General features: G+C 36.8%; 1 pseudogene; it reads right to left on the bottom strand.

Moving 5' to 3' along the window:
- Positions 1-8,708: 8,708 nt before the first annotated feature.
- LOC133062924 (elongation factor 1-alpha 1-like) lies at positions 8,709-21,895 on the bottom strand (annotated as a pseudogene).
- Positions 21,896-60,948: the final 39,053 nt, after the last annotated feature.

Raw genomic sequence — 60,948 nt, 5'->3', positions numbered from 1 at the left:
AACAACAATATTTAAGGAGGCAAAATCAGTTTAAACTGGCCAGGACTTTTTCATGCTGTTTCACGCTACTCAGTTGAATGTCAGAAAGGAAAGAACTGAGCTTTTCTGAAGGTAAGGAAGTATAAAGAGAAAAGCAATAACAACAACAACACAGTATAGCCCTGGCTTTTCATATATATCTTACTTCCTGTGTGTGTTTGAGGAAATAATGATGCATGGAAGGAGATGGCAATCTAGAGAAACAAAAAAGGCATTGAGCACTGGGGGTAAAGAGTCTGGCATCCATATTATCTTCTAAAATTATTTTAGAGATAGTCAATAGTAGCAGTGAGAAATTAAAATGTATTTAATCATATAGAACACTTTGCTATAAATATATATTTTTGTTTTAATAAAATTATTTCTATGAGGAATTTTATTTTCTATTTTTATCTTATTTTTTTTGCCATTTTTTATCACAGAGATTTTTAGATCTCATGGAGTAATAAATTTGAGGAAGAATTTTGAATGCAGATAGGACTTGCCTGGTGGCTCAGACGGTAAAGCATCTGCCTACAGTGTGGGAAACCCTGGTTCGATCCCTGGGTCGGGAAGAACCTCTGGAGAAGGAAATGGCAACCCACTCCAGTATTCTTGCCTGGAGAATCTCATGGACGGAGGAGCCTGACAGACTACTGTCCATGGGGTTGCCAAGAGTCAGACATGACAGAGGGACTTCACTATCACCACTTCTGAATGCATAAATGTGAAATCACTTGAGTAGTAAACACATGGGCATGCTAAAAAAAGAAATTAAATGATAAAAATGATGTATAATAAGTACTAATAGGAAGAGATTTTGCACCCTTGAGATTTCTAATTGAATATGTATTCAGAGTTTTGCATCTTTAAATACCAACGAGCCTATCCATTGTGGTGGACTGTTTTTCATGCTTGTGGAAGGTGGGCTAAATAGCTTCTCCAAAACAGCATCAAAACAGACAAAAGACAAGCAGTAACAGGAGGGAGGATTGTGGCAAAGGCCCTATGGATACCAGTGGGCAAGGGCAGAGTTCACCGTTTAATTCACAGAGGCTTTCTCTTGGCAAGGCTGCCAGGATCCCACGCAGTTCTGCTTATTTACTTCTTGGCTAGTGTCCAGTTTGTTGAATTGGGAACCAACAAAATTTGAAGGCCAGGAGAACCTACACCAATGAGGACTATCCTGCTTGATACAGCACAGTATTATCCATGCATCTATTGTTAGTAACTTGGAAAATGCTTCATACATCCATTGCTGATAATCAGTACCAATGCTGCCCTCTAACAAAAGATATCTTGTCCAATAGAATATGACTGGATAGAGTAAGCAGTAGGCAATTCTAAAGACAGCAAGAGTCTTCATACTCAGCAGATAATATATTTCACCATCACTTATAGCCCTAGGCAATTTTTTTTTTTTTTCAGCTGAACAACTTTTCTGGGATAACCATTGCCATAAGATCTAGAATCTTTCTAACTCTTAATTCTCTGACTTTAGAATAAAAATTAATTGATAAATAGCTGCAGTGATAAATTTTTGAGTCGACTTCTATATACATAGTGTTGCCATCCTGAATAGATTAACTGAAGTATATTTCTGCCTCCCTGTATTTTGGTATGCCTGAGTCAAGGAAGAGAAACTTTAAGGCTTAGAAATGAATTTATCACATAGCTTTGTTTGTATTCTACTGTAATGGGGTATTAGCTCCTAGATTGCTGTTTTCCTGATGTTTCAGGAGCTGGGACTGTAGATGTTTATATTGAAGAAATCCCTAGAGCCATATGTATTCTTGTATTATGATAATGTTACCATTAGTCTTGATTGCTTTTGACAATAGTTACAGAATTGCCCCAAGCAAGAAGTTTAGTTTTGTTCACATTTTCCCCCCTTAATTTGGAAGAGTGTTTTTATTTCACTTTTATTTGAAATGAGTTCCTGTGCTGTTATTATGGCATTTTATGTGGCTTGTCATTGTAGTAATCAATTTTATATTTTCTTCACGCCAGTTCAACATTCTGCTTTTGACGAGCACTTTGTCATATTTACTAGGGTTCTTGTCATACATAGGAAAACGCTTCCTCTATTTGTCTCCTAAATTTTCTTTTTCCCTTGTTAGTAATTTTGCTATCTCTATATCAATGTTCTGGCTGGTTGCAATTACAAGTTTTCCCAGCTGGGAGCTTGTAGCATTTTCTCAGTCTCTGCAACATGCTGATCTATTCTGATATGAGTTTCAATTGTTTTACCTCCGTGTTCTGCATTTTTACCATGCTTTGTTGAAAAGGAACTGTCGAAACTTGAAGGGGTAGACGTTTAAGGATTTTTTTTTTTTTTATTGTTGTTTGGTTGACTATATTTTTGCAGATTTCAAATGAGACAAACATTGTGTTGCTTAGATATCTTCCCACTGAGATGAATTCTTTTAGTCTGAGGTCTTGGAATTGTTGTTGCCTAGAGATTCGCATTCAAATTTAATCTGTAAAGATGTCAAATTCAAAACATGATTATGTTCAAACTTTGAACGAGAAGCTGATTGACTCTGGCCATGGTGGCGCTAGTGGTAAAGAACCCACCTGCCAATTCAGGAGGCGCTGGACACATAGTCCTATCCCTGGGTTGGAAGATCCCCTGGAGGAGGAAACGGCAGCCCACTCCAGGATTCTTGCCTGGAGAATCCCATGCACAGAGGAGACTGGTGGGCTACAGTCCATAGGGTTGCAAAGAGTCAGAAACAACTGAAGCGACTTAGCCCGCACACAGATCCAGTCATGGTGAAGATCTGTGTGTGTTTTAAAATGCATTCTGATGTAATAGGTTGAGATAAAGGAGGATTTATCTACAATGTTCCAAAACCTTACTTCAAAAACCATATATAAGAAAGCAAACATACAACAGTGGAGGGGAACTTTAAATAAAAGCCCAATTTAAAATAACAGGGGCTTCCTGGGGGTCCAGTGGTTAAGAATCTGCCTGCCAATACAGCAGACCTCGGATTGATCCCTGGGTTGGCAAGATCCCCTGGAGAAAGAAGTGGCAACCCACTCCTGTATTCTTGCCTGGGAAATCCCACTGAAGAAGGTTGGATTTTCTAGTCAAAATCAGTTTTATTTTTCAAGTTACTTGCTAAAAATTGATAATCCACTTATAGTTTCAGATATGATTAGGAAATGTCAAACAGAAAAAAATTTAAGCTAAAACAATACAACTTTGTTCTATATAAGTATATTTTGCAGGCTAAAGAGTTAAAGAACTAAACAAAAAATCTTAGATTAAAAGGGGTCCACAATTAATCATTTCATCTAAGAAATGTAAACCTGCTTCATTGTACTATTAGAATGTTAACATGAAATATAGAAACTGGGAAAGCAGTTATAAAATTGTATTCATAACATTAAGTATTTGGCTTCAAGTGACCTGTATTTTGATGATAATAGGAGAAGCAAAAGGTTGGAAGTACTGTGAAAATGGCAAAAGTCTGAAAACAATATTTGTCTAATAGAACATCAATTTTGTTTGGGTTCTTTCGTACATCTCAAAAGTAGGCATGCAAAGTTTTTGTTATATTTGTTCCTAGTATCATTTGAATTATTTTCAATTCTTTATTATATCTATTATTTTAATATAACAGTTTACCAGATAAAACTGGCATACAATAAACAAACATTTAAAGTGTACAATTTGATTAGTTTTGATACATATATATGTCCGCAAAATTGACAAAATAATCACTGTAATTAACATAGTCATCATCACCCAAAGTTTATTGTGCCCCCTTGAAATCCTTCCCTCTCCTCTTCCCTAATAATCTTTTCTGTCTCAGAAAACCACAGATCTGCTTTCTGACACTATGTATTAGATGACATTTCCTGAAATTTTAAATTAGTGATATACTATAGCATGTACACTTCTGGAATTTTTTATTCAATTATTTGGCACTTCATCTGTATTGTAACATTTATTCAGAAGCTCATCTAGTACACCTTCCAATTCTTACATATTCCCCACCATAGAGCACAGAGGTGGGAAAAGAAAGAAGCATTTGTCTCCTATACAAACTGATTTTTCCAGAGTATCTACAAAAGTAATATAACAGAAGATGATTTAAAACATTTTCTCTCACCTCACATCCTTTCCAGGAAGAAAGGACAAAAAAAAATATTCCCCAACTTTCACTTCTCAACTCTACCCCACCTAGAAACCCAGCTTCCTGGTAGGACTTGGAGGATGGAATAGAGTGAGAGGGATTTCCCTAAATACTTTCCTTAAAATAAGCTGTATCTGAAAGTAAAACATTCAGATAATTGTGTCGAAAACAAGACAAATTTACCCACAATACAATATACTTAGAAGAAAATTATTCAAAACATACAAAAACCCCTCAACCATCCCAGCCTCCCCTGACTATCTTTGTCTCCCCCAACCCCCCTTTTATTTAGTGTCCTACCTGAGTCTGGCCTCCAGACTCTGAAACTTAACTCCCCTCTCCCCGATTTCTCAGGCCTTTGATAAGAAAGAACTCTGACAAAAGAGTTTTAAAACCACGGCAGAGTTAGAAGGGAATACCAGAAAATTTCTGGATGAATTTCAGAGGCAAAATAGAAACCCCCTGGGTGGCTCTACCTATACTCCTGAATCAACCTTGCATTCAGTGGCCCAAGTTATTTTCTTAATGTAAGATAAATCCATTTAATATCTGAGTCAATATTTAGCTAAAGAATCCTGCCTATTGTAAATTAAACCCAATATCCCTATTTATAAATTAAAGTTTATTTTCCAAATAAGTCAAGTATGTTTTCATAGAATTTTGCTCTTGTATGTTTGTATTATTTTATGAACATAGTTTTGTTTTTAGAAAACCGTTGCATATGTATCACTGGCTAGTCCTTGTGAGAAAACAGTCAACTTTGCAGGTTGAGTGCTTTGTGGAGGAGGAAAGAAGAACAGGGAGAAGGAGGAGAAAAGAACATAGACAGTTATGATTCTGTGATTTCATGTTTAGCTCATTGAGCTATGCATTTTTTTCAAAGCACTTCCTTTTATTTAGCAGTCATATTAAAATGAAAAGAAATCATATCATGTGAAAAAAGACATTGATTCATTTTTCTGGATCTGGATCTGCCAGGTACCATCATTAATATCTGGAAAATATAACCTAAATTGATAACCCTCTTTCCATCTAGGATCAATTGAAACCTTAGGACAACTTCAACTTCCTGGTGACAAATTCTTCCCATCCTAAAAGAATGACCTTCTTAACCTCTGAATCTTAAAGATGAGTCTTCCCCATAAGATTGTGAATTGCACTGTTATTCTGGAAATAGCCCAGATCTTCCCAAGTTTTTCCACTTTTTGGTATGGTAATTCATTAGAGCTATGCATTTTTAATACTACATATCTAGTGTGCACTTATGGTAAGCACTGAGAACCAACATTCTTTGGGTCTGTCCCTCTCTATCAATCAATTAATTTACCTATTGACTACCTACCATTTTATCTATCTTCTATCATTTCTATCAGTTGTTTTTTTTTTTTTTTCCTAAAATGATAGGTTGCTCATTCATTCCAGTTTTAAAGCTTTTTATGTTTTGCCATCAATTCCCTCTTTAGCCCCCAGATATAGCAATTGTATTCCTGAAAGTCTCTAGGACAAACTTAAATCAAGTAAGTAAATTTTTAAAAAGGCTAGATTTTTTTTTCCAGATTTCATATTGAAACAATCTGTTAAATCCTGGGTATAAAAACAGCAGAATCACACATACCTCTGGAGGGAGGAGGAAAGCATCACATTATAATTTAAGTGAGTTATGTGTCTAATTATGTCCAAGAGCTTGACAGTGTACTACATGTGTGGACATCTGTAACAACATTGCCTGAAATTTCATTCAGAGCCACAATGTCAGGTTTTACTTGTATTATTATCAGCAGTCATTATATACTCTGACATGTTTAATCCAAATGACTCACTACTTCTCACAATCGAAGAGTAACAGAACAATATGAAACATCATAAAACATAACATCATCTCTTCCTATTTCATTACACATTCTCCTCGTAACAAGTTGGCCAAAACATCCCTTCAATATGATTAGATAAGTGAAGAAATTATATTAGATTCAGTTCCCTGAAAGACCATCTACAGTAAATACAGCTGTGGATTTCAATTTAAATTAAAATTGATCGTATGCTTATTGGTTCTTCTAAGCTTTGGAACTGGAAAATTAAAACTTTACACATAGCAATTTTGATTTGTTTCTGAGAGAAAGTTCTTGATTTAGACACTCAACAGGATGCCAATAGGTAAATATAATGGTGGGGGAAGTATACAAATATTTATTTGGGAGGTTGTAATAGTTTTATGCATAAAACTAAAGGAGAAAACTTTTAGAATAATTACATCATAAACTACTAGTTGTTGCTAGTGTTCAATGCACAATAGAAGACTTAACATACCTCCCACTTTCCTCCAGATCACCCCAGTTTATTTTCATTATCTCAGTTTAATTTCTCCAGTCTCCAAGTTATCCAAGTTGGATGATAAGTTACATCTTTATTTTACATCTTAGAAATTATCCTTGGGAGCAACCCAGTAACAGCCTCAGCAAGCTGAAGCTGGGATATAGCCCTTTTCTTCAAAGGTAAGTTTTTCCAATGATATGCTAGGATAAAACTCTGTAAAATTTAAATCATATAGAATTGTATCTGGAATTCATTAATACAGATTTCCAAGTAGTATTTAAGACCCTGTAATTCTGTGATTCTACAATAATTGCAGTTCTGATCTAATTATACAGTTATGTGGCTAATGAATGAGATGAAATGTCTTCAAATGCAAATGTGTTGAATTATTTTTTTTCCTGACCACCTGATCAACTCTGTTTAAAACTAGGCTTTTGAAATCTGTTCAAAAAATACATACTAAAAAAATAAATACACATGCACATGCGCATGCACACACATACACACATGTACATATTTAAGGGTTTCCTTGGTGGCTCAGTGGTAGAGAATCCATCTGCCAGTGCAGGAGAAGAGGATTTGATCCATCCCTGGGTCAGGAAGATTCCCTGGAGAGGGGATGGCTACTCACTTCTCTATTCTTGCCTGGAGAATCCCATGGACAGAGGAATCTGGTGGGCTACCGTCCACATCCATTGGGTTGCAAAGAGTTGGACACTAACACAGACAATAATATATATTAAAATATGTATATATTTATATTTTAAAAGGTCTAAAAATGCACAGGAAAAAAGTGAGCAGGAAAATAAGAGCTCTATCTCAGAGTGGTGGTGGTGGTGGTCGTCACTCAGTCGTGTCCAACTCTTTGTGACCCCATAGACTGCAGAACATCAGGCTTCTCTCTGCCTAGTCATTCAGTCGTGTCCAACTCTTTGTGACCCCAAGGACTGTAGCCCACCAGGCTATTCTGTTCATGGGGAGTCTTCAGGCAAGAATAATGGAGTGGGTTGCCATGCCCTCCTCCAGGGATCTTCCCAACTCAGGCTTTGCTGTCCTTCACTCTCTCTTGGAGTTTGCTCAAACTCATGTCCATCGAGTTAGTGATGCCATCCAACCAACTCATCCTCTGTCATTCCCTTCTCCTCCCACCTTCAATCTTTCTCAGAATCAGGTTCTTTTCCCGTGAGTAGGTCTTCACATCAGGTGGCCAAAGTATTGGAACTTTAGCTTCAGTATCAGTCCTTCCAATGAATATTCAGGATTGATTCCCTTTATGATTGACTGGTTGGATCTCCTTGCAGTCCAAGGGACTCTCAAGAGTCTTCTCCAACACCACAGTTCAATAAGTGCTCAGTCTTCTTTATGGTCCAACTCTCACATCCATACATAACTACTCAAAAAATCATAACTTTGATGATATGGACCTTTGTTAGCAAAGTAATGGAGAAGGCAATGGAAACCCACTCCAGTAATTTTGCCTGGAATATCCCATGGATGGAGGAGCCTGGTAGGCTGCAGTCCATGGGGTTGTGAAGAGCTGGACATGACTGAGCAACTTCCCTTTCACTTTTCACTTTCATGCATTGGAGAAGGAAATGGCAACCCACTCCAGTGTTCTTGCCTCAGAGTCCCAGGGATGGGGAGCCTGGTGGGCTGCCGTTTATGAGCTCTCACAGAGTCAACACAACTGAAGCGACTTAGCAACAACAGCAAAGTAATAATGTCTCTGCTTTTTAACATGTGGTCTAAGTTTGTCATAGATCTTCTTCCAAGGAGTAAACATCTTTTAATTTCATGGCTGCAGTCACCATCTGCAGTGATTTTGGAGCCCCCCAAAATAAAAGTCTGTCACTGTTTCCACTGTTTCCCCGTCTATTTGCCATGAAGTGATTGGACCAGATGCCATGATCTTCGTTTTCTGAAGGTTGAGTTGTTGTTGTTGTTTTCTCATTAAACTGTTTTTAATGGGTCTCAAATTCTGTGACAGATTTTTGGTCAAGTTGTTTTCATTAAAAAGTACTGATTTTAAAAAATAATAACTTAAACTGCCACAAAAAACATATGGTCCACAAAAACATTCTCCTTTCCTTCTGAAGGTTTTACGATGCATTGTTATTAACCAGTCTTTTGCTATTAAACTTAAATGGCCCATTGAGACAAACAGTTCTGAGGCCGTTCTTCCACCACTGATTAAGGCTTGGGGTGGCAGGTATTGGGGATAATATTCATTCAGCCTTCCTTCTGAGCTTTCTGGGCAGACTTGGTGACCCAGCTGCCTTCTTGCCCACAGTTTTGATGACACCCACAGCGACCGTCCATCTCATGTCACGCACTGCAAAACGGCCCAAGGGAGGACAGTCAGAGACACTCTCGACACACGTAGGCTCACCAGGAGCCATGTCAACAATGGCAGCATCGCCAGATTTCAAGGATGTAGGGCCATCTTCCAGCTTTTCCCCAGAATGACGATCAATCTTCTCCTTCAGCTCAGCAAACTTGCAAGCAATGTGAGCTGTGTGACAATCCAGCACAGGTGCATATCCAGCGCTGATCTGGCCTGGATGGTTCAAAACAATCAGCTGAGCCATGAAGCCAGCACCTTCCATTGGTGAGTCGTTTTTGCTGTCACCTGCCATGTTGCCATGACGAACATCTTTGACAGACGTTCTTGCCATGGAAGCCCGCGTTGTCCCCAGGAAGGGCTTCACTCAGGGCCTCACGGTGCATTTCTGCAGACTTCACTCCAGTTGTTACATTGACTGGAGCGAAGGTGACCACCATGCCAGGTTTGAGAGCACCAGTCTCCACGCGACCCACAGGGACAGTACCGATACCACCAACTTTATAGACATCCTGGAGGGGCAAGCACAAGTGTCTGTCTGTTGGGCGAGTTGGTGGCAGGATGTAACCCGGAGCTTCAGGTAGGGTGGTTCCATGGGTATTGCCATCCTTACGGGGGACTTTCCACCCCTTGAACCATGATGGCCTGTTAGCACTTGGCTCCAGGATGTTGTCACTGTTCCAGCCAGAAATTGGTGCAAATGCTACCATGTCGGGGTTGTAGCCAATTTCCTCAATGTGGGCGCTGACTTCCTTAACAGTTTCCTCGTATCTCTTCTGGCTGTAGGGTGACTGCGTGGAATCCACTTTAACTCCAGCAATGAGTTGTTTCACACCCAGAGTGCAAGCCAGAAGGACACGCTCACGGGTCTGCCCGCTCTCGGGGATGCCAGCTTCAAATTCCCCGGCACCAGCAGCGACAGTCAGGACAGCACAGTCAGCCTGGGAGGCGCCTGGAATCACGTGTTTGATGAAGTCTCTGTCCGGGGGCATCAACGATGGTAACACAGCGCTTGCTGGCCTCAGATTTCCGCAGGGAGATAGCGAGGGTGATACCACGCTCACGAGCAGCTTTCAGTTTGTGCAAGACCCAGGCATACCTGGGAGCCCTTCCCTCTCGGCAGCCTCCTTCTCCAACTTTTCCATTGTTCTCTTGTCGGTCCCGCCGCACTTGTAGACCAGATGGCCAGTCGTGGTAGACCTCCCTGAACCTATGTGCCTGATGACGACAATGCTGACGCGGGTCTTTTTCTTTCCCGTTTTTGCTTAGGTTTAGCGGTGGTTTTCACGACACCTGTGTCCTGGCAACAAACCCGTTTCGAAAATGCAAAGGTTGAGTTTTAAGTCAGCTTTTTCACTCTCCTCTTTCACTTTCATCAAGAGGCTCTTTATTTCCTCTTCACTTTCTGCCCTAAGGGTGATGTCATCTGCATATCTCTGAGTAATGTACAATTAATTAAAAGCCAAAGGCTGGGATTATGAATTTATGAATTATGAATTACTAAAATTTAAAAAATGTCACTTCTAGTCCCATCTACAAAAACCTAGAGGAACTTTATCAAAATATTTCATAAGAGTTCTGAAAAGTAACAAAAAAGCTTACATTTACTGGGTACTTCTATGCCAGGCACTGTTTTAAATCTCACTGGATAATTTGGTAGGTACCTGCATTTCTTTCATATCATAGACAATGATACTGAGGGACCAATAGATTTATTGTTTACTAGAGGTAACGCTTTTAGATATCAGTGGAGAGGTTGCATTTGCATAGTCTGACTTCGGAGGCTTCATTTGCACCACTACTCTATACTCAAAATGACAACTGTGTCATGCCTTTTATAGGCTAATTAAAACCTAAAGATGTCCAAATTTGTAGTTATATAACTTGTATAGTATAGATTAGATTCTATAAACATGTCTATTACTTTTCGTGGATATCAGCATCAGATTCATTGGTGTATATTTAACAAATTTATATTTTTCTCTTAGAAGTTGTCACATTAGGTTGATACAGAGGCCCTGTTTGAGTTTCCTGTGCCATACAGCAAATGGATGAATGGATAAAGAAATAGTAGTACATATACACAATGGAATATTACTCATCCTAAAAATGAAGGAATTTGAGTAAGTTCTAATGAGGCGGACAAAGCTAGAGCCTGTTATACAGGATGAAGTAAGTCAAAAAGAGAAAGAGAAATGTTGTATGTTAATGTATATATATATGGAATCTAGAAAGATGGTATTGATGAATTTATTTGCAAGGCAGCAATGGAGAAATAGGCATAGAGAGCAGACTTATGGACTTTGGGGAGAGGGGAGAAGAGGGTGAGATGTATGGAGAGAGTAACATGGAAACTTCCATCACCATATCTAAAATAGACAGCAACGGAAATTTGCTATATGACTCAGAGAACTCACAAAGGGACTCGGTATTAACCTAGGGGTGCAGTGGGGAGGGAGATGGGAGGGAGTTTCAAAAGTGAGGGGATATATGTTTACCTATGGTTGATTCATGTTGAGGTTTGACAGAAAACAACAAAATTTTGTAAAGCAATTATCCTTCAATAAAAAAATAAATTTAAAAAATTGTCATGTTAACTCACATTCTGACATGAAATACCTCACTTACTATTCATGACTTCTCAGAAATTATAGATAAGGATTTATAAGTCATATTAAGAATATCAATAAATAACACCAAGTAAGTTCTTACTGTGTCAGTGTTATTACCAATACTTGACATGTAATATAACCAGAATCTCATGAAGTAGATACTATAGTTATCCTAATATTCAGCGATAAATCACTTGTGGTTTCTGGGATTCTTGGGAACTTTAGACTCTCTTTCATTTTGTTATTGACATGACTATTACAACTTTATTCCATTTAAATTCCAAAAGAAACCCATGAATTAAATAGTTATATTATGATGTTTTACACAGCATATATAAAACATGGACACATGGAGAAGTGCAGTATCCTCTCTTAAAATTTCAACTACCTTAAATGTCAATCCTCTCTTTCTAATATTAATTATATATCTTAAAATATAACTATAACCATTCTTATAAATAATTAGCACAATGTGAATTGAATTGCATTATTCCAATTCATATCATTTAATAGCATTATAATATACTTAAGCAACAGCCATGTCTTTCCTGTTACCCTCTTAATTTTAATAAAATTTAAAAGTTAATTTTCTTTCAACATTTATTTCATCACACAGAAATCACCATAGTCTAGGCTTTATTTTTTTATCAGTGTTAATAGTTGACATCACCTCAATATATCTATTATTAAATATATTAATATTAGTAAGAGAAATGTCTTCTTTAATACCCACTCTAAGTCTGATACTCTCAAGAGGTGAGGTGGGATAACCAAGTTACTGAGGCTGACAGGATGAACAGGGTCAACGTTCCTTATTTCAGGCATTCAAATGTATATGCCCCCTACGGGAATCAGACATGCCTTCTTCAACCTAGTTACACTGTGACCCATTTAATTTTACAGCAATCTGGTATACTAAGGATTAGCCTCTCAACAGATTGAATGAGAAAACAGATGTCTTGAAAACTAAGTGTCTTGCATAAGCCCATGTAAATGTGTGTATAGAAACCCAGGATTCAAACCCACCTTTGCTGATTCTAGAACCTGTGCTTTGCTGATATCTCTGTTTTGCTCATCCCTGCCCTGCTGAGCTGCTGTTTGTTGCTGACTTCTGCCTGTCTCTCTTAAGACCTCCCTTTGTCTCTCTCTCTCTCCTATTCTAGACAAGAGAAGCGACGTAAGCTACACAAGAAGAAACAAAGTCTTTTCTGAAAGGGAAATTTCTGAAGGCTAAATGTGACTTACATTCAACAGCAGGAAGTTTCATTATTGTCAAGTATGAAGGGCCTATAAGAGTCCATTTTATAAATGGGAAAATGAGACAAAACGGAGGAAGATTTTGCCTCAAAGTCACACACCTAGTAAACGATAGAATTGAGCAGAGGACCTAGGTCTTCTGAGTCATGTATTGACACTGTTGTTTCCCAAATTATGGGGATATAGGATGAGGCAGTTCTTAAGATGATTTTAGCTGTTACATGGCAACAGCGCATAGTGAGAAAGTTACTCCCATTTCAATTCTTTACAATCTTTCTATGAAAAATTTTCAGTTTAATGCTAGTGTGTCTTTTAACCCCCACTTAAACATGCCTTAACCCTTGCTTTCTGGTGTTAAAGAACATACAATAATCCTTATCCCTTGAAAGCTGCTACAACTCTTTATTAGAGGACTTGCCACATGAATGGAAATTGGTCTTGGCCCTCAGATACTGGTAGGACGTAAAAAGGTTGTTCAGAGTGTCTAAGATTGCATACCCAGTGCCATCAGCCTGGGCAGTTATAATCACAATTTCTGGAATAGTTGGTTCTGTGAGCGAAACAACTAAATTCAGTTGACAGTAACCTATTTTAAGTCTTCAGATCCCATGAGCCTTTTTCACTGGCATCATGGCAATTGTGTTGAAATATTTCATCTCTGATTATTCTTGCTGATATTAAGTACTAATCAAGGCTGTGTTTTCCCTTTCTCTCCCTGGCATTCCATATTACTTTTGTTGAGCCATGAGAGAAGGGTCAGGAGGTGGTTTGAAAGTGACTTACATATCCCACTAACTTCCTCACATTCAGTTATTTCCAATCAGGGGATCCCCTCTGATCCTTTATGAACATTCTTATTACAAGCATGTAAAACATTGATCACAATTAAAAATTCAGCAGAAGTCACAATAGTGCATGAATCATTTTAAAGGTCCCCATGCAGAAGATGGGCTTCCTGGATAGCTCAGCTGGTAAAGAATCTTCCTGCAATGCAGGAAACCTGGGTTCAATCCATGAGTTGGGAAGATTCCTTGAAGAAGGGACAGACTACCCATTCCATGGGTAGTCTCCAGTATTCTGGCCTGGAGAATTCCATGGACTGTATAGTCCATGGGGTTGCAAGGAGTTGGACACGACTGAGAAACTTTCACTTTCACCCACAAGATACCTTCAATTTCCCTTCTTTGCTGTGACTCTTATACCAAATCCACCAGTTAAATTTGAGTTCTTCCCTAGGTGGCTCAGTGGTTAAAAAAAAAAAAAAAAAAAAAAGCCCACCTGCCCATGCAGGAGATGGAGAAGACACCGGCTTGATCCCTGTGTCAGGAAAGTTCCCTGGAGGAGGAAATGACAACCCACCCCAGTATTCTTACCTGGGAAATCCCATGGGCAAAGGGGCATCTGTGCTACAGTCCTGGGAATCACAAAGAGTCAGACACAACTGAGCACACACGCCCAACAGGAGCAGGTGCTATGGTGACTTGGCGTCTGTAATCAATAGAACCACACGGTTTGAGTCCCTCCCTTTCCCAGAATTCCTCACGGTACTCACAATAAGGTGATTATGGCCTTTGACTCCCCCTGTGAGACAAGGAACTCTAGCTGCATCACTCATCATTACTCTCCATAGACTATCTGAGGCCAAGGTGGACTGGAAAGGAGGAGTCAAGGGGTTTGAAAGGAGAGTGTCTCAGCACCAGTAAGTATGGTTTTGCATTTACTTTTGATTTGGGCCATCATGGCAGTGTCTTGTGGCTCAATCAGGAATATCTCTGATGCTTTTTGAGTTTACTCTATGCTGTATTGAATGGTGAGATCCTAGTGGCTTATACTAGCTATTCCAGACATAAAGACTTCCAGATTTATCCATATTATTTTTTCTGAATGGGGCCATGGGGTTTGCTCCTCTTGACTGACTTTGGCTTGTCTAGAGCATTCAGGCTTTAAAACAATGTCTGTAGTCTTTCAGATCATTTTTTATTTCATTGACACAAATAATACTTCTTAAGTTTTCACCTAGCTTCGCTGTAGAACTGTGAGAATTTTCAAGGTTGATGGTGATGACTGAAGAATTTGGGGGACAGTTCCTGTATATCTTTGGGACAGTTTCTCATTCTCCAGTTAATTACATTAATCAGTATTATAAACCCAATCTGCTTTGAAGACTATATCAGTTTAATGTATAATATTTATTTCCAAAACTTTAACGTTTCCACCTGGAAGTCAGGAAAGACTAGAAAATCACACAATAAAATGTATTTTCTTTGGGATTTTAAGAATCTTAGAGCCATATTTTGAGCTTATGAATAGGGACTCTGAAGTATTTACCATCTATGTACCTATGTGTTGACATTTCAGTCTTATAAGTATGTCCTATATTTGCATTGTCCTTGATTCTAATGCTCTAATTCAAAAATTACAATTCTAAGAGTAACTCTTGTTAAGCACCAAATTCTTTAATCAGTTGTAATTTATGAGTAATATACAGAGAAATAGATAGTTCCTCACTGATTCTCAAATACATTTTAGAATTTTCTACCCTACTGAAACATGGTTGGATGACATCACCAACTCGATGGACATGAGTTTGAGCAAGCTCCGGGAGTTGGTGATGGACAGGGAAGCCGGGTCTGCTGCAGTCCATGGGGTCACAAAGATCAGACACGACTGAGCGACTCAACTGAGCTGACTGAAAACTTCAGTAATGATAGACCCTGGTTCTTTTCTTTGTTCACAAACATCTGCACATGTGGGACGACACACATTCACCCTAAAGCTTCAAGCTTCACATTCAGGCGGGGGTATTTATGGAACTCAGCTAAACCCTCTTGCCACTTTTGGACAGATAATATTTTCCTCTGCAAAAGGATGAATTGAGTTGTTTTTGCTTTTGTGAACAGCGACATACTGTTACAAAATTTTCCCAATCCAATTGCACCAAAAATAATGCAGATTTATCTCCATAATGAGGTTCATTTTGTCTCCAATTACCAGATGAATTTGTTTATTATAGACATCATCAAAGTTACTTTGTTGAAAATCTATCAGTGTCAAAATCTTTCCTAAGTATCTTTGGATTGGTGTAGATAACCTTAGAGTGATGTTCATTTCCTCTTGTCCATTCCAAAGTTATTTCAGGTCTTGATCGCTATTTCTGTGGATTTTCAAACAGATTTTCTGGTCTTCCTATTTCCAAGTGGAAATGTTAAAGTTTTTAACACAAATGTTATACTTTAAACTGATATAGTCTTCAAAGCAGTATCTGGTAAACAGTTTAATTAGTAAGACCCTGAAAAACAGTGAACACAAAACCTGCCTCAAAACTGAGGCCGTTTGAATTACAAATTGGTTGGGGAGCTGACTGTAAAAGGTAAAACTTTATTTTTTCTCCTATTTGATAGATTCATGAAAGAAAATTGCTTGTGCTAAGACGAAAGGAGATAAATTCTGCATGACCTCCAAAGTCCTGTTCTCTAAAATTTCTAGAACTCATACGGCTTATCTAAACCTTTCTCTTTATGTCAGAGTGCATGATTATGTGCTTATTAACTTTATCCCATACTCTCAAAGGAAAATAAAGAAAAAATAAATAAGGCTTAATGTCTATTTGATGTTTTTATTGATTTATAGTTGACTGCAATATTGTGCTTCAGGTATAGAGCAAAGTGATTCATTTATCTAGATATATATTCAGTCACTATGGAAAACAGTATGCAGGTCACTTAAAAATCTAAAAATACAGTTACCATACAATCCAGCATTCCCACTCCTAACTATCCATCTAGAAAAACAAAGACCCTAATTCTAAAAGATACATGCACCCCAACTTTCATAGCAGCATTATTTACGATAGATAAGACAAGGAAAAAACTCAAATGCCAACTAGCAGATTATGTATGTCCCGTTTTATTAAGCCAATCATCCACTAATGGACATTTGAGTTGTTTCCATATCTAGGCTATTGTATATAGTGCTGCTGTGAATGTTGGGGGTGCAAGTATATTTCCAAATTAGGGTCTTCATTTTTCCAAGTAAATAATCAGGCATGGAAATGATGTTGAATCATATGGTAACTCTATTTTTAGGTTTTTAAGGGACTTCCACAATATTTTCCATAGTGGCTGCAGCAATTTCCATTTCCACTAACAGTGTACGAGAGTTCCCTTTACTCCACTCCCTCTGAGCATTTATTATTTCTAGACTTGTCATTATAGCCATTCTGACCCATGTGAAGTGATACCTTATTGTGGTTTTGATTTGCATTTCTCTATTAACTAGTGATGTCAAGCACGTCTTCATTTGCCTGTTGACCATCTACATCTTCTTTGGAAAAATATCTGTTTGGGTCTTCTGCCATTTTTTGACTGGATTGTTTATTTGATATTGAGTTGCATGAGCTGTTTGTAAATAGGGTGTTAACTCCTGTGGGTCACATCATTTGCAAATATTTTCTCCCATTCCATCGGTTGTCTTTCTGTCTGGTTAATGTTTCCTTTGCTGTGCAAAAACATAAATTTGATTTGATGCCATTTGCTTGTTTTTGCTTTTATTTCTTTTGCCTGGGGAGGCTAATCTAAGAAAGTATTGCCTGGATCTATGTCCAAGATATCTTGCCTGTGTAGTCTGCTAGAATTTTCATTGTGTTATCTCTTAAGTTTGCCATTCCCTTCTCCAGTGGACCACATTCTGTCAGACCTCTCCACCATGACCCGTCCGTCTTAGCTGGCCCCACACGGCATGGCTTAGTTTCATTGAGTTGGACAAGGCTGTGGTCCTGTGATCAGATTGGCTAGTTTTCTGTGATTATGGTTTTAGTGTGTTTGCCTTCTGATGCCCTCTCGCAAGACCGACCATCTTACTTAGGTTTCTCTTAACTTGGACGTGAGGTATCTCTTCACAGCTGCTCCAGCAAAGCACAGAATGTGGTCCACTGGAGAAGGTAATGGCAAACCAGTTCAGTATTCTTGCCTTGAGAACCCCATGAGCAGTATGAAAAGGCAAAATGATAGGATACTGAAAGAGGAACCCCCCAGGTCAGTAGGTGCCCAATATGCTACTGGAGATCAGTGGAGAAATAACTCCAGAAAGAATGAAGGGATGGAGCCAAAGCAAAAACAATACCCCGTTGTGGATGGGACTGGTGATAGAAGCAAGGCCCGATGCTGTAAAGAACAATGTTGCATAGGAACTTAGAATGTTAGGTCCATGAATCAAGGCAAATTAGAAGTGGTCAAACAGGAGATGACAAGAGTGAACATCGACATCCTGGGAATCAGCAAAGTAAAATGGACTGGAATGGGTGATAACCATTATATCTACTACTGTGGGCAGGAATCCCTTAGAAGAAATGGAGTAGCCATCATGGTCAACAAAAGAGTCTGAAATGCAGTACTTGGACGCAATCTCAAAAACAACAGAATGATCTCTGTTCATTTCCAAGGCAAACCATTCAATGTCACAGTAATCCAAGCCTATGCCCCAAGGCAGTAATGCTGGAGAAGCTGAAGTTGAACGGTCTACAAAGATCTACAAGACCTGTTAGAACTAACACCAAAAAAGATGTCCTTTTCATTATAGGGGACTGGAATGCAAAAGTAGGAAGTCAAGAAAAACCTGGCAAATTAACAGGCAAATTTGGCCTTGGAGTACAGAATGAAGCAGGGCAAAGATTAACAGAGTTTTGTCAAGAGAATGCACTGGTCATAGCAAACACCTTCTTCCAACAACACAAGAGAAGTCTCTACACATGGACATCACCAGATGATCAACACCAAAATCAGATTGATTATATTCTTTGCAGCCAAAGATGGACAAGCTCTATACAGTCAGCAGAAACAAGACTGGGAGCTGACTGTGGCTCAGATCATGAACTCCTTATTGCTCAATGCAGACTTAAAGTGAAGAAAGTAGGGAATACCACTAGACCATTCAGGTATGACCTAAATCAAATGCCTTATGATTATACAGTAGAAGTGAGAAATAGATTTAAGGGACTAGATCTGATAAACAGAGTGCCTGATGAACTATGGATGGAGGTTCATGACATTGTACAGGAGACAAGGATCAAGACCATCCCCATGGAAAAGAAATGCAAAAAAGCAAAATGGCTGTCTGAGGAGGCCTTACAAATAGCTGTGAAAACAATAGAAGTGAAAAGCAAAGGAGAAAAGGAAAGATATTCCCATTTGAATGCAGAGTCCCAAAGAATAGCAAGGAGAGATAAGAAAGCTTTCATCAACCACCAGTGCAAAGAAATAGAGGAAAAAAAAAACAGAATGGGAAAGATTAGAAATCTCTTCAAGAAAGCTAGAGATACCAAGGGAACATTTCATGCAAAGATGGGCTCAATAAAGGATAAAAATGGTATGGACCCAACAGAAGCAGAAGATATTAAGAAGAGGTGGCAAGAATACACAGAAGAACTGTATAAAAAGGATCTTCATGACACAGATAATCACGATGGTGTGATCACTCACCTAGAACCAGATATCCTCGAATGTGAAGTCAAGTGGGCCTTAGAAAGCATCACTACCAACAAAGCTAGTGGAGGTGATGAAATTCCAGTTGAACTATTTCAAATCCTGAAAGATGATGTTGTGAAAGTGCTGCACTCAATATGCCAGCAAATTTGGAAAACTCAGCAGTGGCCACAGGACTGGAAAAGGTCAGTTTTCATTCTAATCCCAAAGAAAGGCAATGCCAAAGAATGCTCAAACTACCGCACAATTACACTCATTCACACACTAGTAAAGGAATGCTCAAAATTCTCCAAGCCAGGCTTCAGCAATACGTGAACCGTGAACTTCCAGATGTTCAAGCTCATTTTAGAAAAGGCAGAGGAACCAGAGATCAAATTGCCAACATCCGATGGATCATCGAAAAAGCAAGAGAGTTCCAGAAAAACATCTATTTCTGCTTTATTGACTATGCCAAGGCCTTCGACTGTGTGGATCACAATAACCTGTGGAAAATTCTGAAAGAGATGGGCATACCAGACCACCTGACATGCCTCTTGAGAAACCTGTATGCAGGTCAGGAAGCAACAGTTAGAACTGGACATGGAACAACAGACTGGTTCCAAATAGGAAAAGGAGTACATCAAGGCTGTATTTTGTTACCCTGCTTATTTAACTTATATGCAGAGTACATCATGAGAAACCCTGGGCTGGAAGAAGCACAAGCTGGAATTAAGATTGCCAGGAGAAATATCAATAACCTCAGATATGCAGATGACACCACCCTTATGGCAGAGAGTGAAGAGGAACTAAAAAGCCTCTTGATGAAAGTGAAGAGGAGAGTGAAAAAGTTGGCTTAAAGCTCAACATTCAGAAAACTAAGATCGTGGCATCTGGTCCCATCACTTCATGGGATATAGATGGGGAAACAGTGGAAACAGTGTCTGACTTTATTTTTTTGGGCTCTTAAATCACTGTTGATGGTGATTGCAGCCATGAAATTAAAAGACGCTTACTCCTTGGAAGGAAAGATATGACCAACCTAGACAGCGTATTAAAAAGCAGAGACATTACTTTGCCAACAAAGGTCCATCTAGTCAAGGCTATGGTTTTTCCAGTGGTCATGTATGGATGTGAGAGTTTGACTGTGAAGAAAGCTGAGTGCCGAAGAGGTGATGCTTTTGAAGTGTGGTGTTGGAGAAGACTCTCGAAAGTCCCTTGGACTGCAAGGAGATCCAACCAGTCCATCCTAAAGGAGATCAGTCCTGGGTGTTCATTGGAAGGACTGAAGCTGAAGCTGAAGCTCTACTTTGACTACCTCATTCGAAGAGTTGACTCATTGGAAAAGACCTTGATGCTGGGTGGGATTGGGGGCAGGAGGAGAAGGGGACGACAGAGGATGAGATGGCTGGATGGCATCACCGACTCGATGGACATGAGTTTGAGTAAACTCCAGAAGATAGTGATGGACAGGGAGGCCTGGCGTGCTGCAGCCCATGGGGTCACAGAGAATCGACATGACTGAGCAACTGAACTGAACTGAACTGAACTGACTGATGTCTTAAGTTTTGTCTTTAAACCATTTGAGTTTACTTTTATATCTGGAAGTACAAAGGAAGTTAGGAAGTGTTCTAACTTCTTTAATTTACATGCAGCTGTCCAGCTTTCCTAACATCACTTTTTGAAGTGACTGTCTTTTCTCCATTGCCTTATCTTGCTAGGTAGAGTATCCTAGGTTGCAAATTTTTCCCTTTCAAGACCTTGAATATATCACGATACTCCCTTCTGGCCTGCAGCTTCTGTCATCACCTGATAGCCTTATGGGGGTTCACCTACAATTGATTTTGTTTTTTTTCTTACTGTCTTTAGAATCTTCTTTTTAACTTTTGCCATTTAATTATGATTTGTCTTGGTATGAGTCTGTTTGGATTCAACTTGTTTGGTATCCTCTGTGCTTCTGGTACTTGGATATCTGTTTTCTTATTTATGTTTGGGATGTTTTCAGCATGATTTTTTCAAATACATTTTTGAACACTTTTTTTCTCTCCTTCCCCTATCATGTGTAGTTTTCAGATTTTATTTTATCTGTTAGATCCCCAAATTGCTATTTAAAAAAAAAAAAAAATTGTCTCTCTGCTTGCTGTCTTGATTCAGTGATTTCCATTATTCTATCTTCCAGATCACCTGTTCATTCTTCTCTGTCTTTTGGTCCTCTAGTCATTGCTTCTAGATTGCTTTTTATCTCGGAAATTGAACTAATTTTGATTGGTACATCTTTATACTTTCTTGTTCCTTGATTTCTCTTGATAATCTTTCTTAATTGAGTTACCATTTTTACTACCTTGAACCCTGGGTTGGGAAGATCCCCTGGAGAAGGAAATGGCATCCCACTCCAGTATCCTTGCCTGGAAAATCTCATGGACAGAGGAGCCTGGTGGGCTGCAGTCCATGTGGTCGCAAAGAGTTTGGCACAACTGAGTGACTAACACTTACTTACTTACTTGAACTCAGGGTCTAGTAAATTAGTGAGCTCTTTTTCATGATTTGCTCTTTCAGGGGATTTGTCTGGTTCTTTGAATTGGGAGTATTTCTCTGTGTTGTCATTTCCTTAACTCTCTATGTTGCTATAAATTTAGGAGAAACAGTTACCAACTTTGGTCTGGAAGGGGTGTTGTTTTGTGGGAGTATCCCTGGGTAGACCGGGTTTGTACAATGTTTTTGGAGCGAGGGCTGGTTTTGGCCCCCAGCCATGCGCTTCCTCAAGGTTAGCTGGCCCTTTCCCCTTGGTAGCGGTGTGGTGGGAGTTCTAGTATCTACAGCCTGTGCTGACGTGGGGTGGGGTTTCCTCTCCACACCGTGGCTATTGCCACCCCGCCAGGCGTGGGGTCTGCTCCCCCACGAGGGCCAGGGTTGATCACGGTCCAAGCCCTCAAGGGTGTGCCCCGCTGCACACAGGCAGTCGCTAAAGCAAGTGAGGTCATGTGGTCACAGAGGGCCCGTGTGCCCTCAGCGTGCACACATGTTCTACTCGGAGGCCGTCCAAGGCTCTGCGGCGTTCATCCCCGGCCCAGCACAGGGCCACGGGGTGGAATAGGCGAGGGCTGGGGGTCGGGGTGTTGTGGCTGCAGGTGCCCCATGCTGCATCAGAGATGGGGGCCACCCCTGCGGCAGACGTTTCCCAGGTCCTTCTGACCCCGCTCCAGCACCGCCCTGCTGCCTGGGGCGGGCGGGCACCTCTGCTGGGAGAGGAGCCTCTGTACCCTCCCGAGAGCCCTGGCCGTGGTCCTCGTGGCCCCACCCCAGCTGCCCCCTTCCTGTCTCCGTGAGTCCTCCCCCGGGCCTGGCTGCCTGAGACTCAGTGTCTCCTTGCCGCAGGCATTTGGGGTGCCACCCGGTCCATAGGCTGGCAGTCCCCCATGACTACACTCACCACCCGGTGTGTGACCTAGCAGTGGCCACCAGGCACCCTGGTCTGTCTCTGGGCAGCTCGACTGAGTCCCTGCCCAGATCCCAGGCCCAGCTGTGCGGTGGAGTGAGCGGGGCTGGGGTGTTCACCCTATAGATGGCTGCATTTGGAAAGACGGCAACTGGCAGAAGGCTCTCTCCACCCTGATTGTCAGCAAGTTGGCACGTGTGCACTCCTGGAACAGAGTCGAGGCTTCTCCAGCCTTCTGTCTATCTCATCATCTCTCACCAAGCCGGGAGGACTGTCTCCTGCATGCTGGACTCCAGAAGTGGGGTGTCCAGCCTGGCTTAACCTCACTCCCCAGGGTGATGATCCACTTGTACAGACCTTGTAAATCCATCCCAGGGGCGTAGGTCCCTACCACAGGCCTTTTTTTCCCCCGAACCTACTGAGTTGTAGGGAGATTTTTCTTGCATCTTTAATTGTATAAGGATTCTTCTCTGTTTCCAGTTAGTGCTCCACAACAATCTTTCCACATATAGATGGATTTTTGATGTGTTTGTAGGGGAAGGTGAGATCCACATTGTCTTACTCTGCCATCTTGATCCAACTCCCTCTCTTTGATTTTAAATACAATTCAAGAATGTGGCAGAATGGAACCAAGATGAGGGGATGAACAAGAAAGTAAAATGGGGGACTAAAAGATCACAAACTGCAAAATATCTTTAATTCAATAAAGGGGACACAAATCCAGCATTTTAATTAATGTGTGTGTGTGTATGTGAGTCGCTTAGTAGTGTCCAAATGTTTGCAACCCCATGGACTGTAGCCCGCCAAGCTCCTCTGTCCATGGGATTTTCCAGGCAAGAATACTGGAGTGGGTTGCCATTTCCTTCTCCAGGGGATCTTCCCAATCCAGGGATCCAACCTAGGTCTCCCCCATTGAAGGCACTCTTTATCTCCTGAGACATCAGGGAAGCCCTAATTAGAGCGTAAGTAGCACAAATTTGAAAAATGGACTGACTCATTGGAAAAGGCCCTGATGCTGGGAAAGATTGAAGGCAGGAGGAGAAGGGGACGACAGAGGATGAGATGGTTGGATGGCATCACGGACTCAATGGACATGAGTTTGAGTAAACTCTGGGAGTTGTTGATGGACAGGGAGGCCTGGCATGCTGCAGTCCATGGGGTTGCAAAGAGTTGGACACAACTGAGTGACTGAACTGGACTGAACTGAGCAGGTATTCATATGTCTAACCACAGGATAAATGAGTATACAGAAAATAATCAAAGGAGAAATCTCACTATGATGCTGTACTTGGAAAGTCTTCTATCTTTCACTCATTTCTTCAAATGCTTGATTTAAATAAACAGAGCAAAGGATCCAATATATGTGTGTATTGACTAGGAAGTATAGTAGCATATTGAATATATCAATACACAGCCATATCCCTGATGCGCTCCGTTCTACTATATATGTTTGGTTGCAGCTATGCGTCCTAAAGCTAGAAGACGAGTTCTTCTGTGTGTGTTTTACTTTTCTTGAATAGGGGAAAAAGTCAGTGTGATCTCTTAAATTCTGAGTCATTCACTTACTTTTTTTTTTTTCCAACATTTTATGCAAACCACACTTTTATTGGGGCTTCCCTGGTGGCTCAGCAGTCAAGAATCTGCCTACTAACACAGGAGATGCAGGTTTGATCTTAGGTCCAGGAAGATCCCCTAGAGAAGGAAATGGCAACCCACTCCAGTATTATTACCTGGGAGATCCCATGAACAGAGGAGCCTGGAAGGCGATGATCCATAGATCACAAAGAATCAGACACCACTGAAGCAACTTAGCACACAGTGACGGAGTGGGCGGACTACTCTGATCACCAAAGTGAACTAGGGATCCTGATCAGTTGGGGCAGAGAGATACACCTCCCTGCATCTCTCAGTCCAGGCCATGCTGCCCAGACTTGATCCTTGACCATTTTGGACACAATGATTTCCTTGAAAGTCTAACAAAGTGGGATGTATTGCTGCCACCAAATGATTAGAACCTCTCCATATTCTGGGCTAGATAGATGTGTCAATCTCTAATTTCTTCATACAAACAGTCTGGAGTAATCTCACTATCCCTCCTAAATATGCTAACAATCCCATGCTGACCACCGAGTATCTCCCAACCAACCGCTCCCACCCCAGACACCACAGCCTCACGTGGTGAGCTCTGGTGTGCCTCTTTGCAAGGAGGAAGGGCAGTTAGAATGGATCCAGAGCTTTGATCTGGATCATCTCCTCTTCACACATGTATGTATAAGACGTGATATGTTTCTTCACATTTCAGTTAGATAAGTATTCACTTGATGGCTATGGCCAGGCAGCAAAGGTCACTTATTTTTGTTGTTCAATCTCTAAATTGTGTCTGACTCTTTGCGACCACAAGGACTGCAGCAGACCAGATTTTGCTGTCCTTCACTATCTCCCAGAGATTCCTCAAACTCATGTCCATTGAGTCGGTGAAGCCATCCAACCATTTTATCCTCTGTCACTCCTTTCTCCTCCAGCTGTCAACCTTTCCCAACATCAGAGTCTTTTCCAATGAGTCAGGTCTTCACATCAGGTGCCCAAAGTATTGGAGCTTCAGCTTCAGCATCAGTCCTTCTAGAGAATATTCAGGGTATGCTGGTTTGATTGGTTTGATCTCCTTGCTGTCCAAGGGGCTCTCAAGAGTTTTCTCTAGCACCAAAATTCAAAATCCTCCATTCTTTGGTACTCGGTCTTCTTTGTGGTCCAACTCTCACATTCATAGATGACTACTGGAACAACCATATCTTTGACTACATGGACCTTTGTCAGCAAAGTGATGTCTGCTTTTGAATGCACTGTCTAGGTTTGTCATAGATTTCCATCCAAGAAACAAGTGTCTTTTAATTTTGTGGCTGAAGTCACTGTCCACAGTGATTTTGCAGCCCATGACAGGAGCTTGAAAATCATGCAAATTAGTATGTTAATACTGATACTGGTAGATTATAAGAAGGCAATAACTCTGAGAAAACATGTGTTTCTGACAGTTTATTTATTCAAGCTTTTTAAAGCAGTATTAGAATTTCTACAAAATGTAACCTTAAAAACCTGCCACTTATTTTCCATTAATGCAGTTTTTCACTACATGCAAGATTTGCCTATGTTTTTGACCCTGAAAAAGTGGCAATCTCTTGTCAAAATCTTTATTAATTTCCAAAAGGTAATAGTCATATATATCTGAAGTTGCTTTCTTAAAATTTTAAAGTTTATTCAGTGTTACATCTGAGATGAGTGTCAATTATAAATATTTTAATTATAATATAGTTCATAAATTTAAGACTGTGTTAATATCCTGGTTATGTGCAGATTACTTAAATATGAAAGAGAGAAAGGGAAAGTAGGAAAAGAATTTGGAAAAACAGAATTCAGAAAATTTTCAGATAAGCAAAACACATATGCAAAGATGCTTATTATTAAACAGAATTTTATATTGTCCAGTTCTTCTTAGACTACTGATATAAAGAGGGCAGAGAAATAAAATCCTTATGTGCATAGATAGTATCACAGTTTGGTTACTATAATCAAACCTGAAATAATTAAATTTTACCTTCTTGAAGATAGGATGAATATGTAATTTTTATCTTGTTTGTAAAATAAGATTTGTTCAAAGACCAAAATATAATAATGAAAATATAAAATTTAACATTTTAATATTATTGTTTTCACTGAAGGGAGTAGCAGTATATGAATTCTAATTAATGCAAACACTCCCTTTTATTTATTAATATGATCAGATTTTAGCAGTGTCAGCTAAATAAAGGGAGAATATTTGTTATTCAAACTTAAAAGGTATAACTTCTCTAGAAGCTAGGCTACTGTAAATTGAAGGGAAAAAGAGATACATTTTTAGCTTTGCTGATTCTTCAAAAGAAAGAAATTGGAATTTCTTTTTAGAAATTAGAAATAGCTTTTTTAGCTATTAGAATTAAAGGAAAGAGATTCTCTCATTGACATGAGAGTTCGATATTGTGAAACCTCCCAAGGAATAATTCTGACTTCTTAAGTATATTAAAATTAAAATTAATCATACATTTTGACCAAGAAATCTCTCTCTTCAGAGTTTTGCCTATAGTAATAAAAATACTAATTAAAAAGAATATACTGATTGAATAAAATAAATGATTTTATTAAATACATTTTATTTATTTATTAATTAAATAAATGAATTCAACAAATGATTGAATAAAATATTAATTCCATGTAATGTTTTCAGTAATTCCAAAAGATTGCTTACATCCACATCTTAATGTTTAGTAGGATACTAGCTAAAGAATAAGTATGGCTGTGTGGGAAGCCAGGTGGCACAGTGGTAAAAACCTGCTGCCAATGCAGGTGATGCAAGGGACTTGAGCTTGATCCTTGGGTCGGGAAGATCCGCTGGAGGAGGAAATGGCCACCCACTCTGGTATTCTTGCCTGCGAAATCCCATGGACAGAGGAGCCTAGGTTACAAAGAGTCAGACATGACTGAGCACAGTACGCTTCACATAAACTATTGTAATGAAGTAATATTATAGACAGATATGTATGGAAAATATTTCATACAAGTACAGAGAAAATTGTTGAAGGATGCAGTCAGATTGATGACATCAGGTTTACATATATGAGATGGTAGAGGGTGAGGAAAAGAGTATGTAAAATTAATTTACATATATTTTAAAATATAATTGTGACATATTGCATATAAGAAACTGTGTTTATTATATTACATTGGGATTCCCTGAAATGGTAGCATGGGGCTTCCTGGTGACTCCGATGGTAAACACAGGAGACTCAGGTTCCACCACTGAGCTGGGACGATCCCTTGGAGAAGGAAATGGCAACCCACTGCAGTATTATTGCCTGCAAAATCCCATGGACAGAGTCTAATGGGCTACGGTCCACAGGGTCACAAAAAGTATACGACTGAGGGACTAAATATTAATGGAGGCATCAATATTTATATAAAATAGAAATAGATATTACTATATGGCATACAGTATCTGTTATGCTTACTTATAATTTTATATAATGCATTATAATACATAGTATAATAATACTTTATGTATAAAATAAGCAGTAATACCATACAAATTAGCTCTATGTAAATATGGTATATACATTTACAGAATAATTAGAAATATGTTACTTCTTAGTGATAGAATTTCACTTTATTTTTTCAAACAAAATACTCTGTGAATTTTCAAAGTAGAAATATTTTCCCTTTCTAGTAAAAATAGCTATTTCTTAATAAACCTAGCATAGAAATCTAAATCAGAAGTTTTATAGTTCTATTTTCACCATATGATTAAATTTCTAATTTCTGTTAGATTTCCTGATTTGTGAAGACATAAAACTCCATACTAAGATTATCTTGTGAGATAGCTCCAGCATGTGTGTATAGATGTGTGATTACTAGTTTCCTCAACAAGATGAATTTTTAAAGTCTTCTTTTTCTACTTGCCCTCTTTTTTAACTATGTCTTTTGTCTTGGAAATCACTCTGGAGGTCATTATAAGGAAATAGTTCCATATATTCCAATAATCTTAACAGATCAATGATATACTCACCTTTTTCCATTAGAATTGCCCTATGTGATTATTTGTAAACTAAAAACAGTGGATTGTATAAACATAATACCAAAAAAAAAAAAAAAAACCTGTAAAAAGAAAAGAAAATCAATGAAAATACAGAGAGCCATATTATGTATAATTCAAATGCAAAATTATCTTAATGTTTTTAGTAAGGTTAATAGGGTTAGCATATGCCCATGGAAACATCAGGTACAGATAACATTCCAAAATAAAGCTACATATACAAATCTTTTTTCATGTTATGTTTATTTTTATTTTTTTTTACTGTACCCCTATATTTTATTAAATATGGCAATAATGTTTTTATTGTTATAAAATATTTACTTTTTGTGTCATAGGGTACTCAACAATGTTTAATCAATTTGCTATTGTACATTTACTTTGTTTTTTTTTTTCCATTTATTTTTATTAGTTGGAGGCTAATTACTTTATAATATTGTAGTGGGTTTTGCCATACACTGACATGAATCAGCCATGGATTTACATGTATTCCCCATCCTGATCTCCCCTCCCACCACCCTCCCCACCCCATCCCTCTGGGTCATCCCAGTGCACCAGCCCTGAGCACTTGTCTCATGCATCCAACCTGGGCTGGTGATCTGTTTCACCCTTGATAATATACATGTTTCAACACTGTTCTCTCTGAACATCCCACCCTCGCCTTCTCCCACAGAGTCTAAAAGTCTGTTCTGTACATCTATGTCTTTTAGCTAACAAACACATGAAAAGATGCTCAACATCATTCATTATCAGAGAAATGCAAATCAAAACCACAATGAGGTACCATTACACGCCAGTCAGGATGGCTGCCATCCAAAAGTCTACAAGCAATAAATGCTGGAGAGGGTGTGGAGAAAAGGGAACCCTCTTACACTGTTGGTGGGAATGCAAACTAGTACAGCCACTATGGAGAACAGTGTGGAGATTCCTGAAAAAACTGGAAATAGAACTGCCATATGACCCAGCAATCCCACTTCTGGGCATACACACTGAGGAAACCAGATCTGAAAGAGACACGTGCACCCCAATGTTCATCGCAGCACTGTTTATAATAGCCAGGACATGGAAGCAACCTAGATGCCCATCAGCAGACGGATGGAGAAGGAAGCTGTGGTACATATACACCATGGAATATTACTCAGCCCTTAAAAAGAATTCATTTGAATCAGTTCTAATGAGATGGATGAAACTGGAGCCCATTATACAGAGTGAAGTAAGTCATAAAGAAAAACACCAATACAGTACACTAACGCATATATATGGAAGTTTCATGTTATGTTTAACGTGAAGTATGTTTAATCCTGGCTTCCTTGGTGGCTCCATGGTAAAGACTCCACCTGCCAATGCAGGAGACATGGGTTCAGTCTCTGGGTAGGGAAGATACCCCTGGGGAAGAAAATGGCAACCCACTGCAGTACTCTTGCCTGCGGAATCCCATAGGGAGAGGAGCCTGGTGGGCTACAGTCCATAAGATTGCAAAAGAGTTCCTGCTAAACAGGAACAGCAATGTGTTGTTAATCCTACTAAGAAAAATAAGCTTTATAGAGATTTGAATGTATTTGGGAGTCAGTAGAAAACATTCCGTTATGCAGATGACACATTAGTACTCATTCAATTCCCACACAGAAATTTCACCTTGATGAAGTAATGAAATTAAAAAAAAAATGTTTATTATAACAGAAGAGGCAGGACCTTTTCCTCTAATTTCCAAAGCCTAATTATGAAATTAGTTTCCATGATGAGAAGTGGTTTGAAGTGCAATTTTTAGACTTTCATGGCTCTCTCTTTTTCTTTTACTTTTTATTTATTTATTTTTTCTAGCACTGCATGCTTTCTTCTTTGAGGATAGTCTTTTAATTGAGAATATTTTATGCATTCATCAGAGATGGGGTATAAAACTAATACAGTAGTATTTTAGCCATAAAATAGTTAAAAGAAAGAAAAGAAAGTATGTATGTTCATGGAATTATCAGGTGGTATTATGCAGGTAAAAGGAAATAAAGGAATTTTTTGGAATACTAATGAATACTAATGGAAAAGAGAGGAAGATAGGTACACAGAGAAGACATGAATTCATCTAATTTTAATAAGAAATATTGAATTTTAAAGTAGGGATTTGTTTTTCAACATGAAACTCTGACAACTATACACAGAATTTCACAGAAGTGAATACATATGTAAATTTTACTTTAACTATACACCATGAGGAAATTAAATGCATACATTGAGCACATTAACACTTTAATATACACACAAAAAATAACATAAGGCAATTATACATTAACAAGACTTCTTTTAATAGGCACTAAAATCTGGTAATAAGATTATTGTTAATGATTAATGAGTACTTTAAAGTTTCTCTCTTAATACGATATCAGTATTGTTAGGTTTTACCTTTCTGTTGTTCAGTCACTTAGTCATGTCTGACTCTTTGTGACCGAAGAGACTGCAGCACGCCAGGCCTCCCTGTCCATCACCATCATCCAGAGCTTCTCAAATTCATGTCCATTGAGGTGGTGATGCCATCCAACCATCCCATCCTCTGTCATCCTCCTCTCCTCCTGCCTTCAATCTTTCCCAGCATCATCTAATGAGTAAGCTCTTCGCATCAGGTGGCCATAGTATTGGAGTTTGAGCTTCAGCATCAGTCCTTCCAATGAACACCCAGGACTGATTTCCTTTAGGATGGACTGGTTGGATCTTCTTGCAGTCCAAGGGACTCTCAAGAGTCTTCCCACCTCCACAGCTCAAAAGCATCAATTCTTTGGCACTCAGCCTTCTTTATGGTCCAACTCTCACATCCACACATGACTACTGGAAAAACCATAGCTTTGAATATATGGACTTTGTTTGCAAAGTAACATCTCTGCTTATCAATATGCTGTCTAGATTGGTCATAGCTTTTCTTCCAAGGAGCAAGTGTCTTTTAATTTCATGGCTGCAGTCACTATCTGCAGTGATTTTTGGAGCCCAAGAAAATAGTCTGTCACTGTTTCCATTGTTTCCCTATCTATTTGCCATGAAGTGATGAGACTGAATGCCCTAATCCTCGTTATTTGAATGTTGAGTTTTAAGTCAGCTTTTTCACTCTCCTCTTTCATTTTCATCAAGAGGCTCTTTAGTTCCTCCTCAATTTCTGCAATAAGGGTGGTGTCATCTCAGTATCTGAGATTATTGATAATTCAGCGATCTTGATTCCAGCTTGTGCTTCATCCAGCCCAGCATTTTACATGATGTACTCTGCATATAAGTTAAATAAGCAGTGTGAAAATATACAGCCTTGACATACTCCTTTCCCAGTATCGAACCGTTCCATGTCTGGCTATAACTGTTGCTTCTGACCTGCTATAACTGACCTGCATACAGATTTCTCAGGAGACAGTTAAGGTGGTCTGGTATTCCCATCTCTTGAAGAATTTTCCATAGTTTGTTGTGATCCACATATTCCAAGGCTTTAGCATAATCAATGAAGCAGAAGATGTTTTTCTGAAACTCTCCTGCTTTTTCAATAATCCAACAGATGTTGCCAATTTGATCTGTGGTCACTCTGCCTTTTTCAAACCTAGCTTGCACATCTGAGAGTTTATGGTTCACATACTGTTGAAGCCTGGCTTGGAGAATGTTAAGCATTACTTTACTAGCGTGTGAGATGAGTGTAATTGTGCAGTAGTTTGAACATTCTTTGGTGTTGCTTTTCTTTGGGATTGGAATGAAAACTGACCTTTTCCAGTCCTGTGGCCACTGCTGAGTTTTCCAAATTTGCTGGCATATTGAGTGCAGCATTTTTATAGCATCATCTTTTAGGATTTGAAATAGCTCAACTAGAATTCCATCACCTCCACTAGCTTTGTTCGTAGTGATGCTTCCTAAGGCCTTTTTGACTTCACATTCCAGCATGTCTCGCTCTAGGTGAGTGATCACACCATTGTGGTTATCTGGATCATTAATATCTTCTGTGTATTTTTGCCACCTCTTCTTAATATGTTCTCTTCTATTAGGTCCATACCATTTCTGTCTTTATTGTGTCCATCTTTGCAGGAACTATTCCCTTGGTATCTCTAATTTTCTTGAAGAAATCTCTTGTCTTCCCATTCTATTTTTTTCCTCTCTTTGCGTTGATCACTTAGTAAAGTTTTTTTTCCCCCTCTTTGCTTTTCTTTGAAATTCTGCATTCAAATGTGTATAGCTTTCCTTTTTGCCTTTGCCTTTCACTTTTCTTCTTTTCTCATCTATTTGTAAAGCCTCCTCAGACAATCATTTTGCCTTTTGGCATTTCTTTTTGTTGGGGATGGTTTTGATCACTGCCTCCTGTACAATTTTACGAAACTCCATCCATAGTTCTTCAGGCACTGGGTCTATCAGATCTAACCCTGAATCTATTTGCCAGACCCACTCTATAATCCTAAGGGATTTGACTTAAGTATACCTTATTTGAACCAAAAGTCAAAGGCTAAAATCTTAATATCTCTGTGACATCCATTCCATGAAGTGGAATGATGATCCCACTGATATCAGAGCTTCACTATCAGGATGTCAGTCTCCCACAAATTACATGTTCTTTTCCAAACCATGAGGCACACAAATAGCCTCCATACACCTCCTGCTTCACCACTCTGTGAAGACTTGTCTGGGCCCCGGTGGTAGTCGCCACCCTACTTCTTATTACAAATGCCTACAAAATCTGAGTCAGCAGCACTGTCCAATAGAAATAAATCCAAAGTGTACTGCATATATAATTTTAGGTTTCCCAATTGTCACAATAAATATAAAGGTAAATTAAATTTATACATATAACATTGAACAATATAAAATATTGAGATATTTTATTGAGACATTTCTACATTGTTTTCATTTTTATTATGCCTTCACAGCCTAGTGTGTTTTCCACTTATAAAACATCTCACTTAGGACCTGTCGCATTTCAGAGGCTATAATTGACATTTAAGTTTAGTGGCTGTCATACCAAAAGGGCAGACCTAGAGCTTTGCTCTCTCCACCTCCTGGTAGTTAAGGCCCCATCTGTAGTGCCCTGCTCCTTGGGACTTCGAATCTTGAGTGAATAATACAGAGGAAAGTAGCTACGGAGCTGTGTTAAATCATGAGCCGTAGTGATAGCTGTAATGTGCTAGACTTTTCCACATTAAAGATGATTTTGTGGCTGTCTACTTTTGCTGCCTTTTAAATTTAAAATGTATTTTCCAAATCTGGTTTCTCCCATTCCCTTTGTTTCTCTGAGTCCGATATCCTTCCAAACTATATGACAATTATATTTTGAGAGGAAGACAACGTCTGATAATGTTAGCTGAAGCTGAAACACATCTACTCATTGCATAATAAACATTTTGGATAAAAGTGAAAAAAACTATCCATGGCCAATGCTTGAACTTTATTCATAAATATTAGAGATATAACACAACTGGGCATAGAGACAAGTTTTTCATAATAAAAACCATTTTGTAATAAAAGTTCTTCAAGTTTTTCAACATTAAAAACTTAGGCTCTGAAGTTCAATATATGCTCTGGATTAGTGGTCAGGTAATTAATTGCAACTCCAGAACTACATTCATTCTTTCATGTATTCACTATCTCTTTTATTCATTTTTCAGCAAATGTTTATAGAAATAGAAAATGTCCAGAGCACACAGATATCAAGGTGAAAAACACAGTATAATTGATTCAAAGATTTATTTTCCTAGAGGATTTCTGCCACTTGCATGTACATAAATTGTCAGACCAATAGCACATCATTGCTACAAAGAAGGGTCCTATAATTTGAGAGGATAAAGCTTTAATGGTTTGTAGAAGAGGTCCAAATATCCCTAGCATTTAAGTGATAAGAAGAATTTTAATTTGGTAAGATACGAACAACACAGAAGATTAAAAACGTAAAGAAGCTGAAAATCAGAGAAGATGATTTTGGAACCAAGAATGACCAGTTCAGTTGGAACATCACCGCGTTAACAGGGGGCCAGTGCTGCTGAGTGTTAGCCAACAGAGACTTTCTGAATTTTACTGATCCTCCCACACTTTACCGCCTGGCTTTCCATTTGTTGGTGGGGCACTTTGCAAGATAGATAGCTTGAGAACTGCAAGCAGAACAATGCTAATTGGCCCATGTGGGGATTAGACCCTTAACCTTGACCTTATTAGCGGAAACTCTAAGCAGCTAAGGCACCTAATTGAACTGGCTCAAAGTAAAGATCTTTGTCATCACCTTCTTATCCCTTTATTTAGAAAAAAAATACAAAGATGTGTTCTAATAACACTACTCTGTATAAAACATCACATGACTCATATGACTTTTATATGCAGTTATTAGCATTTTAAAGTTATGTGCCTAAAGAGATGCCTATGGTTACATACATATGTGTATGTACATATGTGTACATTCAATTTAGGAATCAAACCATTTGCAGTCAAAATTTTAGAAAACTTTTATTAGACTATGAGGATGTAAATGTTATGTGTCCTTCAGAGTTTAGGAATGTGCTTAACTAGTAGACTTCTCCCTGCCCAGTTAGCCCAGTTACAATAAAACATTTTTGTTAATTCGTGTTGAATCTCAGATTTGCAAGAAGAAACACAACTTCAGCCATGGTAAGAAACTTAAGAATTTTGCTACAATTCATAAAATTTCACAGGCATAAGTAATAATTTATTCATCTGGTCTGTTTCTCCAGATAAATAGTAAATATAGCTACTTGTAATAGTTCATCTTCACTTTTCCATATCAGCATATCCTTCATGAAACAACTATTATGTTAAAACATATATTTAAAATACATGCACACACAAAGGTCTTGATTGTTATTAAACAGGAAGATTCTGAATTTTTCATATACTAGGTTGTTAATGGTGAAATCAAGGCAAAAAAAGACAGAACCACATGCATGCACTAAATGTGGTGAAGGGAACCAGTTAACTTTTTTATTATTCTGGGAACTGTTCTCAAACAGCTCTGGGTTTAACATACAAAGACCTATTTATTTTATTTCAGACAAAGGATAAAGTAAATAATTTAGAATCTAGACATTATCGGTATGTGAGAAAAAAACATTTATTAACTAAAGTACATGCATACTTTTTGATGTGGAATTTATAAAAATCTATAATAATTTTAATTAATGAAACCTAAACTTATTTATAAGAATTATGGTAGGCCTTTCCCTAGTGTTTTCTTTTTTTTTTTTTTAAAGGGAGCACACTGTGTCAAAGTGATATTTATGGAGCTCTAAAAATTTTAGATTTAGTTTTCCTTCAAGACTTTTCAACATGTTAGATAAAGTTTAGGGTTAAAATTATTTAAATGTGATATCTTATCAGAAACTGTATTTTCAAACTTTGACTATATTTTTGTTTTAGTTTTTTATTAAAATTATTTTCATTATTTTATTTATATCTATTATTTTATTTATATCTCATCTGTTCATTAGAAAACAGAATTCAAATAATTCCTATTCTTTAGCCATCATTTCCCTGCTTAAGATGGAGACTGGAAATATTCCATGAAAAGTCTCTGCAGTAAGTCCTGAGGATGTCTGGAAGTTGCTCAAACCTCTGCTTTCCAAATGATATTGAATACCTTTTATGTGCTTAAATGCCATTCTTATATCTGCATCTTATTTCAAGATGTATTTATTCAAATCTTTTAAGAAATGTATGCCTGATTCAATAGCACACATACTTTTTCCCCAAAGTTCTATACCTCTATAAACAAGTTCTGTACATTCTATATACAAGTCCTTACGTTTAGGTTTATGATACAGTTTAATTTTTGATTTCAGTTAGAAGTGTAGAAGTTACACTTTTGTTTGTTTGTATGTATGCTAAGTCAGTTCAGTCATGTCCAACTCTTTGCAACCCTTTGTACTGTAGCCCAACAGGCTCCTCTGTCCATGGGATTCTCCAGGCAAGATTACCGAAGTCAGTTGCCTTGACCTCCTCCAGGGATCTTCCCCACCCAGGGATCGAACCTGTGTTTCTTATGTCTCCTGCATTGGCAGTCTGATTCTTTACCACTAGCGCCACCTGGGAAACCCCTTTATATGTGTGTGCATATTTAAATGTTCTAGTATGATTCATTGAAAAGACTCTCTTTTACCTGATGAACTACCTTGGGATCTTTTTGAAAAATCAGTTGACCTTGTATGTGTTTATCTATATCTGAACTCCTTAATCTATTCCAATGATCTATTTATTTATCCTTAAAACGATACCACACTCTCAAAATTTTTGTGACTTTTTTGTAAGTCTTGATAGCACATAGTGTGAATCATTTGTCTTTGTTCCTTTTCAAAGTTGCTTGGCTTTCTGAGATCCTCTGTCTTTTCATAAAAATTTTAGAAGCAGTTCGTCAATTTTATAGAAAAGAGCCTGCTGGGATTTTGATTGAGATTGCATTGTATCTGATCTATGAGCATAATATTTTTCTCCATTTATTTGGGTCTTCTATAATTTCTCTGAGCAATATTTTATAGTCTTCAATGTAGAGGTTATATTCATATTTCATTATATTCATGCCTAAGTACTTTGTATTTTTGATGTTCTTATAAATGGTCCTTCTTAAAATTTCAATTTCCAAGTATTCATTTCTTGAAATGGAAATATGACTAATCTTTGCATATTGACTGAATCCTCAACCTTTCGAAATGCACCTCTAAATTACAGGAGCTTTTTGAGATTCTTTAGGACTTTCTAAATAGGTGACCATGCTGTTGAGAAATAGAGTTTATTTCTTCTGTACAATCTGTATGGATTTATTTATTTCTGATCTATTGCCCTGCCTAATACCTCCATTATGAAGTGAGTAGAAATAATCAAACAAATTTCCTCTTCTAGTTCCTGAGCTTATAGAGAAGCATCCAGTCTTTCATTTCTTAAGGATAAGGTTAAAATTAGGTTTTACAGACACAGCTTTATCAATTTGAGTATATTTTCTTCTAAGTAATGGAGATTTTGAAAACTTATGAATGGTAACTGAATTTTGCTGAAAGCCTTTCTTATTTATTACAATTGTTATGTGAATTCTCTTATTTCATCTATTATATAATAATTTCATTGTTTTTAAAATGTCAGTGACAATTTTCCAACCTAAAGTGAACTCTAATTAGTCATAAGATATTATCTGTCTAATGTATTGTGAGATGAACTTGTTAAAGTTTTGGTGAGGACATTTGTCCTGAGGAATATTAGTTAATAATTATATTTTCTTGTAATGTCTTTGAAAGGTTGTATTGTCAGGACAGTGCTGGCATCATCAAATTATTTTTTAGTGATCCTTTTTTATTCTGTGATGGAGTTTGTATAGAATTAAAATTATTTCTTTCTTAAATGTTTGATAAGCTTGTATTATGAGGCAACGTAAAGGGGGTTGTTGCTGTTTTTATGGGAAAGTTTTAACTTCTTTAATAGATACAGACCCATTCTGGTTATCTATCAGTTTTTTAATGAGTGTTGACAATTTGTGTTTTTCCTCAAAGATTTCAAATACATAAGGCAATAATTGTTTATAATTATGACTTATTACCCTAGTATCTACAGGTTTTGCAATTTTCTCTCATTCTTTTCTGACATTGTTAAATTTTGTTCTCTCTCTCTCTCTCATTTTTTTTTCATAATTAGCTTTCAGGATAGAATTTTTAATTCACTTGTCCTTTGAAAGAAGAAATTTTTGTTTTTATTGTTTATCTCTATTTTTATTGATTTTTTATTTTCTTGAGTTTTCTCTATTCTGTGCATGCATATATATACTATTTATTTGTATATATTATATAAAATGTAACATATATTTGCATATACATAAGCATAATCTTTTTCTTAACTTATGGTTTCTTCAAATAGAAAATTGGGCGTTTATTTGAATCCTTATTTTCTAGCATAAGCATTTTATGCTATAAGTTATCCTAAGCATGACTAATGGCATTTCTAAAATTTTGACATTATATTTTCATTTCCAGTTGCTTTTTTAAAGAATTTTTTGTGATATTCTTTGGCCCATGGGTTATGTAAAATGTATATTTTATTCCTAAATATATGGACAATTTTCAGATTTCTTTCCATAATTGATTTTCAGTTTAATTCCATTATGGCCAAAGAATAGAAGTGATTTTCCAAGTTGGACACTTATAGAGGCTTTTTAATGTAAAATATCATCCACTTTAGAGAGATCTGTCACCAAAAAGAATGTATATTTTGTTATTTACACATAAACATTTTATAAGTGTATCAATTAGTTCAAGTTAGTTAATAAAGTTTCTCAGATCTTCTATAGTCTTACTGAATTTTTACTTGTTATAATAATTCTTATTGCAGGGCAGCAAAATCCAAATATGCCTTTAAATTTGTCTATCTCTGCTTTCATTTCTTTTTATCCCTCTTCTTAAATAAATATTTATTTATTAATAGTTTAATATTTATTATTTTCTCTGTTTCATTTCTATCAGATTCTACATATTGAAATTACTTATTTACCAAAATATTTAAGATTGTATGTCCTCTTAATGAATAAAAATGATTATTGAAATGAAATTGCTTTGAACTTTGGCATATTTTTTTTTTCCAGTTTGAGAATGAGCTTGATATTGTACACTGCAAATCAATCAATAATTCCTTATTCAAGACTCCCTTATGCCTTCTTCTTGGAAATCTGGCACATACTTAAAAATTGGAAGAATGGGCCAAATGTAACAGACATGACCCATCATCTTCATCTCGTAAAAGTGATGGACATGTGTTTCTCTTAGGTCTGCACTCAGATATTACCATTCATCATACAGTTATGGAGGCTGTATCTTAAAAATAATGCAGAAAATAGCTCATTAGATGTCTGTTGGCATGAGCATAAAAATAACATACTCAAGTGGCTGGATTTTTGATTTCTACTTCCAACTTTAAAGAGGAATACAAGAGTTGAGTGTGGACATTTAAATGAATTTCAAAAATCAGTATATTTTTAAAAAAACATTAATAGTGCACAACCACAAGCCAAAAAAAAAAAAAGAAAAAAAAAAAGGTGGAGGGGGGGAATGATGGCCCTTGAAGAATTCCAGTATCTTAAAGCAAACGGTAAGTCTGAATGTAAAATAAACATCTCCACTTTTACTCTTCTTTTATTACAATGGTAATCTCCTGACCACATAATAAAGAGTATGTACTTGTTAAAAATAATTATATAGTATGCCTCCCATTCAACCTCATTACCATTAAGTGACCTTTGCTGATCTTCCAGTTTTGAAAAGAAATTAAGGCAACAGATTCAGACACCCCTGTTTTGTCCCCAGGATGCCTCTCTTAATTAATGAGACATTAAATTAACCATGTGTATCTGTTTTACTTCAAAAATCACTCTGAATTTTATCTTAATTTTTTTGATTATTTGCCTGTGCATTTGTTCATTTTTTTGAGTATTTGAAGACCATAACAATTCTCTACTTTTTGTTAAGAAATACTATTTATATATTTTTAAATAAGAAATTAATTTTATTTTTGTTTTACATTCTTCTCTGAAAAGTGAAAATGCAGAGTCTTGTTTTTACTTATATTAAACGATATTTGGAATTTTCTTTGGGAATTGTAGAGTATACAAAATTAATTAATTGCAAAAATCTTGTGTTAATACAAATATATATTCATATAATCACACGTGTTCTGGTTTAAATGAGCATATAATGATTATGTCATGTCTTATACTGCATAGCTTTCCTGTAGTTCATGATGAAGTCATAAGGTAAAAAAATAAATATCTAATGGAGAAATCAATCATCCTTTACCAATGTGTTTTTATATCTTTGAGCTTGTAGTCTTATATACCTACTAAAAACTATCTCATCAGCTTTACTCCTTATCGTAATAACAATACTAATCCATACATGTATGAACTATTATTAGCAGGTCATTAATTCTATATAACCTTTTTAATTATTATAATGAACATATTATAAGTGTTATTATTTCCACTTTTAAGGGAAGAATTGAAACATAACGTAGTTAAGTAATGGCCTCTTCTATGCCTTCCTTCTATGCCATTTTTTAATTCATTCATTCATCATTTGTCCAACAAAAATTATCAGAGTATTTACTATGTGCCAACCATTATGCTAAGTGTTTGAAACTTAAGTCTGAATCATGTAGGTGTTGTTCTTCAAATGGAAAGTAGGTGAATGTGCTTGACAAAGTGAAAAAGATCCTTGGTATTATGTTCCACTAAGTAGTATTTCAAAAATGTTTTAACCTTTTATTTTTAATTCTCAAGTCTATTCACAAGTATTATGGAAATTAATGTGCAGAAACTGCTTAGGTGAGATTTTACAGAACCTTTGTACTCATATTTAATCGCTAGCATAGTACCCATGCAGCAGCTCAGAGTGAAAAGCAGACACTCCATAGTCAGATCTGGGCTGGAATCTCGGTCATTCTTTCAAGTGATGTTGGATTCTGAGTCTTGTATTTGCCATGTTTCAGGAATGAATAACGGTATTAGGTTTTATGAGACTACAAATTGTTTGACTATGCCTGACTTTTCCTATACATTGAGAAAATGAAGAAAATGATGTGTATCTTGTCCCCCAAACATGCTCCTCCTATATTCCCCTTTATATTAAATATGACCTTCTTTGTCCAGTTACTTAGGCTACATTGAGCACTTTCAGCCGTCTTTTAGTCCTCAGTCCTCTGTTCAGCAGTCATCAGGTGTGGCTGATCCTACTTTGTCTATTTTTCTAAAACAGAATCCCTGATTTATTTTGTCATGGCTGTTCATGTAGTATAGATTCTTGTCACTTTCAATTGAACAATTTATGTAAACTAACCAATCAGTAAGCGTTTGCTTAACATCAACTGGAAAACATAATCTCTAGGATTATTTGGGAAAGGGAGACATTGAAACTACCATTTTTATGCTTTTGGAGCTTGATATCATGTACAGTTGGAGAGACTTGACATGAATATTTGAGGTTACACATACCTACTGCTTTTAATATTTATTTTTTTGTTTTTGGCTGTGCTGGGGCTTCACTGCTGTGCGTGGGCTTTCTCTAGTTATGAAAAGTGGGGTCTACTTTTCAGTTGCAATGCACAGGCTTCTCACTTCTTCTGTTGTGGAGCATGGGCTCCTGGGCACCCAGGATCCAGTAGATCTGGCGCACGAGCTTAGCTGCCTCTTGTAGCATCTTCCTGGACCACAGATGGAATGTGTGTGTGTGTGTGTGTGTGTGTGTGTGTGTGTGTCCTGCATTGGCAGACAAATTCCTAACCACTGAATCACCAGGCATGCCCACAAATAATGTTGTTTAAAAAGTAAACTTCAATGTTTTGCTGCATTAGATTTCATAAGACATATATGATTCACTGACAGATGGACAACATGGACCACAATTAGCACAGGAGTCTTGGAAATCCGAGATAACCATTGATTAAAAGCTTTTAGGAGTGCTTACAAGTTAGAGGAGATCAGATTTGGTTATGTTTTGATCAGCCAGGTAAGGCTAGCATGTTATTATTAACTGTAGAACTAAGTAAGTCACATTGTCTGATATATGTAACACTTAGATCTTTCTGAGACCCTCTTCCTTCAACCTTAGGCAAGGAGGGCTTCTGTTCTTTGGCTTTAGTATTTTTTGTGTCCCCCGAAGCAGTTCCCAGGAAATAACCAGAGCTTCAGCAGCTGATGAATAGCCTTCAAACTCTACCTCAGTCAGTGGTACAGGATGATGAACGGTACCAGAAGTTATTTGAAATCCTCTGTTTGTCCGCGATGTAAACATATGTTTCAGATAAAGAAGATTGATTTAAATATTTGAAATACACATTTTGTGGACCTGATAAGTTAACTAAATAGATTTGAAACTTAAAAAAAAAAAAAAAAAAGGTATTCGCTGGAGAAGCGAGTCCTAGAGATTCTCCCGATGGCTGATTAGGTCCCATGACTGAGCAAAGCCAGGGGACCTGCTTACGTCATGCTGCAGACGTCTTCCGTCACATCCCAGGCACCGTTGGCGGGTCCGTCTTACAGCTGCAGCGATACCTCACATACCTCTTGTGTTCAGACTTGACACTAAATAGCATGCATTTGTTGATACGCCTACCTTCCCAATTAAGAAAAGACGGTGTGAAGGCAGCAGCATGTTTGCTTTTCTTCCTGATTTATTAAGATATAATTGACATATGTGCATCTGTGCTAAGTCACTCCAATCACGTCCGACTCTTTGTGACCCCCTGGACCGTAGTCCGCCAGGCTCCTCTGTCCATGGGGTTCTCCGGGCAAGAACACTAGAGTGGGTTTCCATGCCCTCTTCCAGGGAATCTTGCCGGACCAGGGATCGAACCCACATCTCTTATGTCTCCTGTACTGACAGGCAGATTCTTTACTGCTGAGCTCCCGATTAAGCAAACTGGTTCTAAAGGTAGCAGTATGTTTGCTTTTCTTTTTGTTTTATTAAGATATAATTGACATACAACACTTTATAATTTTAAGGTATAAAGCATAATGAGTGGATTTACATACATCATTAAATGATTGCTACAGTAAGTTTAGTGAACATCCATCATCTCATATAGATATAAAATAATATGTCTCATATAGATACAAAATAATAGAAAAATTTGCTCCCTTGTGATAAAAACTCTTAGGACTTACTCTCTTAACAATTTTCATATATAATATTCAGCAGTGTTAGTTTTGTTGGATATTTACCATGCTGTATATTATATTCCTAGCTATTTAAAAGATACATAACTTATATTTATCTTATACTAGAAGTTTACAACTTTTGACTATCTGTTGGTTTTGCTTTTAATTTAGTACCAAGTAACATGCATTAATAATCACTCTTACAAAAAGAGTTTTGACCACATAACTTTACATTATTCATCACTCAGTTGTTGTGTCTAGATGACAATATTGCAGGAAATACCTTTTTTTTTAAAACTAGACTGATTTTTTTTTTCTTTACTGAATTGAATAGATGTGTGTGTATTTGCTAGATATAGCTCTATTTTAAATAATAGCTATACTAAGCTGGCTTCAACTGATAGCTGTTTTCCATGTCCTATAGGCATTTTGATTGATTTTTACAATTCATGGGTTTTTTAAACTTGCCTGAACACAATTCTTTCTCTACACACATCAAAGAACACACACTGCATTTCATTATCTCAATTGATCGTTTTAACTTCTCATCTTCATGGGAGGGTTCCATCACTTCCCTGACTCCGTAAGTATTTTACTTTTGTTAGTCCAATCCCCCTTTGCTCATTTACTTTTGAAACCAAAATATTTCAAATGCTAAATTTGAAGATAGGGAAACCTATATGTGATTTTTTCTTTCTCTTTCTAGTTTGCCTCTAGGCTTCACTGATGCTTCTGCCTGAATAAGGACTTTGACAGTCCAGAAATTGTATACTCCCAATTCCTGCAGGCAGTTTATGATAAACTTAGCAAACATGTAATGTCAATAATATTCTGAAGTGCTTGCTGATTTAGGTGCCAATTTCAGAATGCTGGTTTCAAACTTCTCCATATCTCATATTTTCTTAAAGGCACAGAGAAAGTGAAAATAATCCTGCCACAAAAGGAGAAAATATGGCATTTTGTGGTAAAGATTCTTTAAACATTATTTTGAAATAATTTCAGATATACAGGAAATTTACAAAAATAATAGAAATAATTCTCATTAACCATTCAGCCATATTTCCCAAAGATAAACATTTCAGTTCAGTTGCTCAGTCGTGTAAGACTCTTTTCAACCCCATGAACCACAGCACACCAGGCCTCCCTGTCCATCACCAACTCACGGAGTTTACTCAAACTCATGTCCATCGAGTCGGTGATGTCATCCAGCCATCTCATCCTCTGTCATGCCCTTCTTCTCCGTCTTCTCCCCCAATCCCTCCCAGCATCAGGGTCTTTTCAGATGAGTCAGCTCTTCACATCAGGTGGCCAAAGTATTGGAGTTTCAGCTTCAGCATCAGTCCTTCCAATGAATATTCAGGATTGATTTCCTTTAGAATGGACTGGTTGGATCTCCTTGCAGTCCAAGGGACTCTCAAGAGTCTTCTCCAACACCACAGTTCAAAAGCATCAATTCTTCGACACTCAGCATATCTTTACAGTCCAACTCTCACACCCATACATGACCAATGGAAAAATCATAAACTTGACTAGGCAGACCATTGTTAGCAAAGAAATGGCTCTGCTTTTTAATATGCTGTCTAGGTTGGTGAGAACTTTCCTTCCAAGGAGTAAGCGTCTTTTAATTTCATGGTTGCAATCACCATCTGCAGTGATTTTGGAGCCCCCAAAAATAAAGTCAGCCATTTCACCAAGTGGCATTTGTTATATCATTTTTTTCTTTATATATATATTTTCTGAAGTTCTTTGAAAATAAGTACTGAAGTAATACAATTTACCCTTAAATAAGTAAATACATATTTCCTAAAAGTAAACATTAATAACTTTAGTACAATTATCAAAATATGGATATTAGCTTTCCTAAGTACTAATATCTAGACATCTACAGTTTTAGACAAAAGTGTTCACTTGAACCCAAATTGTTCTTCATATCAAATCAAACAAACTGAACTTTGGTTTGTCTTTTCTGGTCCAGTATTACATGATGCATTGAGCTGTCTCTTTCATTTCCTTTAAGATACAATGTTTCAAAATATGTCTTTGTTTTTTCCTCAGTTTGACATGTTTTTTAATTAATTAATTTTACTTTACAGCATTGTATTGGTTCTGCCATACATTGACTTGAATCCACCAAAATATTATCAAATCAAGTTTTATACACACGCACACACACACACACACACACACACATATGCATATATGCTTATACACACATGTATATCCAGAGAAGGCAGTGGCACCCCACTCCAGTCCTCTTGCCTGGAAAATCCCATGGACGGAGGAGCCTGGTGGGCTGCGGTCCATGGGGTCCCTAAGAGTCGGACACGACTGAGCGACATCACTTTACTTTTCACCTTCATGCATTGAAGAAGGAAATGGCAACCCACTCCAGTGTTCTTGCCTGGAGAATCCCAGGGACGGGGGAGCCTGGTGGGCTGCCGTCTATGGGGTCATACAGAGTCCGACATGACTGAAGTGACTTAGCAACACATATATTCAATCTGGGTTTAGAAAAGGAAGAAGAACCACAGATCAAATTGCCAACTTTTGCTGTATTACAGAGAAAGCAAGGGATTTTCAGAAAAACATCTATCTCTGCTTCATGGGCTATGCTAAAGCTTTTGACTGAGTGGATCATGACAAACTGTGGAAATCTCTTAGAGAGGTGGGAATACCAGACCGTCTTACCTGTCTCCTGAGAAACCTGTATGCTGGTCAAGAAGCAACAGTTAGAAAACCCTGATTGGTTCAAGATTGAGAAAGGAGAACAATAGGTCTGTCTGCTGTCACCCTGTTTGCTTAACCAATACGCTGAGCACATCATGGGGAATGAAGCACTGGATGAGTTAGATGCTAGAATCAAGCTAGGTGGGAGAAACATCAACAACTTATAATTGTGGATGATACCACTCCAATGGCAGAAAGTGAAGAGGAACTAAAGAGCCTCTTGATGAGGGTGAAGGAGGAGAGTGAAAGAGCTTCAGTTCAGTTCAGTTCAGTTCAGTGCAGTCACTCAGTCGTGTCTGACTCTTTGCGACCCCATGAACTGCAGCATGCCAGGGCTCCCTGTCCATCACCAACTTCTGGAGTCCACCCAAACCCGTGTCCATTGAGTCATTGATGCCATCCAACCATCTCATCCTCTGTCGTCCCCTTCTCCTCCTGCCTTCAATCTTTCCCAGCATCAGGGACTTTTCCAATGAGTCAGCTCTTTGCATCAGGTGGCCAAAGGATTGGAGTTTCAGCTTCAGCATCAGTCCTTCCAATGAACACCTAAGACTGATCTCCTTTAGGATGGACTGGTTGGATCTCCTTGCAGTTCAGGGACTCTCAAGAGTCTTCTCCAACACCACAGTTCAAAAGCATCAATTCTTTGGCATTCAGCTTTCTTTATAGTCCAGCTCTCACATCCATACATGACCACTGGAAAAACCATAGCCTTGACTAGATGGACCTTTATTGACAAAGTAATGTCTCTACTTTTTAATATGCTGGCTAGGTTGGTCATAACTTTCCTTCCAAGGAGTATCTTTTAATTTCATGGCTGCAATCACCATCTGCAGTGATTTTGGTGCCCCCCAAAGATAAAATCAGCAACTCTTTCCCAATCTATTTGCCATGAAGTGAATGACAAATATTTAACTAAATATTAAAAAAAAAAATCTAAGATCATGGCATCCAACCCAATTGCTGCAGGCAAATTTAGGGGGAAAAGTGGAAGTAGTGACAGATTTCCTCTTCTTGCCAGGAAAGCAATGACAAACCTGCACAGTGTGTTGAAAAGCAGAGGCATTGCTGACGAAGGTTCATGTAGTCAAGGCTACGTGACCAGTCTTCCCACTGGTCATGTACAGTTGTGAGAGCTGGACCATGAAGAAGGGGGAACACCAAAGAATTGATGTTTCTGAACTGTGGTGCTGAAGGAGACTCCTGAAAGTCCCTTGGACTGCAAGGAGATCAAGCTAGTCAATCTTAAGGGAGATCAACTTTGAATATTCCCTGGAAGGGCTGATGCTGAAGCTCCAGTGTTTTGGGCATCTGATGTAAACAGCTGACTCATTGGAAAAGACCCCGATGCTGGGAAAGATCGAGCATAGGAGAAGAGGGCATCAGAAGATGAGATGGCTGGAGGTCATCACCAATGTGATGAACTTGAACTTGGGCAAACTCTGGGAGATGATGAGGAACACGAAGACTTGATGTGCTTCAGTCTATGGTGTAGCAGAGTCTGACATGACTGGGTGACTGAGCAACAACATTATACATGCATGTGTGTGTGTGTGTGTGTGTGTGTGTGTGTGTATGCACGCTCAGAAAGAGTTATCAGGAAGCACCAAATTATATGTAAAAGCCATGTTCATGACTATTTTTTAATAGAAATTCTAGTAGGATTTTAACCACGATGCTTGCTCCTTCCATATGGTTCATCTTTATGTTTTTATGCCTTAAAAATGAAAACATATGATTTTTAAAACTATTCTATTTTTCCATCATTTAGTGTGCTAGTAAACCTTTCAGTTAAACTTGTTCATTCTCCCTCAAAATCACACTTTTGTTGTGTCTACTGTTGTGTTTCCTGCCCATCAAAGTCCAGTTCTGGACTCTGAAGACGTTTCTAGATAACTGGTTTCAGAATCTTTTGTTTTTGGAACTTGAGAATTTCTCCTCTTGTCTATTGAAATCTGTTCTCTTCTTTCCGTCTATCCATCCATCTATCCATCCATCCATTTACCCATCTGTGTGTAAATAGCCTCAGTATTTCTTAGTAACTGTATCAGAAAGGGTCTCATCTTTATCTGGACAAAACACAATTTTGCATTTCCAATTTTGAAATTATAGTTAGAATTTTAGAATCCATAAGTTCCTAAATACTATTCTGAGCCCACTGCCTATACTGATTTAAAGTTGACAAAAGTCCTTCTTATGAGATGCTTACCAATACGATTTCATATTTTAAATAACTGCCTCCTTTGTTCAGATAAAGAAGGATTTGATAATTTGTCCCATGTAACATAGTCCATAAGAAGAGATAGGATTTTAGATTTGTATATTGAGATTATAGAGCTCCTACCATCAATACATTATCTCTTTTTTCTAGACTTTTTTGATGTTTCTTCCCTTCAACTAGATTAACTGTAGTTAACGTACAGAATTTTGATTGGAAATTTGTTTGCCTTCTCCATAATATATGTTTAAAGCACTGAAATTTGAAATTTTCACTTTGTCTTCTTGGATTCCTAGGAAGTAGTTGGTGGTTGACTTTGATTTTTTTTTGTTTGTTTGTGTGTGTAAAATAGAATGACTATCACCATCTTGGTGCTATTGTGTTCAGATTTGGCTGCCAAATGATTCTATTTGTTATTTGCCCCAATTTTCACATGAACAACAATTTATTTCATCTTTTTAGAATGGCAGCCATTTCCTGCCTCACTGGACAATTTTGATCATTTTCTCTGACACTAGTAAAACTTTTTTATATCTGTTGCTATTTCTTAAAATGTCTAACACGGAAGGCCTACGCTTGCACTTTCTCATACATTTTTGCCTGAAGTATTCTCAGAATTCACATGTGAAACATAAGCTCCACAAGTATATTGAGTTTGTTATACAGAGTCATACACCCCTAAGTTGCTGAGAATGACTTTATCAACAGTGACAGGTCAATAAAACCTTTCAGAACAGGTCCAAAGAGGAAAGCTAAACATAAAAACAGCAACAGAAACAAAAAAAGTTAGCCAGCATTTAAAAAATTTATTAATGAAATATTTATTTTCCATCTACTCATTCATTTGCTAATTCATTTATATATAAACTAATACCTACTACTACATGCCAAGGAATATTTTAAGCAATAGGGATACAATATGATTCAGAACCACAAAACATAGAATCTGGACACTCATGTTGCAAACATTTCTAGGAAAAGACAGCAAACAAATAAATGAATATATGTTTGTAAAAAATCACTACTGGAAGAAAATTCTCCATGGATTTCTCAGCTTTGTATACAGGTCAAGTCTGAGCAGAAGATAAGTTGAACAAGCAGCCTTGGATGCTAGAGGGAATGTTTCCCTCTGGAAAGATTTAAAGATATATGCATGGAGATGTCCATGGTAGTAAAAATAAATCTGTTTGTCTTCTTCCCCAGAGACATTTGCTTATATTCCAGAACAGTAAATCTAGAGGGCTTTTTCTCCAGGATATATGTCTATATCCAGTGTGTGTGTGGTGCGTGTGAGTGTGTGTGTGTGTGTGTATCCATATCTGTAGCATTCTGGCTGGCTAATTAGCAAATAGAGCAAAAACCCAGTTCATTTACAGTTTCTGATTTAACACTTATATGCACTGAACAGAAATTATATAGGGTAAGATAAAGGAAGCAGGGCTATTCGGGTAAGGAAGGATGTATTTAAAGGAGGTAAGAATACTAAAATACTGAGGACATTTAATTCCTTGCAATTTTTTTTCTTCCTGTGAAAAGGTACAAAGACAAATTGATAGAAAGGTTCAAGTGATTTATTTTACATATTGCTTTTTTTCAAGTCAGGGTTGTTAGAAGAAGGGACAATCATTGAATAGTATTCATTGACTGTTAAAAATCTATTGGCTCTTAAAGAAGATAAAGTTCCCTTTGGTGGAAAGAACACTGAACAATATGCCCAGAGTCCTGAAACTTAGTTCTGGACCTACACATTAGCAGTGTCACCTTGGACTAATAATGACCTAATACCGAATTTCTTCACCTATGACATCACAAAATATTTTTTTTTACCTCCACAGAAAGTTGTTGTAAAATGAAAATGTGTTTAATGATGAGAACACATTAAAAACTAGTAGAAGTTACATAAATATGAAGATTTATCTTACCAGTTTACGCCAAAGCAAAAGAAAAATAAAATTACTTATATAACTAGTAATGTATCAAAGAAAACCATAATATGCAATAGAATGTGCTTATTGAAGTTTTTAAAAATGAAATTCATTGCTCTATTTTAACATAGAAAAATTCAAAAATTATATAAGAGGCAAGACCATCAGGTCTCAGCCCATCTTCATTATATCTCCATGTTGGTGGAAGTCCTAGAAATTGGGCAAAATGTTGATTTAGCTATGATAATCTGTCTTACACATGAAACATCAGAGATTCAGAGTTGTTAAAATAGTTGTGAAAAGTTTAATTCTGTTATTATATTTGTTTTTATTATTTTATATTCAAGTCAAGAATTTTCTAGGTTAAAAGTATGCTTTATGAAAAATAAATGATGACAACAATCCATAGACTTGGATATATCCAAATATTTAACTATGCTTTTCAATATTTTTTAGTAATTTCTAGATGCTGGCATCTTGTAAAAAATTTTATCAATGCTTTATTAAGTATTTCATTAAGTGTTCTTCAAATTTTGCTGTGGGGATATCAGTTCATCAGTATATTAAATTTGATCATACAAGTTAATGAGAAGTTCCCAAACAAAAAGTAAAAAGAAAACATTTCTTTCTCTCTCTCTAATTTCAGACTATTGTCCTTTCCTTTTTAATTCTAGACAGAGAGCACTTTTGGGGATGGATGGGAGAGGAGAATTTTCCTATTTCCAAATTCTTCTGACATATTTTGTTTATATCCATATAGAAGGGGGAAAGATGTTCTTCCACCATGATTTTATTCAAATGTGACTGCTCATTTCTTACTAATTTATAAAATATTACGCTACAATTTTTAAGACTTGAGGTTAAGCCATACATTTTTCACATCTGCAAGGACAATTTGTCCACTGCCTTGACACTTGCTTTTCAGTTTTCCCTTCAGAAAGGCTACAGTCGACTCCTTTCCCCACTGTTTATTGAACACGGAAAGGGAAAAGGAAAGGACATTTTATGGAAGAGATATTAGGTCCTCTAATGTAAGCCATGCAACTGTGTGTTTTTTTAAGTATTTTGACATTACTGATTTAATCTCTATAGTTCTAATTGTGCACGTGACAGAACCTTTTGTTTTGCTGTTGTACAAAAATTATGTAGCCTATGTTAAAGCTAGGAGTTTCACTCTGAGTTTTCAGAATCTATTACATCTATATTCACTGGTTTGAGGATAATATATTGGTCTCCATGGCAGCTAGTCATCAAATTGTCCTTTTTTTTTTTTTATTTCTGTCATACTTCTTTTGAGATACTTACTAGGTGTCATATATTTGATTAAACACAATTTTGGAGAAATAGAAGGTCTATCTGATGGAACTAACAGACTGCTATTCACTGTTTCCTCTCAGATAGCTACTCTAACTTCTTTGCTCAGTACTAAAAATTTTATATATGGAATACAACAAAATTTTTATTAAGGGTCAAGTTTCTGGTTATATTAAAAAAGAACAATTCCCCAGTTGAAGGATGTTAGGTGACTAACATAAAAATGGAAGTTTTGCAGTTTTATCTGCTGTTAATTTTACTCTGGCCTAAATCGATATATGTTTTTCCTTAAATTCATGAATGTACTTGGCAAGCAAGCAATTAAAGTGTTTGACCTGAGATCCATTTGTTCCCCTTACCAGCATACAACATCAGAGGAAATGAAAAAGAGAGGGCAGGTGACCTGGCCTAATCTCCTTGTCAACTGGACCTCTGGGTAAATAGACTAATGATATTTACTAGGAGGAACAGACCTTATCTATAGAACCCCTTAGCACGATCTCCCTGGCTAAAGGATTACTTATAGTAAATAAAATTGCAATCACTGGATTTATGAGGAATGGTTCCCTGGAGAATATCATGTAAGTCATACAACTCTGTGGGTATAAAATAGAGATGTTTTTCAACTTAAAGTCCTCCTGCTGTGTTAGGAAAAACCACAAGAACTTCGGAAACCTCATCTATTATTCTGGGTGGGAGAGAGTGTTCAATACTGAAAGAAAGGATACAGTTGAGTTGCTAGATTTAGCAAGTACAAATATAGACACCCAGTTAAATTTGAATTGGACAAATTTGAAAGTATATCCCTTGTAATATTTGAGAGTTAACCATACTAAAAGATGTGTTGGTGTTTCTACTATTTAAATGTAACTAGGTATCTCATATTTTAACTGGTAACCCCTGTTTAGAGAAACAGTTGGGATGTTTCAGGTATTTAAGGTTTATCTTCTTTGTCTTTGACTCTGGATTACCTACATTTTTTTTTTAAATCATTAGTAGATTTTATTCTGGGTGACATCTCTGATTCATGAGCCTTATTTGGCATTTTGATCCTGTGTATAAGCACACAGATCCTGTGTTTATATATATATATATACATATATATATATATATATATATACACAAATAAATCAGTTTTACTCAATGCATCTCTACTGTTTTAAATTTGCTAAAGTAGTTTTTCATAAACCACTAACACATTACTCTGCCTACATATAACCAGGAGCCATATTTGTGCTTATGTGCCTGCTACACAGATTCACAAAAGCTGCATTCATATCCACTCACATGTATTTTCACTTACAGAAAAAAAATATGTCCACATAGAAAAAAATTATGTAACACTTAGAGAAATATATAAATGGTTATTGGTTCACTATCACACTGAAATATTATTTAATAGGTAGACCAAGGGGTTATCTAACTCTGTATAGGAAAGTACCTTTGACTTCCTACTTACCCTTCATTAGAACCCAGACTCTATAGAGTTTCATGTTAACATGTAGATGTTTTCCTATAGAAATGAAAATAATTTGTGCTGTGGTCAAGATAAACCTTTAACTCTGTGTCATTACTGCCCTGTAGGATAATAATTTATTTTATATTTGACCTATGCATCTTACAACTGCATTCTTTCTTTCAGGTTCATATATACTCATTCTCTCAAGTTCTCATTTGAACTAACTTTATCATCCTGCCTTTTCTCTTATCAATCTGACAAATAATACATTGATATATGTTCATTTTGTGTTTGAATGCAAGTCACATTGTAAATATTTTTGAAAATAATACTGTGACATACCTAATATTGAAGCGTTTATAGTTTGTTGAGGAGACTTACAACTAATAGATGAATTACAATATTGCATTCTTCTGGCATTACTAGTTTATAGATCTCTTTCATTAGATAAGATGTTGAGGACAGTGACTGCATTCAGTTGGTTTTGCATTTAGAAAGTGACAGATCAAATCCAGCCAGGTAAACTTATTATTCAGTGTGGTGGTAGATGATTAATAAGTTGGTCTCCAATTGAAATATTTGCTGTTTAAGTGAAATGTTCCTCAACATACTGTATACAGCTAACAGAATTGTAACATTAACAAAATTCTGATATCATCCCCAAAGATGCTCTGACATGTGACGTATTAGATAAGCTCTTTAAAAGGGAAGAATGAATAATGACCTGTCTTTTTGTCTCAGACTATCTCTGTCCTACATAGCTTTGATTTAACCTTGTAGGTCTACTCCTAGCTCTTCACTCTAGATTTTGTCCCTTAAGGGTACAAAGGCTTAAGGGACAAAGGCTGACCTATACAGAATTCCTCAACCAGTTCACTTGCCCTCTGGATTTAGTTTGCTCTCATCAAATGCTGAAAAGAGCCAAGAGAGAAACCTTTTTCACTCCCACTGGCAATAGGTTACTTCATTATTGTTATGTGTTTTAGAGTTAGTTCAACACAGAACTGGCCTTATATGCATTTATTTATAAAATGTATTGGCTCCTTTAATATAATTACTTAACTGATTGATTTATACCCTATTCTTTTTCAGAAGGATATCAGATTACTTACTTAAGAAACATTAAAAAATTATAAAGTGATACAATATACAAGAAAGGTATGTGAAAGAAAAGATAAAAATTAGAGTGAGGGAAAAATGATTTGAAGAAATTCAAAACTCACAGGCCAAGAAATCGATACAAAAAATTTCTCTAAAATCTTCATCAAAATGTTTGCAGTGTTAGATTACACATTTAGCAAATCATTTTATACAAGTAAAAGTTTAATAAGCCTTTTGTTTTATGCTGTGTTGCTTTTCTGATAGATGTTGTATTGTGTTTGTTTATAACATTAGTACTGTTTATTTCTTTCCCACGATTCTAATCTCATCATAACAAAGATTTGGAAAGGTGGACTAATTACAGCTCAAGCAGGCAGGATTTCGTGGCTCTGGTCTTGCAGCAAGGATTTTAAACAGCTGACTAGGTACAGCTCAGTAACAGCACAAGCAGACAGAACTTTTATTAAACAGACAGGATAGTACACTCCCCAGGCGTGAGAATGGGCCGCCTCCAAACAACAGAGCAAAACTCGGCGGGGGTTCTGCCCTGTGTAAAATAGGGCTTGTACCAACCACCAATCAGGAGAGGGAATGCAAATAGATGTACCCTCAAGGCCAATCAGAGAAGGGGGCATATCTGGGCCCATGCAAAACAGGGCTTTTACATTCATCTAGCCGAGCATGGACTGAGAGTTCTGATTGACAGTTGCACGTGACATGACAATAGACTCAAGTGTTTGTCTTTCGCATAATTTAGTCTGTTATAATCAGCTATGTAGAATATTTATGAACTGTTAATTGGCTCCTGGCTGCCTGAGGTTGCTTGGAAGACACAGCTCTGCATCAAGGGCACATGGGGTGGAGTTGGGGAAGCCCCCCAATGGTTAGTTCGGACCCGCTGTGGGCCTGGGGCACATGCCCAAGAATTGGAAAAGTCTCTGTGGTTAGTTTTGTAGCATATCTGTGAGCTCTCCTGGCCATGTTTGCGGTGGGGTGTAGCGATCAACTTTCATCATTTTAGGCTAGATCCGCCCGCATTGCTCATGCCTAACTTCCTATCTAATATATTATTCAGCTCATGCCTAACTTCCTATCTAATATATATTCAGCATCAAGGACAGCTTATGTACGAGGGCAATTTATCCGTAGGTGCATTTTGAGACAAAGATTGAGAGTGAGAGGAGGAAATAGAGTAGAAGGTAATGTTGTCACCTAAGGGGAAGATTTTAGAATAGGCAAACTGAGTTCAACTGGACATTAGGTAAATTTTGGGCTATGCTAAGCGCAAGATTTAACTCTGGCAAATGCCTTACTCTCCAAAGGTGTAGTTTGCCAACTGAGAAGAGATTCACAGGTACAGACATGCTGCAGCCACTGTGGAAGAAGGATGAAGAGCCTTTTGAGAAGGTTCAGAGGCTAATGACAACTTATACCAGAAGAGAACTCCTTCTCAGTCCATCCTGAGCTGAGACGCTGGCAAGGCCATGTTTCCTCTTGGGAAATTATTTTAAAACAACTTAACCACACAGTCAAATGGATAAGAAGGGCAGAGAAATTTGACCCTGAGAGTCAATAAGTAGTGACCTTGTAACTTGAACCTAGTCTCTCAAACTCTTCAGCCTCTGCTTTTGCTAACACATCATTAATAACCTTCATTATTAGCTATTAGCTTTAATATGAACACGAACGTAATTTTTGCTAAAGCATGCAAATAAATACTGATATTTCAAATAATGATGTGACAACTTTACTCAGTAAATAATGCTAATTCTCAGCGCTGCTCCAAAATGAAGTGGCTCTTGAAAATTAGATGTTTTAGCATTCCCCACTAAGTGTGTCCAACTGCTCATTAAGAATGAAAATGTGTTTCACATATGTTGGTCTTTGACCTTTCTATTTGTAAAGCATTTTACACTTGTGATTTCATTACATTCTCCAAATCCCTGACAATGTTTGGCAAGCTTTACAAAAGAGTAACTTGATCAGCTTGCCTTGAGGCCACCCAGCAAGTCAAGAACAGTCAAATAAGGGCAAGACCTCAGAAATTGTGACTCTCTTTTTTCTATTGTATAAATATATTTACATATCAAAATTTACTTTTTTCCTTATAAATGCACTTCATGAATATGTATATAAATATATGGGTAAGTTGTTATATTAAGAAATTATATGCAGACAATTAGAGAAAGTAAAACAAATTTATAATGAAATAGATTTTTTTACTATTTTTTTCTTTAAATATTAGTACCAGTAAAGTAGAACTTTGTCTATGACAGCTACAGACTGTTTGAAACTCATGATTAATAAGCAGCTGCCAGAAATACTGTTATAGGAGGAAATATTTTACAACATTTCCACTAAAAGTAATCTTTAGTGCATATCTTTTTAAATGAATATTTACTTTTTCTCAAAATTACCCACCCCCCCCCCCCCCGAAAAGCTAAGAGGCCTATTAAATTAACTCCATAATACATATGAGACTATTTGCATAACAATTGCAATGAAGCTTTCCTCCCTCATGCTAAATGCATTCCAGAGATAATTGTAGAATAAAATCAAATAGCTTTACAAGTGAAGAGACCCGTAGAGATAATTTCTGCCCCTCCTATGTACGGAAAGAGGTTGAGGTCAACAAGATTAAGTGACTTGTTCAAGGTCACACAACTAACTGGTAAGTAGAATTCAGAGATCCAGACCCCCACTCCATAATGTTGTGTTTATGATCTATTTAATGGCTTTCTGTGCAAGAGCAGTAAATAGTTTAATCACTTGATCACAAGGGTACACTGATTCAACAAATCAAATATGACACAGCTTAAAAGGTGCATTTTATGAAAGATGTTTACCTTATCCTTGTTTACACAGCAAGGAACTTTGAGGAGTTAATTTCAAAACTGTAAGCTGCGTGAATCAACTTTGATGAAAAACAAATATAGAAAATCAAAACAACCTCTAACTAGTCTAAGTAGATAAACTTAATAATATAATTTAGAAATGTGCCATATTGTATTTACAGCTCAATGAAATGGAAGTGGACTCAAAATTCTTAATGTCAAATCAGCTTACCAAAAAATCAAGAAAGTAGGAAATATAAAAGTTTTTATTCAAATAACAAAAAAAAAAAATCCACTGTGATCAGTATAAATAAAATGATATTTCTTTTTGATTAGCTCTTTTTTTCAGGGAGAGTGGGCAGAGAATAAAGTGAAATATATTCTATCTAGGGCAAAAGAGTTTCAATATGTTCATTTCATATCTAACTTATTTAAACGGTAACATCAAAATGGAAACTAGATTCATAAAGTAAATTCAGACATGTGTACAGTTTCATTAGAATTTAACATGTTTTTAGTAGCATAGGATCTTAGGAAGGAAATGTAATCATTTTGAATTACTTGACTGATCTATGATGAGACACTTTGGATTCAAAATCATGCAAACAATACATATATTGACTTTTTTCACATATAAAATGAATCCGTATATATTCTTTTGTTCAGTAACATGTTGCTTGTGTGTATATATAAATAAATACATATATACATAATTTTTTCAGCAAGTTTAACTATGACTAAAGAACAGAATGTAAGGTGAACCAGTTGTAACACTGTAAGAAGTTTATTTGACAGAGATTAGGAGGTGGGAATGATAATATCTCAGTAGAACAGAATATGAAAAAACAGTCTCATTTTACAAAGAGAGAATTCAAGAAATGCTATCTATAGTTGATAGAAAAGGAAATAAAAGATTATTATTCTATGTCAGATATTTGATCTATGGAACTTAAAAGAATGATAAAAATATATAAATGAAAAGGACAGTTCAAGTGTGTAATTAAGACAAATTTTCTTCTACTACAGTATACATTCAACAGGTAATGTTTAAACTTCATAAATTAGTAAAAAAAAAGCATAATATGTTATTTAGAAATCAAAATTGGCCACCAAAAATTGGAAAAAACACTTTAAAATAGATGCTAATAATAAAGTGTTGGGTAATGGGCAAAATAGTTTTCCTTTATATATTTTTATTTTAAAAATCATATCAATGTATTAATAATTTTAGGTTTGATTGATTCCTCTATTAAAATAATAATTACATAAGCAGTAGCTCTGACTTGAAGTTGTTACTAAGATAGTATCTAATCTGTCACCATAGTTCACTAAAACTAATTAAAAAGTATAAATATATTACCAGTTCAAACTACATCGTTAATACATTACTGCAAAAAAAGCCTGGACCTCAGCTACTATGGAATTGATAGTCTTTAGTAATATTTCAAATTAAGTCAAATAGTTCATGGAGTATCATGGTTACATGGGAGCTTACATGCAAACTTTGGATTTTTGACTAAATTGTTGAATTAAGTCCCACTTTGCATTCTGTAAGAAAAGTCTTTCAGTATTGAAGGATAACAATATATTTTAACTCTAGTTGCAGACTATGCCTGCATTTAAAATTGAGAAAAAATGTTACACATATTTGGAAAATAGGTTTATGTATTACAATAATTATAGGCTTTTAAGTTTTTATTATTCACTCAGTGGAAATATTTAGTATCAGAAGTGATATATTTAAACCAGTGAAAACAAATGAGAACCATATATTCTAAACATTTAAAATTAACCACATATTACTTTTGCATTATTAATGGTATAATATGTCAGAATTCTATAGTCAATAGTTTTTGCAATCTAAGCATATTTAATATATTTTTGAAAGGTAAGTACATTTTAGTTTTGATTAACAGCTTTAATAATGATAATATAATGGTGCAAAATATCTTTTAAGCCACATTTTAAAATCTAAAATGACATTGCATTATAAAAATATCTTAGATTATTGAACAATTTAAGCAATGCATGTGGATTACTTTGTTCTGTAGGTCATATCATATTCATACAAATATTTACATGTGATGTATAAGTTATTACTTGAGTATCAGATACATTTCATAAACTGTGTTTGTTATAAGAAATCTTAAATGTAGTCTAAGCAATGCCAGTAAGTTATGCCACTGTTGAGTTGGTAATATCTCTGAGCTATAGGTTCGCATGAAGTTCATATTGTGAAATTCTAAAGCATGAATTGTTTTTACCTTTTTAGGTTTTTAAATTATCTCTTAGAAATCTTATTATCTTTCAACTTACAAATACAAGCAACTAAATTACAGAAGTAAAACAAGTGATATGAAATATTAGTTCTATTTTAGTGAATGATAACAGTAGGTTAAAAGATCCTCTAAAAAATTAAAAGAGTTAAGGTACAGAAACATACTAAAAAACAAGGTGAATAGGAAGAATGTGAAACAACAAAAGTTGGTAGACTTTAAACTACAGAGAACATGCTTCATCAAAAATGTCAGTCACTACATACATTAGCATATTTGTTTTAATATTTATGTTACTTTTTAAAGAACATTTCGTTTTAATATTGAGGATAAAATAAGTTATTCTTTAAAATGTATTTAATGGTTTCTCTTGCCTTAAATTAATGTAATATGAGCCCAGTTGTACCCAATTACCAGATCCTTGCATTTATAATTGCATTTTTTCCCAAAGACTTTCATATACATCAGCTTTTAGCAGAATCAGAAGCCATATCATCTTGAATCCTAAGGGAACGGAAAATTAAGTATAGAGTTGGGGAGGTAAATACCTTTTAAAAACAGTTCTATAGGGCAAATGAAAAGTGGTAGTATAGCATAATTGAGTATAGAAACTTTTTTGTGAAGTTCAACTTGAATGACATGTGAAACAGGAAAAATGAATGCATGCTATAATTTCTAACATTAAGCAATAAAAATGTAATATTTATAATGTCATTCAAATTTCCAAAAGTTAAGTGACTATAAACTCGCATACACACACACACACATGCGCGCGCACACACACATACACACACACACACACACACACACACACTTCATGCTTAATCTAAACATCAAACTCAGTTTGTAATGAGCAAAATTGTTGGAGGCCACTACTGCTTGCAATGCAGGAGATCTGGGTCCAGTCCCAGGGTGGGGAAGATCCCCTGGAGAAGGAAATGGCTACTCACTCCAGTATTCTTGCCTAGAGAATTCCATGGACAGAGGAGCCTGACTGGCTACAGTCCGTGGGATCACATAAAGTCAGACACACCTAAGCAACTAACACTAAGGTCTTGGACTCTGATGTTTATAAAAGCACTGTCAGTAGTGTGTGTGTGTGTGTGTCTGTGTGTTTGTATTGTATGTGTATGTGTACATGGTTGGATGGGGGTAGTTGAGACTCACTGTATACCTACTGCCTAAAACACTGACTAATACATGATAGGTTCTCAAGAAATATTTGTTTAATCCTTGAATTATGCTGACGAATTCTTCCTGTAACATTTTTGATGAATGCATTTTTGTCTCTCCTACAAGCATACATGTAAAATAGCAGTATTAAAGAAATTGTTCAGAATTGCAATAGAAAACTGCTTGCAGAACCCTACGCACCGTGGTAGGGCACCAACGGAAAGGACGGTCCCACAGGCCATCTGCACAGAAGGATCTGAAGGTGATGGGAGTACACTATTTATATAAAAAGAGAGAGGTGACCCAAACAGGTCATGTGAATTATCTACACTGGAGAAATAGAAGAGCTTTTCTATCAGTGAGCTTACCAGGTCTCTGTTTGTTCTGAGCTAAAAGATTGAAAGAGTGCTGTGTCATTCAGGTTCAAACCCTTCACTGACCTCTCGACTTTTACAAGATGCCTTAACAACGTTAGACTTTTAGTTATTGGTTCAAAGATAAGATGTTATGGGTGTGCACAGGGTTTGTCCCCTCAGTTGCAAATAAATTGAAGCAAAACTAAATTCAATTTAATTTTCCTCTGGCACAGTGGGTGATCATTGAGATTGGCCATTTGCAGTTCAAAGAAACTGAACTATGCTGTCTTTCTTGATAAAAATTTTTCTAGCCATATGTCTTCCATATGATGTACTTGCACCATGCTTAAAACATATTTCTTCTTACTCCTATTAGGAAAAGGATTATAGCTTTAGTATGATTCTGTTTTTCATGAATGGAGATATTTATTTTCAGCACAGTTTTTCAAATAAGATTGCAACGTCTTTTAACTATCTCAAACTAGCGGTATCCATATTTCCACAGCTTTTTGTGTAGTTATTAAAAATCCTAAGTACTTTCCTCTCTATATTTCATAATATTAAAATAGACTCAATTTATTAATTTTATCCTAAAAAATCTCTGAAAAAGTAAAAATGCTTTCAGTTAATAAAACTAGTCCAATGTCTACTTTACAAAAATACATATTTCTCTATACAGAGTAGAGAGTCCATAGTATAAAGTGTATCTCTGGATTTCTCATCATTTCCTACTTTTGTCCCATAT

This window comes from Dama dama, chromosome 9 (genome assembly GCF_033118175.1).
Source record: "Dama dama isolate Ldn47 chromosome 9, ASM3311817v1, whole genome shotgun sequence".
Taxonomy (NCBI): domain Eukaryota; kingdom Metazoa; phylum Chordata; class Mammalia; order Artiodactyla; family Cervidae; genus Dama; species Dama dama.
The sequence above is the reverse complement of the archived record's forward strand: the minus strand, read 5'-3'. Positions and strand labels throughout refer to the sequence as shown.